The 52,705-nt window shown below is 32.0% G+C and overlaps 4 protein-coding genes across 5 annotated transcripts; all 4 read left to right on the forward strand.

The window, feature by feature from the left end:
* Positions 1-7,835: 7,835 nt before the first annotated feature.
* On the forward strand, positions 7,836-11,987 carry LOC107617747 (FRIGIDA-like protein 3). Of its 2 annotated transcripts, none has more exons than XM_088499565.1 (4): positions 7,836-8,030; positions 8,672-9,706; positions 10,056-10,228; positions 11,310-11,987. In XM_088499565.1, exons 2-4 carry the CDS (start codon positions 8,674-8,676, stop codon positions 11,727-11,729), a joined length of 1,626 nt encoding a protein of 541 aa, XP_088355691.1. In that variant the 5' UTR covers positions 7,836-8,030; positions 8,672-8,673; the 3' UTR covers positions 11,730-11,987. The 2 variants fall into 2 exon arrangements, with proteins under 2 accessions (XP_088355691.1, XP_088355692.1); XM_088499566.1 differs by having other exon boundaries at positions 7,859-8,030; positions 8,664-9,706.
* A 2,360-nt stretch (positions 11,988-14,347) lies between these two features.
* Positions 14,348-19,498, forward strand: LOC107614996 (FRIGIDA-like protein 3). The gene is made up of 4 exons (XM_021112457.2): positions 14,348-14,534; positions 15,353-16,410; positions 17,256-17,428; positions 18,864-19,498. Exons 2-4 carry the CDS (start codon positions 15,363-15,365, stop codon positions 19,278-19,280), a joined length of 1,638 nt encoding a protein of 545 aa, XP_020968116.2. The 5' UTR covers positions 14,348-14,534; positions 15,353-15,362; the 3' UTR covers positions 19,281-19,498.
* A 6,852-nt stretch (positions 19,499-26,350) lies between these two features.
* On the forward strand, positions 26,351-29,577 carry LOC107616891 (feruloyl CoA ortho-hydroxylase F6H1-3). Its single transcript, XM_088497779.1, has 2 exons — positions 26,351-26,865; positions 28,902-29,577. The coding sequence occupies exons 1-2, from the start codon at positions 26,351-26,353 to the stop codon at positions 29,479-29,481; spliced, it is 1,095 nt and encodes a 364-aa protein (XP_088353905.1). The 3' UTR covers positions 29,482-29,577.
* A 2,449-nt stretch (positions 29,578-32,026) lies between these two features.
* Positions 32,027-35,121, forward strand: LOC148543743 (uncharacterized). Its single transcript, XM_088498694.1, has 6 exons — positions 32,027-32,109; positions 32,283-32,845; positions 32,944-33,605; positions 33,978-34,112; positions 34,682-34,771; positions 34,888-35,121. Exons 1-6 carry the CDS (start codon positions 32,027-32,029, stop codon positions 35,119-35,121), a joined length of 1,767 nt encoding a protein of 588 aa, XP_088354820.1.
* Positions 35,122-52,705: the final 17,584 nt, after the last annotated feature.

The following is a 52,705-nucleotide window of genomic DNA, read 5'->3' on the forward strand; positions in this document are numbered from 1 at the left end:
ATTGTGTTGATCCTTTTCATTTTTTTTTTCATTCTCTTCTTATAGTTTTTTTACTTTCAAGCTTTTTTTTGTTGGTGATTTTTTGGTATTTTTTCTTTGATTCAAAGTCTCTGTAATAAGAATGAATTCGACAATAATTGGTTAAAAGCATAAAGATTCATTTATTTCTGTATTTAATAAAAAGTAAAAAAACTTATTTATATTCTTATTCAATATAATTTTTTAATCGTATTCCCATTTTTAAAATCAAATTTAATTGTGTTCCTTTTTTCTTTTTAAATTTTACCATTTATTCATTACTTTTCTTTAATAATTTATTTGTTCTAAAAAATTTGTTTGGAGTACAAATTTTATATTATATTTGTATGTTTATGGCTTTTATTATACTTTTGAGTACTCTCTATTAATTTATTTTATTATATTCTATTTTATACATGCATGTATCTTCTATCATAAAAAAGACTATGTTATTTGAGCTGTAATTTATTGGTACATGTGTTTATATTTTTGATATTTATGTAATCAATAATTTTATTAATTTAAACTTATATATAAAATTATAAATAAACTACTTGAGTTTAAAACTTTTACTTTACATGATTTATAGTTATTGAAATATATTTTTTATAAAATAAATAGTATAACATTTTAAAATCTTATATATTTTACATTACAAAAATTTGTATTATGAATATAATTAATTATTTTAAGATATTAATTTATTTTATATTTGATACTGAATACAAATTAATGTTAACTTAATAGAAAATTAAATAACTAAAAGTATAATTGAATAAAAATATAAATTTTATAAATAAATTTTCTTTTCACAAACCATCAATTTTTTAAATTTTTAATACATTTGTTCTGTATTTATCAAATAAAAAAATTTAAAATCTTTCACTAATAATAAATTTATAATATATTCCTAAAACACATATTAACTAAATCCTTAATTTAATTGTATTCAATTAGGTTGCGTTTAGTTACGGAAACAAGACAATACAAGATATTGAAAATGAAACACAAAGAACCAAACACAAGAATTAGCATTTTTGTAATTTGTTTGATAATAAATTATAATAAATTTTGAAAGTCCAATTTATTTTTATATTTTTATTCAAAAAAATTGAGAAAAAAAATATAATAATAAAAAATAAAATTATAAAAATTAACAATAATAATAAACAAAAAATAAAAAATAAGTTGTATTTTTAGTGTCTCTTGTCAAGATATAAGATATACTAGTTTAATATCTGGACACAATATTTTTATTTATATCTTTTTTTATCAAATAAACATAAAATATACTAATTTTAGTGTTTTTAGATACAGTATTTTTATCTACGTCAGTATAAACATAAAATATACTAATTTAATTTCATTATCACATACATATCAAATACAATCTTATATTTTATTTCTCTATTTTTCTGTTTTAATAACAAATACAGCCTTGTATTTTAGGAATAATTATGAGATAACCAAGGTAACTCAATGAACAACAAGACTTTGAAATGATCAATAGAAAGGAGCCAATTTATTAAGATTGATCTCGTACTACAAGATATTAAAGATCCTTAAAGAGAACCATTTGACCTGCCTTAGCATTATCATAGAATCCATTCAATATATATATATATATATCGCCATGTGAAAGCGATGGCACCCACAATCGGTGCCAGCACAATTCTTGACCTTGCATTTGCATCTCCGGCCTTCTCCAAGATTCTTCGGTGAATCACTCCTGTTTCCACACTTGCTGATATGGCACGAACACTTGGGGGTGCAAGGGCGCGCCCCATCCTTGCACGAGCAGGTCATGGCACAGCTTCCTCGGCATATATGGAGTTATAGTAGACAAATTAATACATTTTATATTTATTTTGTTTTTTACTGTACTCTCGTAGTCTCGTGCATACCATTTTTATACGTGTCATAATTTCATATAGGTGATTCTTGGTAGTAGGATTAACTAGACATCCTTTATAAACATATTATTCCAATATAGATCATGTCCAGCATATACCAATTCTGAACTCACTAGATTTGATTAGATGCATATACTAAATACAATGGTTATTTAACATAAAGAACGATTTTATTCTTATTTAGTATTATAATTTTTTTTTAACAGTATTTCTATTTTTAAAATTAAATTCAACTGTATTTTTATTTTTTGTTTTTAAATTTTAATTTTAATTTTAACAATTTATTCATTACTTTTTTTTATAATTTATTTGTCATAAAAATATGCTTAGAGTACAAATTTTATATTATATACATATGTTTCTAATTTTAAATACATTTTTGAGTATTTTTGATGAATTTATTTTATTATATTATATTTTATAAATACATAAATCTTCTATCATTTAATTAAATAAAAATATTTTTTTAATATAAAAAATTAACAACTAAACTAACCATTATATAAAGTGTAATGAATCAATAACTAATTTTTATATGTATTTATATTTTTGATATTTATATAATCAATAATTTCATTAATTTAAATTTGTATATACATAAATGATTTGAGTTTAGAATTTTTTATATGATTTATAATTATATTTAATTATGATTTTGTTTAAATCAAAATGTAAAAATTTATAAAAATTTATCAATTTGTAGATTTAATTGAGGTGTATTTTTCAATTATACAAAATTGAAAATAGAGATAAAATTGAACTGTATTGGATTGTCCAGAACTCAGACGAACAATTTTGATGCAACCAAGGTTTTAGAAGGAACAGAACAGTATGAAGGAGCTGATTATTGAGTTAAACTCAGACGGACAATTTTGATGCAACCAAAGTTTTAGAAAGAACAAAACAGTCAGAAGGAGCTGATTATTGAGTTTAGTCTCGCACCACAAGGTATTAAAGATCCTAAAAAAATATACTATTCAACCTGTTTTAGTGTTTTCATAGAATCTATTAGACTTTATATATAGAGAGTATTTTGGACAAATTAACACTTTTTATATTTGTTTTGTCTTTTACTCTACTCATGCATGCTGTTTTCATACTTATCATAATTTTGCATATAACAAGTCATTGTTAGTAGGGTTAACTAGGACATCTTTTATGAACATATAATTCTAACATAGACTATGTTTAGCATATTCCCGTTTTGAATCCACTTGTATATATACATAGAGAAAATACAATAGTTATTCAATCAAAGACACAAAAAATAATGATCTATTTTTGCTCATAGAGTAGGAAAAAAATATGAAAATTTCAAATAAAACATTTATTTTACTTTAATTTCGTTTCCTATGAAAGTAAAAATATTTTTTTAGTTCATTTGTGTTACATCTAAATGCGAAAACAGAACAAAAATCATCTCTTTTTATTAATATAACTACTAAAAACCTTACAAAACTATTTTCTTTTAGTCTTTAACAGTAGAAATAATAATAAATATATAAATTAGTAATTTTTTGTATTTTAATTTAAATATATAAATAATAAACTCTTTTCTTTTAATAAAAAACCCAAAATAACTTCCTCTCAAATATTATCGTCTAAAGGTATTTTTATTTGATTTATTTCTTAAATCTGTGAAACGAATCAACCATAAGATTAGTCGTGTTGGTAAACAGTAAGAGCCATCTGTTCTGTTTTAGGCTTTTGGCAGACGAAAAAGCTGCTGCAATGTACTTTACAGACAATAATCCCTTCACACAATTCAGTGTCGGTGCCTCATCACTAATAATTCCTAATATAATAATATATAATGAATAATATTATATGTATAAATCTTTTTATCAATTAAATTAAATTAAATTAATCTAATATTAATAAAAATTATTTTTATTATTCTTACTCATTTATTCATTCAAATTTTATTATTAAACTTAGTTTGATTTAACTGAAAATAAAAACTTAGACGTATAGTATTTTTTATATATAATAATATTAAAAATAAAAAATATAAAATTACTATACTACCTCCTACCATACTAATTAAACAATGGAAATTTTATATCTTTTTAGTACATTGAATAAGTTTGTAATTTAATAATTTTATTTGTGATATTTTTTATGGTACTAATAAAATTTTTATTTTAAAAATTTTAATTATAATTTGTGTACTCTTAACTAATAGAAAACTAATTTAAATTAATCAAATAATTAGTTTATTTATTTGTTTAAAAAAATATTAAAATTTAAATTTTACAATGATTAGCTCATCCATCCCTAAATTGTTGAGTGAGTTTTATATACCATAGAAATTAAAATTTGATTTCAATACAGTAATAATCTAACGAAGATAAAACAAAATACTAACATAAAAATATTACAGAGAGATATTAGTATGTTTTTTAATTACACACTTAAATAATATATCTCAATTATTGCACTTTTTTGTTCTCTATTTTAGTATTATCAAATATTGTTTTATATATATGTTACACACTAACTAGATAAAGAATAAACCTTCTATATTTATTTAAGCCTCAAAGTTAATATTAGGGGTGTTCATGGCCGAAGATTCAGCTTGGTCTCAAATCTTTTAAAGACTAATTCGGTGTGATTTTACTTAGTCTAGAGTTGGGTAAGGGTCTCAAAAATAGATCCGGTCATTATTTCGGGTCGGATTCGGGCCATAACTCGAGCCACTCGAATTCGGCCCGGTGACCCAGTCATCACACATAATTAAGATTTTGTGTTATTAGTGATGGATGATGGTTATTCTTATGTGGAATTTAAGTATTGTAAATCTTAATATTTTGTATTATTAGTCCTTATAAGACTATAATAAGTTAATATTTTATATTTAAAATGTATAAGACTTTAGACTAATGCATAATATTGTGTTATTTGTATTGATTTAAATATTTGGTGTTATTAGACAATATTAGTATTAATTGTGGTTATGCTTTAATTTTAGGGAAGAGTTGGTTCTTGTTATATTTTTCTAAGTGAATTTTACCATGTCAAATAATGGTTGGAGTCTTAGACATTTGGATATTTTCACATGCTAACTTACAAGAAGGTAATGTTAACGGCCCGGTTTTCACCCAATTTTTACCCGGTATAATTGTGGCCCAAAAGTGTGTAGGTTTTATCGGGTCTAGGACCGAGTTCGGGTCTAACAAATAGGCTGGTATATATTTCAGGTCGGGTCTGGGTCACATCAAACCCGGTTTTCACCCGTCTCATGAACACTCCTAGTCAATATTTAGCTTTCAGTATATTTTTTGAGAATAAAACTTTATGTCTAAGCAAAATACTTATCTAAATTTATCTAAATTATTATAACAACTTTTTAAATTACGCGTTCCTTTTCCTTTTTTAAAAATCTCCGTGTGTAAAATAGAAGATAAGAAGAAAAACTTACGTGCATGAATTTAAAAGAAGAAGAAAGAAGAAAAAGAGGAAGAGAAAGAGAAAATAGAAAAGAAAAAAACGAAGACAAATAAGTTGCGTGATTAAAAAAAAAATAAAAAATATAAATATTAAATGATTATTAATAAAAAATTATTTTTTTAATCACTTTCTATAAATATAATATTACGTCTTAGATTCTTATCTTAAGAGTTAAAGTTTTTAAATTTAAAATAAATTATTCTATCTATAGAAATTTATAATTTATATTAAGTATATATTAAAATAAGTTATTAATATAAAATATATATTAAAATATAAAATATATATAAAAAAATTTTAGGATATAAATAATATTTTAAAAAAATTTATAAGTGAATGACAAATTATTTTTCATATTCAACCATGAACAGTATTGAAAATATACTGGACTAAATATAAGGTCATCAGTTAAAATAGTCCGAAAACATCACACATATGTTCATTGGGTCTTGAATCGAACGCATCAATTTATTCTAAAAGAATATAATCATAAGTTAAATTAATAATTCTTTTGTTATTTAAATAATAATATAACTTATATGAATTTATGACGTATTAAATTATTAACGAGTACCAGTTTTATTTTCTGTCCAAAAATGACAAATGTTAATTCATTTTTTTAAAGAAATAATATCTTTTAAAATAAAAGAAAAATATTAGATAAATAAATAATTCTTTTACGTTTTTTGTTTCTTTTTTTTCCTTCTAAAATTATTATTTAACAATATTTAAATTATTAGATATTTAGATCAATTTAATTGAATTTAATTATTAAAATAATTTAGTCATCTAACATTATTATTTCCAAAGTTAACTTACTATTATAAATAAATAATAAAAATTACACTAAATTAAATTATAAATTATAAATTTAAATTATTAATATAAAATATAATAAATAAAAATTTAAAATTTATTTAATTAAAAAATATAGCAATTCTTAGTCATTACTCCTTGAGATGCATTTGTTTACTGACACAAAACATTAAAATAGGGATACATTGGCTAATTTTTTTTATATTGATTAAATATATGTGTAATACATTGTTATTGAAAGATTATGTGTTTTTTATATGGTATTTTATTTAAATTGGACGATCCGATTTGTTTGAAGAAAAAAATAAACTACAAATCGGAGGGTTCGATTTGTTTGAAGAAAAAAATAAACTACAAATCGGAGGATCCGATTTATATTTTTTATTTTTTTATTTTTTAAAATAAAAATTGGACGGTCCGATTTCAACATTAAAAATTTTTTTATTTTCGAAATCACAAATCGGACCGTTGTGGTTGTTTGTTTAAAAAAGAAAATAATACAAACAAATCGGTGCCTCTGATTTGTATATCCCATACCAATGTAAAACACACCTCTCCTCACAACTTTTTGTTATATTCCTCTCTCTCTCACATGAAAAATAATAAGCGGGACACAAACATATAAAATTATGTTTTTTTTTTTTTTACCAAAGATATGAGACTCGAACCAGCAACCTCTTAATTGAATATGGGAAGACTATGCCATTTGAGCTATAACTCATTGGCAAATTATGTTTGACAGATAAGATATAAACATAAATATTGTGTCTAGAATAAGAGTGGCAAATAGGCTAACCCTCCCCACCTTAGTTAGGTGGTCCCAAATTTTTTCCTTGTCCCGTCTAATGGCAGGTTGGTGGGTTAATCCCGCAAATTCTTTTTTTTTTAATTAATTTTTTAAAATTTTTTATTAATAAACCATTAAATATTAAATAATATATGATTCCACAGCCATTTTAATAAATTTATAATTTCTAAAAACATAAAAAATGTATAATTTATAAATTCGCACACATTCAAATCTTTACAATTCTTAATATATAATAAACATAATTATCAATTAAGTTCTTTGAAACAAAATAATAAAATTATTATAAAAATAAAATAAACATTGTCCAAAATATATAATTAAACATCTAAATCTCAGATCAATCAAATATAAAACATAATCTAGATTATAACTTAGAACATTTTCTATTATCATCAATTAAAAAAACAAGGAATCCGTCGGAAAAATCCGTCCCACCCCGCAGATTAGGCCGTGCGGGTTATGCGGCCTTTTAAGAAAATTCAAATTTTCAATCCGACCCGCCTCTTTTGGTGAGTTACGCAGACTGCTCCGACAAATTTCGGCTCGTTTGTCACCCGTAGTCTAGAGACACTAAATTAATATATTTTATATCTATTTTAACATAAAGAACATAAAAACACCAATAAAAAACATAATTTATTTTTTTGTTTTTTATTATTTTTATTAATTTTTTATTATTATATTTTTTTTCAAATTGTTTAAATAAAAAATAAAATAAATTATACTTTTATAATTTATTCTAATTTATTATTAAATAAAATATAAAAATTTAATATTTATGTCTTTATTCTTCGATGTGTTACTGACTTATTGTCATATTTTATCTTAAGTACCAAACCGGGCTTAGTTAACAAAAAATTAGTGTCTCTCTCTCGTGGGAGTATTAAAGCAGAACAGCACACAAGGCTCGTCCTTTCTCTTTCTTCTCTTTCTCTCTCTCCGAGGGTTGCTGCACTTGCGCACACCAAATGGATTGAGAAGAACTCATCTTTCTTCTACTTATTTCTCTTCCGATCATTCAGGTAACTCTTTTCCACTCTATTGTCGCTTCATTTTTCTTATTTTGGGTTCACTTTTTTTCCTTCTTGCTCTAGATTTTTCTTAGATCGGCTTTGTTTGGTTATCTGGAACAGCAATCCAGTTATCCCGTTCATGAATTCGATTTCGTGTTCAACTAATTTCATAGACATTGCACTCAAAAAATCACTCGTGTAGCTGCTGTAAATGGAATTTCTTAATTTTCGTTTTCTTTTTCTTTTATTTTTTTGGGGAAATTCATTATTATTATTCATTGGAAAAAAATGGAAATTTAGTTAGTTATTCATAAGAAACGTTTTAAGTTTTAATTTCTTATTTGTTGCAGTCTTATTTTTTTCCCTTTCGCGTTTCAATTTCTTGCCTCAATTGTTAGTGGAAATTTTATGCAAATTCTGCTCCCTCTTTTAGGGTTTTCGTCATGGTGGCTCCAAAATTTAGATCCTGAACGGTTTCAACCAATTTTGCTATAATGGATTATCGATGTGGGATTATATACTAGACTAGATTCTAGTTCTGAATTTTCTTTTTCTTTATTTTGTAATATACTTCTAGACTTGGTGGTAGGATGTTGCTCAATTGAAAGTTTTGTATTTGTTCATTGATTTTATCTTGTTCAGCTTTGTAGCTATGGAAGACCCTGAGTCAGTTGCCACACTGATAGATTCTACAACTTCTAAGATACAACAGCTCCAGAAGGCCTTTGCTGAACTTGAAAGCTATCGAGCTGTCACGCTCAACTTGAAATGGAAAGAGCTTGAGGAGCATTTTCATGGTCTTGAGAAGTCCCTGAAGAGGCGTTTTCATGAATTGGAGGACCAAGAGAAAGAGTTTGAGAACAAAGTGGTGAAATCTCGGGAAATGCTGGAGAAGCGCGAAGCTGCTGTATTTGCCAAGGAGCAAGCTTCTTTGGAGAAACTTCAAGAGAAAAGAGATGATGCTTTATTCGCTATTGTTAATGCCCGAGAAAAGCACAGGAAGGTTTCATCAAAAGAATCAGCTATTGTCTCTAGTGTGAGTCAGGGGACACTGGGAGTGGAGGAAAAACCAGTGGAAGCTGCATCTGTTGCGGGGGAAGGGAACTTTGGAGATATGAAATGGAATGTGGAACTTATGGCCTATCCAGAGTTGGTTAAACTGTGTAAAGAGATGGATGCTGGAGGTCTTCACAAATTCATCTCGGATAATCGTAAGAACCTTGCTGCTGTAAGGGAGGAAATACTACATGCATTACGAGTTGCCCCTAATGCTGCCCGTTTAGTCCTGGATTCTCTGGAAGGGTTTTACTGTACAGAACTGTCAAATCAGGATGTAAAGAAGGATGCTAACTTGTTGGGTCTTCGTCGAACCTGTATCATGCTGATGGAATGTCTAAGTGCTTTCTTGGCCAACTCAGATTTCGCTTCTAATGTAATTTCAGAAGATATCAAAGAGAGGGCAAAGGCAGTTGCTGAAGACTGGAAGCCTAGATTGGAGGCTCTTGACATGGATGCCAGCAATGGGAATTCCTTGGAGGCTCATGCCTTTTTGCAGCTTATTGCCAGCTTTGGTATTGCCTCTGATTTTGATGTTGATGAGTTATCCAGGCTAATTCCAATGGTGTCTCGCCGTCGCCAAACCGCTGATTTATGCCGCAGCCTTGGGTTATCAGACAAGATGCCCGGTGTGTATTTTTTTTTTACCCATATATAATGTCTCTTATGCCATCCTGCGTGTGACTGAACATTTGAGTGGTGTGTACTAATATTCTGGGATGGTCAAGGAAAGTTGATCAATGACAATATATATTATATAAGTTATATGCTGAGAGAACTAATGGAACTGAGCAGATTATAGTGCTGCAGTGATGGACTTAAATTAGATAACAAAATTGCTAGGAATTGTCCCAAAATTGCTCATGTGAAAGGCATGCATGGATTTACCATTTGTATCAATTAAAGAAGGAAACATTAAATCTCTTCATTTTGATACTTATTTTTATTCTGTTTTATTTATTTATTATTTGTGTGCAGGTGTAATTGAAGTTTTGGCGAATAGTGGGCGACAAATTGATGCAGTTAACCTGGCTTTTGCATTTGATCTTACAGGACAGTTTTTGCCAGTTCCTTTACTGAAATCTTACTTAAAAGATTCCAGAAAAGTTTCTTCACCAGTCAGAAGTGTTAACTCTTCTCCTGCTGCACAGGTGTGTTGTTAAGTCTCAGCTGTATTAAGTTACTATCCCTCTGATGTATTCCTTTAACAATTTGAATTAGTTATCTGAAATATTGTTGAGTACATCCAATTTTATGTCCATCTTTAATGGAGATCCATCATCCATAATAGTTTTGTTGTTCTAATGAAATATTGACTTTATTAGTTGCAGATGTAGAGGAATCATATAAATTGTTTTAGATTATCTTCACAGTATATGTTGAGTCAGTTATTCCTCCACAAACAGCTCTTATTCATATACAAAATAGTGATTAATTCTCTGTATATTCAGTTAATATTGCTGAAGTTTCAGTGGAAAACGAGCATGAGGCTAGTACAGTGTGGAATATAGCAAATAGAAAGTAAAATACCATAGGGCTATTAGAGGTGCCCCTGCTTCCCAAATTTCCAGAAGAGTGTAACTTATTCTTCCCACAATCCCTTGACACAATGATAGCGCATGTTAACAAAGTATAGGTTCAGTGTCCCTTCAGTGGTCTTCTAAGTTCTTCTAGCACTCATTTCAGCCACAACACTTCAAATATCCCATGTTTCACGGCTCTGAATACAGCTTATGCATAATTCTGGCCTTAACATCCCGTTTTTAGATCTTGTAGTCTCAACAGAGACGGTTTTTCCACCATATCGAAACCTCTGATTTGGTTCATTGGTGTTTCAGCAAGCCTATATCCCTGTGTTGAGTGTACCTGCAACTTGCAGAGGTTTCTTGATTTCTTTTATGCCATAGATCTGTGGGAAACCTTGTCACCAAGTGCCCTTTATATCATTCTGGAATTCCACCTTGATTGTGATTGACCTTAAATAGTAAATACCAATTGGCAACCTATAACTGCTTGCTTTCTTGAGTTGCCTAATGGTTGTCCCTGAATGAACAAAAGCACATATATGTTGTTTCTTTTAGATCCTTAAGTTACCCACTTGATGCACAAAAGCATATATATGTTTTTTTTTTAGATCCTTAGGTTACCCACTTGATGCTCGAGTTTTATTTGGTTTGTGGATCTAATTTGTTTTTGTTTTTAAATATTGTTAACAACCTGCTGTTAATTCAGATTGAGGTTAACGAGCGAGAGCTAGTTGCTCTTAAGGCTGTAATCAAGTGCATTGAAGAGCATAAACTTGAAGATCAGTATGCTCTTGACCCTCTCCAAAAACGAGTTCTTCAACTAGAGAGGGCCAAAGCGGACAAGAAGAGGGAAACTGAAGCTACAAAGCCTCAACCTAAGAGACCCCGCGCCAATGGCGTGGGATATGGTCCCCGAGTTACTAACTTCCCTTCTGACAAAACCTCCTATGCTAGAGTTGCTGACAGGTACCCACCACAGTATGTTTATGACCGACCTTACATGTATCCTGCACCAACTGACAATCATTGTCCTCCTCTCTTCGGTTCTGCCACGTATAACATCTCTGCTAGCCATGGAAACTACTTTGGAAATGGGTATCAGTATCAAGCTACATATCTCCACTAAGTTAGCAAGCAGAGATGGTGAATGCATGACTTTGATCCTTCCCTTTAATGTTGTAGCCTTAAGTCTTAACCCTTAAGCAGCTGTTGTATTGTATGTTGTACTTTATCAATGTAATATTTAAGGATCCTGAAAACGAGATAAAATGACATGTTAAAATTTAACTTCGCAGTAGAACATATTCTGAAATCTGATCCTCTAATGTATTATGTATGCACGATCTGTTTAATTTTTGTAAAAGACACCTTGTTGACTTGTAAATCTTTCTGATTTCTTAGTTTGTCGTTTCTAAGAAAGCGTTTCCTTTTTGTTCTTAGACTGAAAAAGATGGAGATATAGTGTGATCGTAAAAGCCTAAAAATGTCTCGCGTGTTAAATTATATTATTATTATTTTGTAGGGTTACTAAAATTGGCTTTAAAGCATTTTTGTCTATCTATATCATGTTTTGTCTTTCCAGTTTAAAGTACAGAAATTATCTTCTTTTTCTATGAAGAACAATTTTGTGATTTTTGTCACTATTGTTGCTTTTTTACAGTTCGAAATTATAGATCAGCCTTAAATACTCTTGAGCCACTACGAGACATATTTTTTATAGGATGTATGTTTAACGGTGTGATATTTACATAAATTGACATTGATATTATTTGAAATTTAATTATATATGTGAAATCAATTTGGGTTCCTGAATAATCAGTTCATTGGTTGCTTAACTAAATATGATTAAGTTACACTAAATTTTTTATTTTGGTTTTTGTTCCGATAGTTATCTGAAACTGGGTTGTTTTAGATTTAAACGTGAGGTCCAGACTTCTTTTGGGCAATGTTCGACGTCTCCTTTTGGACTCTAATGCTTAAGTTAACAAGAGTTTTAGCAAGTTTTTAGTAGATTAAGTTTTGAATATACTTAAAGGCGTCAGTGTATTTATAGTATAATAGATAACAACCTTTTAGAGAAGATCTTCCTTTGAGGGTGGATAACGGAAAGTTTGTGGAAATCTCTCTTTTAGATAAGTGGCAGATATTTTAGAAGTTAGTTATTTATTCAAATAAGTAGAGTTGAACTGCCATCGTAATGCTCGACCTCCGCGACCTCTGCGAGGTCAGATAAGTATAACAGTAGTTGAATCTCTTGAATAGACTTTTATTCATTTGGGTCTAGCTATATTTTTTGAGTCCAAATATATACATTTTTGTATAATATTATGATCGAAATTTACTCACTTAAACAATTGCATATTCTCCCTTTCAATATTAATTATTCATTACTTCACCTCCCTTAATAAAATCTCTAGTTTAAAATCTTTTCTTGTAAAATTATTTTTAATTGATAATTTTAATAGGTAAGATGAACATAAATTGGTATTTTTCTTAATTTGACATAAAAATTGATTCATCTAATAGAAAAGAAATTAATTTAATAATGAGTAAAGTATCGTTTTTGTCTCTAACGTTTGGGGTAAGTCCTAAAGTTGTTCCTAAAGTTTCAATCGTCCTATTTAAGTCCCTAACATTTCAAAACTGACTCAATGTTGTCCTGCCGTTAGGGATCCGTTAACAGAATTGACGGCGGGACAAAATTGAGACGATTTTGAAACTTTAGGAACTTAAATAGGACGAAAACGTTGGGGACAAAAATGATACATAGAAATAAATTTTAATTTTATCCTTCAATAATATCAATTTTTTACTATACATAGTATTCAATTATTTTTTAATCACATATAAGTAAATTACACTTAATCATATTACTTTCATTTTAAATAAATTAATTTTTTTTATAATTTTACTCTTAAAGATTTTTAGTTATCATGAAATATTTGTAGAATGACTAGTATATAAATTTGCAGAAAAGAAAAAAAATAATATATATACAATAAAATGTAAATTATACCTTTTGTCTCTAATGTATCAAAATTTTTTAAAATTATAAAAAAATAAATTTATTTAAAATAAAAGTAATGTGATTAAGTGTAATTTATTTAGATGTAATTAAAAAATAATTGAATACTATGTACAGTAAAAAAATAATATTATTGAAAGATAAAATTAAATTAAAATTTATTCTTATGTATTGTTTTTGTCCCTAACGTTTTTGTCCTATTTAAGTCCCTAACGTTTCAAAATCGTCTCAATTTTATTCAGTCGTCAATTCTGTTAACGAATTCCTAACGGCAAGACAATATTGAGTCAATTTGAAAGGTTAGGGACTTAAATAGGATGATTGAAACGTTAAGGATAATTTTGGGACTTACTCCAAACGTTGGGGACAAAAACGATATTTTACCCTTTAATAATTAAAATTTGTTAAAAATTAATCCTACTAGAATTTATTTAGAAAATAATTTGGAATATTTATTTTTTATAAATTTAATCCATAATAAAAGAAACTTATGATTGGATTAGGTACGTGATGAGAATAATCAGAGGAATGTTTGTCGAAGACGTGCAGCTCAGACAACACTCCGTTGTGACTAGTCAGTCCTCAGTAGTCAGTAGTAACGAGCAGCAGCTAAACGCCAAAACTAAAACGGAACGGAAAACGAAGTAACTCAAAAATGCTTTTGTCATGCACTGCGTAGAAAAAAAAAAAAACAGAAAAGAAAAAAAAAATAAAAAAATAAGACAAAGACCGCACAGTGTGCCACACACAGTGAGAGTGCTGAAAACTCTTTTCATTAAACCACACCACACTACCACCTCTTCCTTCTTCTTCTTCTTCTTCTTCCTCTTCTTTGAAGAGAGAAAGCATGGATAGAGAATTCTCTCACTCACTTTCTTAATTCATCTTCCTTCACAGATCAATCAGGTGAGCTCAATCTTACTTGCTTTTTCTCCTTCTTTTTTATTTTAATTATTATTATTTTATTTAAAAAGTAGCATTTTAATTTATTGATTGATTTTCTTGCTATCAGCTTAGATCGGCTTTCTTTGTTTCTCTGCAACAACAATCTACTCTTCTATTCTATCGTTTTCGTTTTCTGCTAGAGTTATTTCGTCGACATTGCAGTTGGCTTTCTTCTTTTTTTTTTTTTTTTGTTATGGTTTTAAAATTCTGAAATTCATACCTTGGTTTTAATTTTATTATTTTTGAAGTATGTTTATTGTTCAAATTTTGGAGTATTGTCCTTTCTTTTTTTGTGTTGTGCTAATTGTTGAACGTAACTGTCTGAGGACGATTTTTCTCCTCTTTCTAAATTTAGGGTTTGCTTCTTTTTGTGACTCATTCGATCCTATACCTCCGATATGTTGTTTGTATGTTCTAGAATCTAGAATAAACCTATTATATGTTTACTCAGTTCTATATAATATGTAATAGAAATTGTTGAAATCTGCTGGGGTTTTTTTATTTAATTTAATTAATTTAATTTTTAATTTCTTGATATCTTGTGTGTGCACTTTGCAATGAAATGATTATGCAGTTTTATATGAACAACTGAATTATGGAGAAGTGCCTTAAGTTCTAGTTCATTGTCTGATTTTCAGCCTTCACTTGGATGTTATTTATAAAATTCAAACTGAAAGCGCTATAATTACACACTTGCTGAGATTGTTTTATGCTTCATTTTAGTGGCTCCCAATTAATCAACTATACGTAGCTTAATTTTGTTTTTGTGCTGCATTCAGCTTCTTTGCCATGGAAGACACGGATTCAGTTGCTACACTGATAGATTCAACAAGTTCTAAGATAAAACAGCTCCAAAAGGCATTTGCTGAACTTGAAAGCTATCGAGCTGTTACACTTAACTTGAAATGGAAAGAGCTTGAGGAACATTTCCATGGACTTGAGAAATCATTGAAGAGACGCTTTCATGAATTGGAGGACCAAGAGAAAGAGTTTGAAAACAAAGTGGTGAAGTCTCGTGAAATATTGGAGAAGCGGGAAGTGGCTGTTTGTGCCAAGGAGCAAGCTTCTTTGCAGAAACTTCAAGATAAAAGAGATGCTGCTGTGTTTGCCATTTTTAATGCCCGAGAAAAGCACAGGAAGGTTTCATCAAAAGATCTGGACATTTTCCCCGGTGGGAGTCAACGGACACCTGGAGTGGTGGAGAAACCAGTGGATTCTGTTTCCACTCCTGCTGAAGGTAACTTGGAAGATGTAAAACTTTCTCCTGAAGGTGGAAATGTGGATCTATTATCTTATCCAGAGTTGGTAAAGCTATGTAAAGAAATGGATGCTAGAGGTCTTCACAAATTCATATCTGATAACCGTAAGAATCTTGCTGCTATAAGGGATGAAATACCACATGCATTAGGATTTGCTCCTAATGCTGCCTGTTTAGTTTTAGATTCTTTGGAAGGATTTTACTGTGCAGAAGCGTCAAATCAGGATGTAAAGAAGGATGCTAACTTATTGGGCCTACGCCGAACCTGTATCATGCTGATGGAATGTTTGTACGTTTTCTTGAACAACTCAGATGGTGTCTCTAATGAACTTTCAGAAGATATCAAGGACAGGGCAAAAGCAGTTGCTGAAGAGTGGAAACCCAGATTGGATGCTCTAGATGTGGATGCTGGCAATGGGAATTCCTTAGAGGCTCATGCATTTTTGCAACTTCTAGCATGTTTTGATATTGCCTCTGATTTTAACGAGGAGGAGTTTTCCAGGTTCATTCCAATGGTTTCTCGGCGTCGCCAAACTGCTGATTTGTGTCGTTGCCTTGGGTTGTCTGAGAAAATGCCTGGTGTGTATTCGTTCATTGATAATGTTCAATATTGTCTAAAATCTTATAAAACCACCTAAGTTTTTGACACTCTGCTAATTCTCATATATGAAGAACGGAACCTCTAAAGATTGTCTTCATATCAGTATTAGATATGTTCCATGAATGATGGAAACTCCTCAAATATTTTTGGTACTAATATGTAGGATTTCTGGCAAAAGGTACTTTTGTGTCCCAAATATATTGGTGAAATCAGTCAGTCTTCTAAAGAAAATTGATAATCAATTTAGTCTCGATCAAAAAATTCTAAAACTAGTTTGGTCCTTTAAGGAGAATGAAGTCAGTATAACCCACAATCACGGTGATAATATGATTTTCTTTCCTAGAACTCTGTATTTAGTAATTTTATGTTTATTTTTTTATTTTATTATTATGACAATCTTGATGGATGTTCCCTTGCTGAATTACTGAAATGAAAATCTAAAGGAAACATGAATTGTGATTAGTTGATGTCTTGATGACTCTTCTGCTTCCCTGAAAAATGACTGAAGTTAATTGAATGGAATATGCTAATATCTTGGATGTTCATTGACAAAATGATGGATGCAAATTCTCAAATTTGATACCTAACTGATTCTCAAGTTCGATACAAGTTATTAATCTGATATATGTGTCACAAGGCTTTCTCCGTAATTAATGTATTACGGAGCAGCAGTGATCAACCCTTTTTATGTGAACAAAGAGCTTATGGATTTTAACATGCGAGTCTCTTGCATGAATCTAGCATTTGTACCAATAAGAGAGTCCAGCAACTAAAGTATTGCACCTGTTTGTTCTAATGCTGCATTCACTTTTTGGATGTGCAGGTGTGATTGAAGTATTGGTGAACAGCGGGCGGCAAATTGATGCAGTTAATTTGGCTTTTGCATTCAATCTTACAGAACAGTTTTCTCCCACGGATTTATTGAAGTCTTACTTGAAGGATGCCAAAAAAGCTGCATCTCCTTCCAGATGTGTTAACTCATCTCCCACTACACAGGTACGTTGTTGAGTCTCTGCTATATTATGGATAAAAAATATTTTGGTAGAAATTATAACCACCTTTGCCAAAGGAAAAAAGAAAAGACAACTGTAGGGACCAAAACTATATTTAAACCATTAATCGTTCCCTCTCTTTATTTCCTTTTAACGATTTGAATTAGTGATCTGAATTCTGAATTATTGGTGAGTTATTCTGATGTTACGTTCACTTTTAATTGAGGTTCCCAAATTGATGCACTAGAAACCATGTGTTAAACCCAAATCGTCCAACCCTTTTATACCTCTAGTCAAGCTAGAACCTTCAATGAACACACAAGCCTCTGAAATTTCCTCAAGGCTTCATAGAAAGGCACGCTATACATGACTCAGACAGAAGCTAAACTTATAAACAGAAAAAACACACATCCAGGTTCCGAATTTCCCTCTGAATCTCTGATATGTGTCTCGCTGAAGATGTCACAAGAGCTCCGATCAGTCCACCAGCAACTTCATGTTGCTGCTTTCTCATTGGCCCCAGCCATAAATATGTCCTGTAATATGTCCGCACAGACTAAATTAGTAAATTCAATCCAGTACCTCCAATATTTGGATCCACTGTAATATCACTGCCGGGCCAACTACTACTTCTCAACTCATCTACCACTGGGTTGCCTGACAATTTGCAAGTCTGCCAGTCTGCCACCCTTGACTGAGCAGAAGCCAGTTGTGACATGCAATTGTTTTCTTTTCTAAAACTTATTATTTGCAATATATTAAGGAAAGAATAAGAGTTACGCAAAAGGAACGACCGATAATTGCATATACAAAATGTTCATGATAACTAAAACTACTAGTATAAGCTTAATTGAATCATCAAACAGTTCCTGAGATTGTTTTGTTTTGCAAGTACACAATTACATGGATAGTTGATTCAACCATATGTTCTAGAGGTATGATAAGATAATCTGAAGATTTCATTATGTTCTAACAAAGAATATTTTAGAATACTTATGATGCTGACAGGATTATGTGGATAATCCTACTCATCATTTGTTTTCCTGAGTCATCTATATCATGCAAACTCGAGAAAAATGAACAGAACATATCCTTGTGTGAATAGGTATAATGGCAATTAAGGGATTTGCCTTAATTGATATGGTGAATTTTACTCTAGTTTTGTTCATGCGATTGAACAATTGGGACAAATTGCTTGATTACAAAAGTAAGAGAGATGTGAAGTGCAATTTATGAATTTAATGAAAAAAGATATTGATGGAAGGCATCACTGTCTTTATGGCTCTAAGGTTGCATTTGTTTTGTGTCTTCATCTGGTATTTATTTGTATGCTTCAAGATCCTGTACAGAATATATCTGTATGTTTCATTCTCAATTTGTTTATGCAGTGATAATTCTTTTTTTCCCTTTTAATTAATATTCCTTGTGAATTGTCTCAGGTTGAGGTTAATGAGCGAGAACTGGTTGCCCTCAAGTCCATAATCAAGTGCATCGAAGAACATAAACTCGAGGAGCAGTATCCTCTAGATCCTCTCATGAAACGGGTGGTCCAACTCGAGAAAGCCAAAGCAGACAAGAAGAGGGAAACTGAAGCAACAAAGCCTCAACCGAAGAGACCCCGTGCTAATGGTGTGGGATATGGTCCGCGTGTTTCTAACTTCCCTTCTGACAAAGCCTCCTATCCTAGAGCCGCTGACAGGTACCCACAGTACGTATTCGACCGGCCTTATGTGTACCCTGGACCAACTGACAATCATTGCCCCCCTCTCATGGGGTCCACGACCTATAACTTCACCCTGAGTCATGGCAACTACTTTGGAAATGGCTATCAATACCAGCCAACATATCTCCATTAGGTGATGTGAACAGATTATGATCCTTTCCTTTTAATATTTAGTCTCAAGTCTTAACCTTATGTTGTATGTTGCACTTCTTATGTGTAGCCTTTATAAAATGTGATATGCTAAAGTTTAACTTCTGCACTAGAAGATATTCTGATCCTCTAATGTATGAACTCCTCGTTCTGTACAAGGTTACCTTAATGCCTTTTGTAGTATATTTTTGTTGTGTCTCAGATCCGTGATTGTTTTCCATTAACCAATTATGGATAGATTGACATCATTTTGGCAGAAGAAAAAAAGAAAAAGCTAACAAGCTCATTGGGGTTGTGTGAAGTTCGGACCTTGTATTGTTTTGTTTTGCTGAGAAAGCAAAAAGTGCTAATTTCATAAAATTGCTTCATATATCTCCATTGAGTAACGATTTTTCATCTTTAATTCCTTATGTATAACCCGAAAGATTTTATGCAAATTTCTATGCCTTCTTTTCTCCATAAGTTGTGAATAGAAGTTAGATGTGATTTTGTTTGAAGATGTGCTTGGTACGATTAATAATTAGAGTTCAGGATATGATTGGTAACTGGTAAGAACTAAGAAAAGGTGTAGGCCGATCTTATTAAAATTGTTTAAAGGAATGGATTTAAAAGGAGTGGGGACAGCATAGAGTAGGGCTAGGAGTAAGCTAGGTTAAGTTCTAGTATAAAATTTATTTATTTATTTATTATTTTTTAAGTATAGTTTTTTTAAAAAATGTAATTTGACAAATAAATATAGAAGTGATTTTTAATAATCATGCTAAAAAATTCACCCTGCTTTGTTGAATTAAACGGGCCGACTCGATAAGTTACAGACTCTTTGCCACAACCTAATAAAATGAACAGAGTTTTTTAACATAGGTAAAATGCTTGTCCGTTTTTTTTGGACATGGAAATGCTTGTCCTCTAACAAATTGGGCCTCAGTTTGGGTCTGTTTACACACATTAAACACGTACTTAGAGCTAAATGTAAATTCCAAAAAAAAAACTAAAACATACCTTGAACAGATAAAAAAGTCTGGCTTGAATTTCAAATATGCAATTTTTTTTGGTGACTTCAAATATGCAATTTGAGTACGGTTTATTACTTTATTACTATTTTGCCTGATATAATTTAATTTTTTCCTTGTTTTAGCCTTCTTTTATGTTTTGCCTGAATTAAATTCTTTTGCTTTGATTAGTTAATGTTAGACAATTTATATTTAAAAGTAAAGTATACTTTTTTTCTTAAAATTTGTTAAAATTTTTAAAAATATCTTTAAATTTTAAATTTTTTTATCCTAATTTTTTTTATTTGTATCAAATGTATTTTTAACGACTAAATTTTTAAAAAATTTAAGGACAATTCAACAATAAAGTTGTCACTAACTTCTAAATATCAAGCATTATTGTTAGATTAGTCAAACATAATGTAATTTGGTTAATTTCTTAGACCTAATAGGTTAAAGTCTTAGCTTAACTTGTTTAACAAAAAAAACTAGGTCAAGACATACTAACGAGATTTAGTTGAAGGTCATTGACGAACAAGACCTACTTATATATGCTCCCTATTAAACCACCCTTTATAAGATTTTGTAAGGTATATATATTAAAAGCCAATAAACTATAACTCAAATGGTATAATCTCTCCATACTTACCTAAAGGTCATAGATTCGAGTCTTCTTATCTTTGGTGTAAAAAAAAAAAAGAAAAAAGGTATATATATTAAAAAAGTCATTAAAAATAACTTTGAAGGTGATGCATGTGAGGCTATCTAAATGATCTAATGATGTTTAACTTGCGATTTTACATTTTACTACTTGGAATACTATATGTCCAACAAAATATGAAAAAAAAAAAATCTAATTAAAAAGTTGGATCATTGATGAAGAAAATGAGCAGAACCTATAATGTTGCCCCTGAGTTGGTGGACCAAACATCCTCATACATTTTACTAGGAATATTGGTATTTCAAACAAAAAGGATTTAATTAAAAAATGGGATCATTGATGAAGTCAATTAACAAAACACTATAATGTTGTACTCGTCTCCTCGAGTACCATTTCCCTCACTCTAATGACATGCTCCATGCTTTTTTTCATGATGATACCAATTATACGTGTATCTTGCCATATGAGCTGGTGAACCAAAATCAATCACTATTAGTAGCCATACAAATGTTTTATTATAAATATAAATTTAGTTTGATTGTGACTTTGAATTTGATTTAATTTGATTAATATATATATTAGATAAATAATAGAAACCCAAAAAAAAAAAGAAGAAGAAAAAAATGTGGGAGAGCTTTTGAATAAAAAATATAATCAAACTAGATTCATACTTAAAATTAAATCAAATTAATTCATATTTTTAATGAAAGATGTGGCACATTGGTATACACTAAAGCATTTTTTAAAAAATAGTATTAAAAGAAGTTGTTGTTTATGATTTAAAAAGATAAATTTATCTCTTATATTCTTATAAGAATAACAACTTCTTTTTCCTTTTTGTATAAAATCTAAACAATTACACAAAGAACAACATTAAGGGGGAATACTAAATTTTTTTACATGCTACTGTATTCCTTTACGTTTTTGGTAAAAACTGGATAAACAATTTTTTTTTCAGCAATTCTTGAATTGATATGTATTCATAAATCGATATTTAAAATAATATATACTAAACAGTGTACATAAATAAAGAGAAAGTATTAAAAAAAATTGTGTAACTATAAAATATTATTACAAGATATAAAGTATATTTTTTGTTTCTAAATTTTATTAAAAATTTTAAAAATATCATTAAATTTTATTTTATTTTAATTTTATTTTAAAAATTTTTATTTGCATTAAATTTATTCCTTAAAGAATAAAGTCTAGTAGTTTTCAATCAGTAGTTAATAACAAACAATAAAATAGTTGGTCCCCTTAAACGGTATGAACTTTTATTTTCGTATATGTACCTGAACAAAAAGGGGTATGAAGAATATATGAATTATTTGATTATATATATGCTGTTTATAATGAAACGAGTTGAACCAAATTAATTAGCGGCGGTTATTGTGAGTCATTTTCGAAGTTTTAATAAAACTAGCAGTGGATCCGCACATATGTGCGGTGAAAAGATCATTTTTAGGGCAAGTTATCTAATTAAAATGAATTGATTTAAAATTAATCTAATTATAATTTTTTAAAATAGAAGATATGTTTGTAACTTTTTTTTTCTTAATATAAATTGCTATTGGTTATAACTGTTTTAACTTGAACGTAATCTGCTATAAAATAGTGCGAATTACGTGGAAAAAAGAGCTTAATATAGAAACCACTAAAAATAATAGTAATTTTTGAAGGATTCAAGTAATGCATAAATTACTACTGACTATAACGGTTTATGAAAAAATGTTGTTATGGACAATTTGTGGGAGGCTCTAATAGTTTATGTGAAGCTGATTATTTTCAGGTGGATTTTAACGTGTGAAATTTTTTATAATCTTTAGATGTGACTGAATTGACATTTGAGTCTTCCACTATAAATATAAATAATAAGATTAAATTAATTAATTTTATTTTAAATCAGCTCATTATCATCACTATTAAAATTAGTTAATTATATATATATATTACATTTGACATATATAGGTAGCAAGCAATTAAGATTTGAGAATGTTTGAAATAATAAAATAATTCTAATTGAAAATTAGAATTAGTAACATAATCAAAAAATAAATTATTATCATTATCATTTATGTCAAAATATAATGAGAGTTAAGAGATAATGTTAAATAATTATCTTGTGATGATCATTTATTTGGAGTTTGAATAAGCAAATAACTAATCATTATAATGATCTTTATCATTCTACGCTAAACATGTATATTAAAAAAATTAATAAAAAAATTGTTATAAAATATTTAAGCAAATTATTCTATATCTTATTTATTTGTAAATATTTTTATCGCAAAAGACATACACAAATATATTACTATAATACAATACTTTTTTTTTTATTTAATCTGTTTGACTTTATTTTTATTTGTGTATACACAGTATATTAATATGAGATTGGATTCGATTTGCATCCTAATATGATCAAATTACGAATTTTAAGTAGTTTTCGTATATCCTATAAATCCGCAAAATACAAATAAATAAGTAAATATTCTTTTTATGTTTTATTTCAACAAATAATTATTATATATGTTGTATTATTTTATTTTTATTCTTTAAAAAAAATACGTTTAATAATATTTTAGGAGTTAAAAAAATGAAAAAAAATTTATTGATTTTTTAATAAAAATAAGTTTTTTTTTTTTTAAAACATTACATATTTTGCAAATATATCTGATTCATCAAATGAGCGGATCAAATCTAAACTTTAAAACACGCAGCTATTAGATCGAACCGATGATTTTAGTGCAGATCAAATCGAAATTTTGACGATCCGATTCACATTGACCACTTATTTGCATCTAATATAATTTTTATCTATTTAATAAATCATCTTTTTACCTTAAATTATCAAAGATAGTATTTTAATTTATATTCTATTAATTAAATCTCTAAATATCTCCACAACTTTTCAATTACATTGCACTATATATATGTATATATAGAGAAACCAGTTTCACGTCAACCACTAGAGCCTCCCACAAATTGCCTGCTACAGCCAGTAGTACTTTACATAAAGTAAAAAAAGTTGCAAATATGTCTTCGTTTTAAAAAATTGCAATTGAATAAATTCCAAATCAATTCATTTTAATTATATATCTTGCCCTAATTTTTATGGCTTAAAATTTGATTACATGTTTTTATATATCTTTAAAATTTTATTAGTCATATATTAATTATTTAATATTAGATTCAAATAATAATTAAAAATTAATTATAATTTTAAAAAATAGATAATAAAATATAAATTTTTATAATATAAAAAATATTTAATTATATCAGTATAATAATACAAATTTTTTTGTCTTTCACCTATCGAAATCTTTATGAAAATCTTATTCATCTAGTTTATTTAAATATACTATTTGAATGCAATTTGAATATTAAGCATTAAATTCAAAGAAAAAAAATTATGTTAGATTATCAAATTAAAATTATTCCAACTTAATATTTAATATATATCTAATCAATAATATTTCTATTTCATTAAACAAAATTCTTTCTACAGTGAATGAGAATATAGAATATAAAAAAAATTAAACATTAAATTTAAATAAAAAATATTATTTTAAAAGTATATTTTAATATCCTTTCACCTATTGACACGGGCGGAGCTACATTATAGCAAAAAGGGGCAATAGCTCCCTTAATTTTAATTTTTTACATGTAAATTATATGTAAATTTCAGTTTAGTTCTCCTTAAAATTTATTTTACTCTTATTTTATTATATAAATATTTTTGGCTCCCCTCTAATCTTTCATTTAGCTCCGCCCCTGTCTATTGAGTTCTTCATTTATGGTATATTTGTGTATAACTAAAAACTAATACGTTTTTTTTATTTATTGTCTTAATTATTTGATTATATAATAATATACGCTATTTATAATGAAACTACTAGTTGAACCAAATTAATTAGCGGCGGTTATTGTGAGTCATTTTCGGAGTTTTAATAAAATGGGAAGCAAAATGTATGTTGAATTAAAAAGCGGGTGTTTAAGTGTTTTGTAAAGGTAGAGGACTGATAGGCAGAGACAAGTTCTGGTCCAAATTAAATTTAGCTTGCATATTATATAATTACTAATTACAGTAATGAAAATAATCTGTTACCTAGCATCCCCTCAAACTAGGATTATACATTTCTAGTAATCCTAGTTTGGAGTTGCAAGAATTAAAGAGATCGTTGGAGACAACAATTTTGATATAAGATTTAGTTAACATGTGTATTCTTACAACATATGATAAGTTTACTATTAATGAAAAATTTTAAATATTTTTATTTAATAAATGTAAAATAAATATATTAAAATTTTAAATTTTTTATATTTTTAATAAAATTTTTTAATTTATAAATTTAACATATACCTGACATAAATTAGATAAATCCTTGTATATATTAGAGTTCAAAATTATGAAATTTTATTTATACTTAATTATTGATTCTCATTAAACTCTAAAAATTAAATAAAATAGAATAGTATTTGATTTTATTATATTCTCGTTAGAATTCAAAAATCAGTAAATAATATTGGTTTATCCATTTTATTATCAAAACCGATAAATAATAATAGAGAGACTACCGTATATAAGTTTAAAATAAAATAACTAATTTTTATAATGAAAGATGGTGGCATGTATATTTTGTGGTTTACACAAAATAATTTAAAAAAAATAAATATTAGAAAAAGTTGTTGTTTATGTTTTAAAAATAATAAATTTATCTTTTTTTTTCTCTAAAAATAAGGAAATTCGAACCCGCAACGTCCAAATGAGTATGGGGAGACTATACTGTTGGAGCTATAGCTCATTGGCATAATAAATTTATCTTCTATGTTCTTATTTTTTTAAAAAAATAAATATTAAAATAACAACATTAATTAAGGGGGGAATAAAAAGCTAAACGAATTTGTTATATTCTAAATTTTTTGACATGCTACTATATATTCCTTTATGTTTTAGGAAGAAATGGATAAACCAACTTTTTTTCCAGCAATTAACAATATTCTCTTTTTTATTTTATTTTATTGATCAGTTCACTTGTCTATTTAAGTAAGTATTTGGTATTTGAATCACGTTTATGTATATGCAGTAACTCATTGGCCAATGATAAATCTTTAAATGGAACTCAAATCTGCAACGAATTAATTCTTGTATTGTGGGATTTAAAAATAATACGACTAACTAAAAAAATGTACTACTTGTTCTTAGAGTGTGTGTTAGACTATGGTTAGTTAACTCAGTTGTACGGTCAACCAGTGTGGTATAGCTGTTAACGCAAGTATCCAAATTCTTGTATATAAATACTTGTGCATGCATGAAATGAGTTTTCCAAGCAACAAAGTCACACCAATTCCCAAAATAACCAAAATAATTGCACTGAGCTATTATTTCTTAATCCTCGTCAAGCTATGGCACCAACAAGGTCTATGATGATGGATAGCCCCTCAGATCTAAATGAATTTGTTATGATCCAAGGAAATGGAGTAAAGGGTCTCTATGAAATGGGCCTAAAAACCCTTCCAAAACAATACATCCAACCATTAGAGGAGAGAATGAGCATGATGACCAATAAAGTTGTGCCTCAAGAATCAATTCCCATAATTGACATGTCCAATAATAATAATAATTGTGATGTGGAAGATGCAATTTGTTATGCAGCTGAAAAATGGGGATTCTTTCAAGTAATCAACCATGGTGTCCCCACACAAGTTCTTGAGAATGTGAAGGATGCAACTTATAGATTCTATGAGTTGGCAGCAGAGGAAAAAGTGAAGTACACAAAAGAGAATTCACCAACTAAGCATGTGAGGTATGGATCAAGCTTTAGCCCTGAAGCTGAGAAGGCTTTGGAGTGGAAAGATTATCTTAGTCTCTTCTATGTTTCTGAGGATGAGGCTATAGCTACATGGCCTTATGCATGCAGGTATAGTTAGTTACTTAATTTAATACATTATTGTTTCTTGTTTAATTAATTAACAATATAGTATAACACCTTCTTTTATAGCCACAAGTGCATGCTACTTTCCAATAAGATATTGACTATATGTTTGTCAAAAGCATAATTTTATATTATGTATGGTTTTATTATTATCTAATTGTGTATTTGATGAGTTAAATATATTATTTAATTTATGTATGAAATATAAATTTTACCTAAATTAAATTCATATATAAATATGATGAATAATAATATAACTACTGAGTCATCATATGTGTATAACAAGTTTGGTGAGTTGTATTATATACACTGCTACTCTTGTGTATGTTTAAAACATAGTACACCATTTTTTGATAAAAGCTATTAGAAGTGGTGAATATAAAAAAATCTAATAATTTTTATTATCTAAAGAAAATAGTATACACAAAAAAAAAAAAAATTTATAACACAACTCAAACTAAGAAAACTGTTGTCTCTCTTCTATTGTTAATTGAATTATTATATTAATTATTTATGTATAACTAGTATTTTTACCCGTAATAATATTATGGGAATATAAATCTTTTAAAATTACGTCGATCCTAACATTATAGATTATGACACAAAAAATTTATAACATTAAACTGCTTTTACAAAAAGATCGTAAGAGACAAAAGTCTCCGTCGGTTAAGAAGAATAAAGTCTCTGTAGATAAAAAATTAAATAATAAGTTTTTTAGTTATTATTTTCATATGAAAGAGTTTACTTTTTTACAAATAATTAGTTTTAACATTCGTTATCTAAAATTTGAAAGAATTTAACATGTCTACTTTTATATTTAATTAAGTATTAATTCTATTGCATAAATAGAAATAATTAATTTTTATGCTTGTTATTTAAAAATAATAATTTTTTTCTCTATATATAAAAATATAATTAAATATTAGCATAAAAAAATGTATATTGATAGTTATAAAATTAACTCAATTTTTTTTTAAAATAATTAAATCTTGATTCTAACTTTTAATCACAGTATTAGTATTTTCTCTAAATTATATGTAGTAAATATTTAAAAGAAAAGAAATAAAAATATAGATTAAAAAGATAAGTAGTAAAAATTTAAAACTAAATAAAAAATATGCAAATAATAATATTTTTTATTTATATTATATTATGTTGTTAATTTTATTTTTTTAGAATAGAAAGGTAGAGAAAAATAGAGAATGACCAGAGAAAAGAGAGAGAAAGATAAAGAAAAAGAATGAGAGAAGGAGTTTGTTAATTTTGAAAGTTAAGAAAAAATTTTATTTTAATTATAATAAAAAATATCTGGTAACACCATTTTGATTTGTCAAATTATTAATATAAAATATAAATTATAAATTATATAGAGTGAGAAAGATAGAGAGAAATAGAAAAAAGAGAGATATAGATAAGAGAATGTAAGAAGGAGATTTACTAATTTTGGAGGAAAATATTTTCTCTAAATTAATAAGAGAATGTCATGTGACGCATTTTAGTTATTAAATTAATTAGTAATATATAAATATAATATATAATATAACTATATTTTAATTTTAATTTTAGTTTAATTTGAATGTAATTAGAGAATGTCATATTGTATATTTTGATTGTTAAATTTGTAATTAGTCATTGATAATGATATATAAGAGAGACAAAGTGAGTGAAAGAATGAAAGAAATAGAGAGAGAGGAGGGGAGAACCTTTTTATTTTGGAAGAAAATATTTGATTTCAATTACAACGAGAGAATGACATATGACATATTTTGGTTGTAAAATTAATAAAATATAATAGATTTTAGAAACTAACAGACTTTAAAAATTAGATGAAAATTCACATATAATTATCTTCATGTGATTGAAACCAATATTTAAAAACCATTAGATAATTTGACAAATTTAATAATTCTTCTATCAAATTCGCATAAATATATGACTGTACGAGTCTTCGTGTAAAAGTTACTCCGTTACTTAACTCTAACGTAATTTTATTGCATACCTGAACTATAAATAATTTGTAGGAATGAAGCACTAGAATACATGAAGAAATCCGAAGCTTTAATCAAACGGCTTCTAAATATTTTGATGAAAAGACTAAACGTGAAGGAAATTGATGAAATAAAAGAAGCAGTCTTAATGGGTTCAAAGAGGATCAACCTCAATTACTATCCAGTTTGCCCTAACCATGACCTAACTGTCGCAATAGGGCGCCATTCAGACGTCTCAACTCTAACCATTCTCCTTCAGGACCAAACCGGCGGTCTATTCGTTCGGACCGAGGATCGGTGTGGATGGATCCATGTGCCGCCAATCCCCGGAGCCCTAGTGATCAACATTGGTGATGCACTACAAATAATGAGCAATGGTAGATACAAGAGCATTGAGCATAGAGTTACAGCCAATGGGAGCAAGACTAGGGTTTCTGTGCCAATTTTTGTAAACCCTAGACCTTCAGATGTTATTGGTCCTTTTCTTGAAGTTCTTGCTAGTGATGGGGAGAAGGCAAAGTACAAAAATGTTTTGTATTCAGATTATGTGAAACATTTCTTTAGGAAAGCTCATGATGGAAAGATGACAATTGAATATGCTAAAATAACTTGAATATGTTAGTTATGTGTTTGGATGAATGTGCAATAATATCCAATACGGAAATGTTTGGTAACCAAAGAAAATTAGCCAAAACAGCCATAACTTACCTTATTTAGCATTCATTAATTGTTGCGACAATTAATAAATGCTAAATAAGACAAATTCTAGCTGTATTTTTTGTCTCCCTAGCATTACCCTATCCAATAATATTAAGTTTTCTTTGCTAGTTCATGATTTTTATTTGTAAACTTTATCATATATATACAAAAGCAAAATATTGTTTTTGTTACCATGTATAATAAAAATCTTAAATTTTATAAAAAAATATGTGTACACATAAAAAATCAATATCAAATAAATATGTGTTATTTAATTTGTTTTAATTTTAATATATATTTTATATTTTTATGTCTTTTGTGTTGATAATTAATTTAATAATTAATTTTTTTTATGTATACGCAATATGATTGTTAATTTTATATTAATAATTAGATTCAAATTATAACCTACTCATTAGGTTAACTATTTTTTTTTTATAAAACTATAAAAAAATGCATAAAATCTACAGATTTATTTGTTATGTCATGTTCTAGAGAGTGTTACACTTACATCTCCTATTAATTTTTTTAAACACATATCAACATTTACCATTAAAAACTAATTTGTTGATTTTTTTTATTAGGTATTAATAGGGAATGAAAGTGGGCTGGGCTATTCGATGGAGGCTCATCATTCGGCTTGTTTTATTGAATATGTCAGGTTTAGATTTTTTGTAAAATCTATTAATTAAAAAAGTTAGGCCTTAGGTTTAAAAAATAGCCTATGAAATTTGTTGGACTAACTCATTAATTTTATTTTGTAAAAATAAATTATTCTTACTTTAGACTTTTAATTATTTATTTATATTAAATACAAAATAAAACTAAAAAGAATTAATAGTCAAGATTAGTTAAGATGATAATTTGTTCAAAAAAAGTTTATGAATTATAAGTATGGTATGATATGTGACTAATGATCAATATATAAATAAATGTGCTTTACAACTTATGAATTATAAATTTTGGAATAATGTATTTAATATCAATTTAGAATTTTTAAGTTTATTGTTTTGAGTTATAATTCACGAAACAAGCTTTTCAAATAGGCTCGTGGGCTTGTTGGACTTTAAACAAGCCGGGTTCGAGCCTAAAAAAAAAACCTATGACCTACTTGTTAGGTTAACTATTTTTTTAGAGTAATGCTACACATTCAAGTCTTTTTATGAACCAAGTTTAACCAAGTTAAACAATAAGATGATGCAGGAGCATCTATTAGGTTATTAGAAATATTAGTTAAAGTAGTAAAGCTTAGTTATGTTATTATAATATGCATATGAATTAGTCCCACATCGCCTAATACTCAAAGGCTCCCTCTCCCCTACTAGTATAAATATGCGTATGTACCCCTTTTATTTATGAGTTGAATTGATTGAGTTATATATTTAAATAAGTTGTGTGCTTATTTTTCTCTAGACTCTTTGAAAGTAAGACGTGCATCCTTGGCTTAGCCAACCAAGGTGGGTTCTTGGCTACTTTCACCATAGTGGGGTTGTTAACCTCGCCAAGATTGGTGGCCCAAGCGACGTCTCGGCGTCAGTTTGATATCAGAGCAAGGTCGGTCCTCGACTTGCTCCAGTAAAATTTTATTTGGTTCATGGGTACGGTCTTTAGTGCGGTTCTCTCGCTGTTGGTACGAGTCGTCATCAGTACGGATTGTCTGTTGCGAAGTTCCGGGTAATAACGTTCTTTTCTCTTCTTTTGGTGCCATTTCTGTTGGTGATTATCTTTGTTCATTTCCATCATTATCATCATTGTGCATCCTCATCATCATCACAACATCAACATCCAAGTATCAGTCTCATTGCATATATAGTAGTAAAAGATGGCTTCGAAGCGTAGAACTATTCAAGAAATTGAAGCTGCTCAACATAATCATGGAAACCAGACTGAAGACAGTCTTTCTAGCGAAGAGGATAATGCAAATCCATTTCATTATTCCTCTTCATCTGAAGATTTGTCCACACGAAGAGCACGGCACAATACGACTCACAAAGCTAAAGACTTAGGAATCAAAATTGATATTCCTGAGTTTGAAGGGAGACTCCAACCTGATGATTTCATCGACTGGCTTTGCATAGTGGAAAGAGTATTCGAGTTAAAAGACATTCCAAATGACAAGCGTGCTTGTGGCGATCAAGTTAAAGAAGCACGCATCAGTATGGTGGGAGAATCTCAAGTGTCAGCGAGAAAGAGAAGGACGGAGCAAGATCAAGACATGGGATAAAATGCGCCATGAACTAAGGAAAAAGTTCCTTCCAGAGCACTACAGGCAAGAAGTTTTCATCAAATTTCACAATTTGAAACCAAAATCATTGATCGTGGAGGAATACAGTATGGAGTTTGAAGAGCTTCTTATGAAATGTGACATTCAAGAGCCTGAAGAATAAACTGTTGCTCGCTACCTCAGAGGGCTTAATGAGGACAATGCAAACATTGTTCAACTACATCCATTCTGGACGATGGATGATGTTACAAGACTAGCATTGAAGGTTGAAAGACAAATAACACAGAAGAAGAACAATCGCTTCCCAAAGGAGAGGGGGTGGTTAATCTTCCAAAGCAGAAATGGACTCCTCAACAATCCTCTAAGATAAGCCCTTTAAAAAGTTTACAAGCCAATAAGGAGCACAACTCTTCTCGCTCTACTGAATCCAACAGAAGGTGTTTCAAGTGTCAATGATTTGGGCATATTGCTGCTGATTGCCCAAATCGAAGAGTTATCACTCTCATTGAAGAAGAAAACCATGAAGAGCCAAGTGAAGAGTTTGAGAAGGAGGATGATATTGACTGTGATGCTAAAGAGGAGGTTCCAGCGGATTGTGGTGAAGCTTTGGTGGTTCGCCACATTTTGAACACTGCCATGCTAACTGAAGATGAAGGATGGCTCCGCCATAACATTTTCCACACAAGGTGCACTGCCCAAGAAAAGGTGTGCAAGGTCATCATTGACTCTGAAATTTGTGAGAATATTGTTGTGACTTATATGGTGGAGAAGCTGAAGATTCCAACTGAGGAACATCCTCACCCTTATAAGTTGCAGTGCCTGAGAAAAGGGAATGAGGTCAAAGTGACACGGCGATGTTACATTCAATTCTCAATTGGGAGTAAATATACAGATGAGGTATGGTGTGATGTCATCCCAATGGACGCATGTCACTTGTTGCTAGGACGTCCGTGGCAATATGATCGTCGCGTTGTCCACGATGGATACAAGAATATGTATTCCTTCTTCAAGGATGGAGTGAAGATTGTATTGACTCTATTAAAAAACATGATGAGTATGAAAAGCAAGTTGAGTCGTCCTTAATCACAAGGTCAGACCTTAACAAAACTCATCGAAGGTTCAACTTCATGTTTTTTTTATTGATTTGTGAAGAGAACAAGGAGACTTTGTCTGTGCATGAGGATGTCAAGCCTTTGATTGAAGAATTTTCTGATGTGGTCCCTGAGGAGATCCCTAACGGGTTACCACCAATGCGAGATATTCAACATGCCATTGATTTTGTCCCTGGTTCGGTGATCCCAAACAAGCCAGCATATCGTATGAGTCCTAAGGAGCATGACGAGTTGCAACGCCAAGTAAAACATCTCCTAGACAAAAGCCTAGTTAGAGAAAGTGCTAGTCCTTGCGCCGTTCCTGCTCTGCTAGTTCCAAATAAAGATGGTTCGTGGCGTATGTGCATTGATAGTCATGTTGTGAATAAGATCACCATCAAGTACAAGTTCCCTATTCCCCGACTTGATGATCTACTGGATCAATTACATGGTGCTATTATCTTCTCTAAGATTGATTTAAGAAGTGGCTATCATCAAATCCATATGAGGCCTGGTGATGAATGGAAGACAACTTTCAAGACACGAGATGAATTGTACGAATGGATGGTTATGCCATTTGGCCTCTCTAATGCACCAAGCACCTTTATGCGCTTGATGAACCAGGTATTCCGATCCTTCATTAGGAAGTTTGTTGTTGTTTACTTTGATGACACCTTAATATATAGTAAGGATCATGATGAACATCTAGTCCACCTACGTCAAGTATTTGCGATACTTTGAGAGCAAAAGCTATATGCTAATCTCAAGAAGTGTGACTTCTTGACAAATAGAGTCATATTTTTGGGATATGTTGTGACAAGTCAAGGCATTGAGGTGGATCATAGTAAAATCGATGCTATTGTTAATTGGCATACTCCAAAGACATTTCATGATATAAGGAGCTTCCATGGATTAGCCACGTTCTATCGATGATTCATCAAGAATTTTAGCTCCATTGCTGCTCCACTTACTGAATGTCTTAAGCATGATACCTTTATATGGAGTGCTAAGGTGCAATAGAGTTTTGAGGCATTGAAGGAAAGGATTTTCACGGCTCTTGTACTTGCACTTCCAAACTTTGATTCCATGTTTAAGGTTGATTGTGACGCTTCAAATGTTGATATTGGTGCTATACTTTCTCAAGAAGGCCGACCAATTTCTTTCTTCAGTAAAAAGTTTAATGACGCTAAAATGAAGTATTCCACTTATGACAAGGAGTTTTATGCGATCGTACGAGCATTATGCCACTAGAGCCATTATCTATTACCTAAGGAGTTCATCTTGTATACTGATCACGAGACTCTTAAACATATTAACTCCCAACAAAAGTTGAATCGACGCCATGCAACTTGGAGTGAGTTTCTACAATCTTTTCCATTTCTCCTTAAGCACAAATCTGGGACTCAAAATAAGGTGGCTGGTGCCTTAAGCCGACGACACACTCTCTTTTCCACTCTACAAATTAATGTTGTTGGCTTTGAGGTTGTAAGCAAGGGAGTTATATGAGGGAGATCAAGATTTCGGAGAAATCTGGACGTGCTGCTTGCAAAAACCCTATTGACAATTCTTCATTCAAGAAGGTTATCTTTTCAAGGGCAATCAGTTGTACATTTTCCATTGTTCACTACGCCCATCAATTATCTGGGAGACCCATAATGGAGGATTAGCAGGACACTTTGGAAGGGACAAAATGTAGGCTCTCATAAAAGAGAACTATTGGCCGTGGCTAGTGCCTTAAGCCGACGACACACTCTCTTTTCCACTCTACAAATTAATGTTTTTGGCTTTGAGGTTGTAAGCAAGGGAGTTATACGAGGGAGATCAAGATTTCGGAGAAATCTGGACGTGCTGCTTGCAAAAACCCTATTGACAATTCTTCATTCAAGAAGGTTATATTTTCAAGGGAAATCAGTTGTACATTTCCCGTTGTTCACTATGCCAATCAATTATCTGGGAGACCCATAATGGAGGATTAGCAGGACACTTTGAAAGGGACAAAATGTAGGCTCTCATAAAAGAGAAATTCTATTGGCCAAAACTTGAGTGGGATGTCATTCGACACATTCAGATATGCCACATTTGTCACATTGCTAAAAGCGAGAATCAAAACACTGGTTTGTACAAGCTGTTGCCTGTTTCGAAGGCCCCATGGGAAGATGTTAGCATGGACTTCGTTGTGGGATTACCTAGGACACAGAGGCAAAAGGGTTCTTTTATGGTGGTTGTTGACCGATTCTAGCAGAATGGGCGTTTAACGCCCAGCCTGGCAGCATTCTGGGCGTTAAACGCCAGAATGGGCAGCACTTTGGGCGTTTAACGCCAGAAAAGGCTGTCTGGTGTCTGGTTGGCGTTAAACGCCAGAAATGAGCATCTGGCAGGCGTTTAACGCCAGAAATGGGCAGCAGCCTGGTGTTTAACGCCAGGAAAGGTAGCATAGCTGGCGTTTAATGCCAGGAAAGGTAGCAGAGCTGGCGTTAAACGCCAGATTTGGCACAGAATGGGCGTTTGAACGCCAAAATGGTGCAGGAACTCAATTTTCTTGACACCTTAGGATCTGTGGACCCCACAGGATCCCCACCTACCCCCCTCTTATTCTCTCCTCTTCATACCTTTCCATAACACTCTTCCCCAAACACCCTTCACCTATCAAATTTTACCCTCTTCTCCATACTCTCTTCACCACTCACATCCATCCATCAAAAACCCCACCTACTTTACCATTCAAATTCAAACCATTTTCCTCCCAAACCCACCCACACAAGGCCGAAAACCCCCTCTCTCTTACCCTATAAATACCCCTCCTCACCACTTTCATTTTCACCCAACATACACACTTCTCTCCACCTTGGCCGAACCTACACCAACCCTCCATCTCCTCCATTTCTTCTTCTTCTACTCTTTTTTTTCTTCTTTTGCTCGAGGACAAGCAACCAATCTAAGTTTGGTATGGGAAAAGCTAAAACTTTTTGTTTTTCCATAACCATCAATGGCACCAAAGGCCGGAGAAACCTCTAGAAAGAGGAAAGGGGAAGGCAATTGCTTCCACCTCCGAGTCATGGGAGATGGAGAGATTCATCTCAAAGGTCCATCAAGACCACTTCTATGAAGTTGTGGCCAAGAAAAAGGTGATCCCCGAGGTCCCCTTTAAGCTCAAAAAGAGTGAGTATCCGGAGATCCGACATGAGATTCGAAGAAGAGGTTGGGAAAGTCTCACAAACCCCATTCAACAAGTCGGGATCTTAATGGTTCAAGAGTTCTATGCTAATGCATGGATCACTAAGAACCATGACCAAAGTGTGAACCCGAACCCAAAGAATTGGCTCACAATGGTTCGGGGGAATTACTTGGATTTTAGTCCGGAAAATGTGAGGTTAGCATTCAACTTGCCAATGATGTAAGGAGACCCTCACCCTTTCACTAGAAGGGTCAACTTTGATCAAAGGTTGGACCAAGTCCTCTTAGACATTTGTGTGGAAGGCGCTCAATGAAAGAGAGACACAAGAGGCAAGCCGGTTCAACTAAGAAGGCTTGACCTCAAGCCCGTGGCTAGGGGATGGTTGGAGTTCATCCAACGCTTAATCATTCCTACTAGCAACCGGTCTGAAGTTACTATAGACCGGGCTATCATGATCCATAGCATCATGAATGGAGAGAAAGTAGAAGTTCATGAGATCATATCCCTAGAACTCTACAAGGTGGCGGACAAGTCCTCCACTTTGGCAAGGTTAGCCTTCCCTCATCTTATTTGTCACCTCTGCAATTCAGCTGGAATTGACATAGAGGAAGACACCCTCATTGAAGAGGACAAGCCCATCACTAAGAAAAGGATGGAGCAAACAAGAGAGCCCACTCATGGACCTCAACAAGAGCATGAGGAAATTCCTCATCATGAAATCCCTGAAATACCTCAAGGGATGCACTTTCCTCTACAAAACTATTGGGAATAAATTAACACCTCCCTAGGAGAATTAAGTTCCAACATGGGACAACTAAGGGTAGAGCACCAAGAGCATTCCATCCTCCTCCATGAAATTAGAGAAGACCAAAGAGCCATGAGGGAGGAGCAACAAAGGCAAGGAAGAGACATTGAGAAGCTAAAGCACTCCATAAGATCTTCAAGAGGAAGAACTAGCCGCCATCACTAAGGTGGACCCGTTCTTTAATTTCCTTATTTTTTGTTTTTCTGTTTTTCGTTTCCTATGCTTTATGTTTTATTTATGTTTGTGTCTTATTATGTGATCATTAGTGTCTAAGTGTCTATGCCTTAAAGCTATGAATGTCCTATGAATCCATCACCTTTCTTAAATGAAAAATGATTTTAATTGCAAAAGAACTAGAAATGCATGATTTCGAATTCTATCTTGAATTTAGTTAAATTAATTTGATGTGGTGACAATGCTTTTTGTTTTCTGAATGAATGCTTGAACAGTGCATATTTTTGAACTTGTTGTTTATGAATGTTAAAATTGTTGGCTCTTGAAAGAATAATGAAAAAAGAGAAATGTTATTGATAATCTGAAAAATCATAAAATTGATTCTTGAAGCAAGAAAAAAGCAGTGAATAGAAAAAGCTTGCGAAAAAAAAGTGGCGAAAAATAAAAGAAAAAAGAAAGAAAAAGAAAAAGCAAGCAGAAAAAGCCAGTAACCCTTTAAACCAAAAGGTAAGGGTAGAAAAAAAAAGGATCCAAGGCTTTGAGCATTAATGGATAGGAGGGCCCAAAGGAATAAAATCCTGGCCTAAGCGGCTAAACCAAGCTGTCCCTAACCATGTGCTTGTGGCGGGAAGGTGTCAAGTGAAAAGCTTGAGACTGAGCGGTTAAAGTCGTGGTCCAAAGCAAAAAGAGTGCGCTTAAGAGCTCTGGACACCTCTAACTGGGGACTCTAGCAAAGCTGAGTCACAATCTGAAAAGTTTCACCCAGTTATATGTCTGTGGCATTTATGTATCCGGTGGTAATACTGGAAAACAAAATGCTTAGAGCCACGGCCAAGACTCATAAAGTAGCTGTGTTCAAGAATCAACATACTAAACTAGGAGAATCAATAACACTATCTAAATTCTGAGTTCCTATAGATGCCAATCATTCTGAACTTCAAAGGATAAAGTGAGATGCCAAAACTGTTCAGAAGCAAAAAGGCTACAAGTCCCGCTCATCTAATTGAAGCTAATTTTCATTGATAAGTTTGGAATTTATTGTATATTCTCTTCTTTTTATCCTATTTTGTTTTCATTTGCTTGGGGACAAGCAACAATTTAAGTTTGGTGTTGTGATGAGCGGATAATTTATACCCTTTTTGGCATTGTTTTTACATAGTTTTTAGTATGTTTTAGTTAATTTTTATTATATTTTTATTAGTTTTTATGCAAAAATCACATTTCTGGACTTTACTATGAGTTTGTGTATTTTTCTGTAATTTCGGGTATTTTCTGGCTGAAATTGAGGGACCTGAGCAAAAATCTGATTCAGAGGCTGCAAAAGGACTACAGATGCTGTTGGATTCTGACCCTTCTGCACTCGAAGTAGATTTTCTGGAGCTACAGAAGCACAATTGGCATGTTCTCAATTGCGTTGGAAATTAGACATTCTGGGATTTCCAGCAATATATAATAGTCCATACTTTGCTCGAGATTTGATGGCCCAAACCAGCGTTCAAAGTTAGCCCAAAACATCTTGGCGTAAAACGCCCAAACTGGCACCAGAATTGGAGTTAAACCCCCAAACTAGCACCAAAGCTGACGTTTAACTCCAGAAACAGCCCAAGTACGAAAAAGCTTCAATGCTCAGCCCAAGCACACACCAAGTGAGCCCCGGAAGTGGATTTCTGCACTATCTGCACTAAGTTACTCATTTTCTGTAAACTCTAGTTACTAGTTTAGTATAAAAACTACTTTTAGTGATTTATTTTACACCTTTGGACGTTTAGTCCTTAGAGTCTTTTGACCATCTTTTGATATTGTACACGTTTGGAGGCTGGCCATTCGGCCATGCCTAGACCTTTTTCACTTATGTATTTTCTACGGTGGAGTTTCTGCACCCCATAGATTAAGGTGTGGAGCTCTGCTGTTCTTCATAAATTAATACAAGTACTATTGTTTTTCTATTCAATTCACGCCTACTTCTTCTCTAAGATATTCACTCGCACTTCAACCTGATGAATGTGATGACCCGTGACACTCATCATCATTCTCACTTATGAACGCGTGCCTGACAACCACTTCCGTTCTATTTGCAATAGCTTGAGTGTGTATCTCTTAGCCTCCTGGTCCACGACGCATGGTTGCCTCTCCTGAAAATAGAGCCTTCTATTCCGTGAGATCAGAGTCTTTGTGGTATAGGCTAGAACCATTGGCAGATTCCTGGGATCCGAAAAGTCTAAACCTTGCCTGTGGTATTCCGAGTAGGATCTGGGATCCGAAAAGTCTAAACCTTGTCTGTGGTATTCCGAGTAGGATCTGGAAAGGGATGACTGTGACGAGCTTCAAACATGCGAATGTGGGGCGCAAGTGACAGTGCGCAAAAGGACAATGGTCCTATTCCGACGCTAGCGGAAACCGACAGATGATTAGCCCTACGGTAACAGCGCAGATGGATTTATTTTCTTCCGAGAGGATCATACAGCTTGCCATGGAAGGAGGTAACGCATGGTTGGAAGAATGCAGTAGGAAAGCAGAGGTTCAGAAGCAACAAAGCATCTCCATACGCTTATCTGAAATTTCCACCAATGAATTACATAAGTATTTCTATATTTTTTTATATTTTATTTATATTTTATTTATCAAAATCCCATAACCATTTTAATCTGCCTGACTGAGAATTACAAGGATGACCATAGCTTACTTCAAGCCGACAATCTCCGTGGGATCGACCCTTACTCACGTAAGGTATTACTTGGACGACCCAGTGCACTTGCTGGTTAGTTGCATCGGAGTTGTGAAGAAGTGTTGAGATCACAATTTCGTGCACCACAAAGGCGGAAGGAACACAAGGAATTGAAGATTTGGGAAGTTGGAACCGAAGCGTAGCGTGGCTGACGCATACGCGTGATCAAGCCATCTTTCGACCGATGCATACGCATGACTGATGCGTACGCATGGTGAGTGCATTATCCAAGCGACGCATACGCGTGGCTGACGCGTACGCGTGACAAGCGGCATGTGCGTCATTAAAGAGAAAACGCTGGGGGCAATTTCTGAGCTAATTTCTGGCCCAGTTTCGAGCCCAAATTGAGGATAAGACGCTGGGAATGGAAGACAATCACTACACACTTTAGTTTTAGTTTTAGTTTGAATTCTAGAGAGAGAAACTCTCACTTCTCTCTAGATTTTAGTTTCCTAATTCAATTTCACTTGGATCCTTTAGTTAGATCTGTGTTAATTCGAATTTTAGATTGCCTTAATTTGTAGTTTTCCTCCTCTAATTTCATTTAGTGTTTTTGCTATTCTAGTTATTTTGGATCTTTAATTTGGATCTTGTTGAGATTGATTTCTATTAATGCATTGAGGAATTTCATGTTCATCGTTGTTAATTGCTTTGTTATTGTTAGTTGTTTGTAGTGGATAGCTTTAATTTGAATTATCTTCTCAATTTTATAATGTCCTTCATTTTTTCTCACCAAGTGTTTGAGGAAATGTCTCTTGTAGCTATGGAGTAGATTTTTGCTCTTGGCTTGGGGGTTGAGCAATTGGAGACTCTTGAATTGTCAAAGTCTTTTGTTGATTGATAATTGGAAGTTGCTAGTTAACTTGAATTCTACCAAAGCTAGTCTTTCACTAGGATTTGACTAGGATGTGTGGATTAGAGTCAATTATACCACTTGAATTTCCTTCATTGTTAGAGGTTAACTAACTTGGAGCAATGGACAATTCTCGTTACAATTGATGATGATAATGAGGATCGGAATTCCAATTCTCACCCCTAGCCAAGGTTTTTACATTGATTGATTGTTATTCACCCTTGCTAGCTTGATCTTTTAGCTTCCTTATTTTAATTGTTAATGTTCATTACTCTAATTTCTAGCCATTTACTTTTCTTGCATTCAACTCCAAAAACCCCAAGAGAACCCCTAACCAAGGATGTGCATCTTATGTCAACTCCTAGGGAAAATGACCCGGGATTCTACTCTCGGTTATTGATCTTATTGTTGTGACACATTTTCTAACTTTGACTAGAGGATTAATTGTTGGTTTAGGCTATGCTTACAATGAGATTCTTGATGAATTCATATTTGATGATAAATTCTGGATTGATTTGAGTGGATTTCATCATATAAACCCACATTTATTCACCTAAATAGCATGCTTTTGTGTTTTCTCTCTAAATTGTGCCCAATTATGAAAACATGCTATTTTGTGCTTAATTTAATCAATTTTATTCCACTTTCAATCCATTCGATACCTTGATATTTTTGATGAGTGATTTTAGGTGTAATAGGTAGGAATGACTTGATAAGAGTGGAAAAGAATCATGCAATTGGGAGAAAACATGAAGAAAACAAAGGAGAAAAGCATTTCAGAGTGTGCCCACGCACACTTTCTGTGCCTACGCACAAGGGTCAAAATCTGCAACTGTGCCCATGCACAGCTCTGTGCGTATGCACAGAATGAAAATCAACACATGTGCCCATGCACAACTTCTGTGCATACGCTCAAGTACCAGCACGTGACTTCATTAAAAAGTCACGTGGCTCGCTATTTGAGGGGCTTTTTGGCCCATTTTTGAAGGATTTGATGCTTATAAGGAGGGGCAAGCAACCATATATCATACAATACTCAATACCATACATTATACTACACACTTAGGATAGTTTTAGGGTAGTTTAGTTTAGGTTTTTCTCTCAATTTTCCTTAGGTTTAATTAAGGTTTATCTACAACTTTGTAATTTTTCAATTTTGATCTTGGATCCTAGCTTGTTTCTATTGTAAGTATCTCTTTAATTTTCTCTTTTATCACATTGCTTGTTCTACACTTTCTTATATTTTCATTTCTTTTATCAATATATATAGTTTGACAATTTTGAGTTTGAGTTAATGAATTTGATGTTTGATGGCTTTTATATGTTTGTTTGAGTTGCCTTTGTTGATTTTGATCATTTGTGGTTCATAGCTTTTATCATTTTTCCAATTTTGCCATGTTTTATGATTATGCCCTCTATGTATTTGATGAAATGCCAATTTTGATTATGGGGTAGATATTCACCCCTTGGCTTGGGGAAATGAGTATATGGAATACTAGAGTCATAATGTCCGACATTTAGTGATAATTCTTATGTTGTTAGTTGTTATTGTTTCCACTAACGCTAGCTTCTTACTAAGGTAATTAGTAAGATAGCTAGGATTTGTGGATTAATAACAATTATGCTCACTTGACTTACTCTTCGATGTTAAGGGTTGACTTAGTGCGATTAATCCATCATAATTATCATAGTTGTGGTTATGTCAAGGAAGGAATTCCATAACTCATCCCAAGTCAAGGTTCCATTTATGTTTTGAACCACATTTCATCACTTTAAAGCATTACTTGTCTATGTTACATACATAGTTCTTTAATTTCTTTATTAGTTTATTAATTACAATTTTGGATCGTTCTTTTATTTCTTAATTGTTTGCTTCATTATTGAAAAACCCCCCATTTACTTCCCATAACCAAAATTGTGTGCTCTTAGGTATTAGTTCCTAAGGAGAACGACCCGAGGTTTAACTACTCTCGGTTATTTGAATTAGAAATTTTTGAACTTTGATGGTGGGAGTTGGTTGCTGGTTTGGTCTATACTTGCAACGGAAGTTATTTTAAGTGGAGAAATCCAAATCGGCACTAATTCTCAATCACCAAGTTTTTGGCACCGTTGCCGGGGAGCTAGTGCAATGAATGCTATGACTTTGGTTGTTGTGAATATGTGAATAGTGTGAATAGATACTTTTGGGTTGTTTGATTGTTTTTTTATTAATTAGGATTTTGTTTCTTTTATTAATTGATGTCTTTCGTTTTTGTTTTCAATTTTCTCTATGAGTTATCACCCTCTTGGTTTGGAGTATGGTTGTGATCATTTTATAGGGCTTGATAACTTCAATTTTGGATTGCATCATGGGATTGAAGCATCAATTTCGGAAAGAGCAACCTCCTCCATACTATAATGAGCAAAACCCTCCCCAATATGCATACCCAAACCAAGGATATCATGGATTTCACTTTGATTATGCACCTCTACCACCATATACCTATGACCCATACCCTCAACATAATCCTCAATCACCACATTTTTAAACACTACACCAATAACATCATCCACTTCCTTACATACCACCTCAAAACACCTACCAACATGAGTCACCTCCCACACATACAACCTTTCTCCCAAATAATAGACCTCTTTTTTCACTCCAATATGAAGCTTTTCCACCCTTGACCCAAGACCATCAAGACCTTCAAGCCTTTCTCCAAGTGCAAGAAGGATTCTGAAAGACTCAATGGCGATTCATGGCTACCATATCCAAAGCGGTGAACCATTTGGTCCCACTACGCTCATCCGATTAAGGCATTTCTCTTGAGGAATGTGGAAGATCAACTAAAGCTTGTAGTGAAGAGGAGAGCATGGAGCCATAAGGAAAAGAAGAAGTGTTAGATCATGAATTGAAACAAGAGGGAGAAAGTGGAGCATTTGAACCGGAGGAGAGAAAGGGATAGTTGAGGGAGATTGATCAAGATGTGGAATCCATCATTGATGATTTTTTGTCCACCTTGGTCAATCTTCTTAATGATCTTAATGAACCTCTTTCCATTGAGTTTGAAAGAGATATGAAGGTAGATTTCTCACAACCTTCTTGTTATGACTTGAGTGATGGGGAAGAGGAAGTTGGTGAGAAAGCAATTCCGTTCCAACAGCATATTGAGTAGGTGGCAATTTCATCTATGAACTTCATTAGCCGCCATCAATATGCTATCTTGGAGATGGATTACTAACTTAAGGTCCTTCTTGGGTTGGTACATGGTGGAGAAAGGAGTGTTGGTTGCCAAGAGAATCCAAGACTCTTCAAGAAAGACAATTCAAACTTTGGGATTCAAGCATGGTGTAAAGCGCAATTGAGTGGTTTCCAGAGAGTTGGGGTACTTTAAGGGTGATTTGGAAGTTTGCCCATCCGACTTAAAGTATAGAGATCAACAAGAAGGAGAACGGAAAACTAGAATATAGGATCCCGGAGGACCTATGAAGTGCAAGCTTGGATGGAGATTTAAGGAGGAGTGGAAACACAAGCCACCCTAGCAAGAGTCTCCTCAAAGAGTCTAACTTAAGGACTATAAACTAAAGTACCAGGTGGGAGACACCCCACCATGGTAACATCTTTCTTACCCTTTCTCTTTGTTTATAGTCTTGGTTTATTACATTTTTTTTTGTCATGGTTAGCTTAGGATTAGTTTAATTTTGAGTATAGATAGGTTAATTTTCATATGGATCATGATTTTGTGAAGTTTTGGATGTTTGGGGTTGAAATTTTGTTGAGCTAAGGTAGAGTGCCATAGAATTTGAAGAAAATTTTTTGGAAAAAACAGGGCACTGTGCGTGCACACAACCTTGTGCGTGCACACAAAATCACCAATTTCTGCATCCTGTGCATGCGCACCCATCTGTACGTATGCACACTAGCCTGTGCACCCTCTGTTGAGAGCGCTCGCACGCCTTGTGCGTGCGCATCTCCCTTTGTTTTGCGCTCTCTGTGCGTACACACATGCTTGTGCGTAAGCACACTCCCTTACACTCCTTCTGCTGGGAGCGCTTGCACGCCCTATGCGTATGAACCCCTGCCAATTTCTGCTTCTGTGCGTGCGCAAGGACCCGTGTGCGTGTGCACACATGATCCTTTTCTTAAAAAAAAAAAAGAGTCTTCTGTGCGTACGCACACACTTGTGGGTACGCACATTTCTTAATCCCCTCTCTGCTTAGAGCGTTCGCATACCCTTGTGTGTCCGCTCACGTCTCCTGTTTCACCTAGTGTGCGTACGTACACATGTCTTTGTGTATGCACAAGTGCTGTTTTGGGCATGCTTTTCATTGCCCTTTGAATTAAGCCCCAACGTACTTCCGCCCCCTCCATCCCTCTCTTCTCTTGCTTTTTCTAAGTTTTTCTACTGGTCTTACTTAGTGCTTATTGCATCTCATTTTCATTTTAATAATTATATTCGTTTTGCTTTAGTTATTTGTTAATTGAATAAGTTGCAAGTGTTTGTTTGATGTTGATTGGGTTGCTTCTTGGTTGAATTTCATCAATGCACTTATACTTTGCCTTAAATTACTAGCACCTAATTGGATTTGCACAGTTATATTTTGTTGCATATTAGGTGAAATTTTTATAAGCGCACATTGAATTAAGTGAATTGAGTTGAAATTACTTGTTCAGCATGATTCTTCATATCAAATTCATCACATGACCGGTACTTGTTTCTTGATAATACTTTGCATTTGTTTGAGTAACTTGACTTGATTGTTATCAAACTTGTCACTTTTTGCAACAAGTACCTTTCCCATGTGACTATTTCATTATGTTTCATGATGAAAAAGAAGTTTCTTTTTATTGTTGGATTGGTTATTGTTTATTGTGCTTCTATATCAATTTTGCGCTCTTACTTGCACAATTTCAATATCCAATATCTCAAAATTCAATTCACTTTAATTATGGTTACCTAGGTTTTTTTTTGCCTTCACTCTTGCTTATTCTTTACTTGCACCCTAGGCCACTTAATTGAGGAACACATGCTATTTCTTTTGATTATGTGGTTGCCGTTTTCACCCAGCCAATGTGTGTGTTCTAAACCGTGCACACTTAGGATACACACATTATCTTTCATCATACCACACTCATATGACCTCTTCCTCAATTCATGTTTACTTGTTTTCTACAGCATCCTGAGCTCCAGTGCCTACCAGCTGAAGGTGGAGCCTCACATCTCTTCATCCCCGGATTATGTGCATGCACAGAGGACCGTGCAACGTTTAAGTGTGGGGGTAGATCCGCAATTTTGGGGTGTAAATTTTCTCTTCCTAAACACTTTGTATCATTTTCTTGTTTCGATAGCTATGTTTTTGTGAATAATTGTTTGGTATTTCATTACAATGCACTTCACTTAGTTTGCTTTTATATATATCTTAGCTTGCTTATGGTTTTATAGTAGTAAATATTTGCATGTTGCCTAGTATAGGAAATAATTTTGGTGAAAACAACAAATAAATTTTCAAGAAATCTCTTTCAGGGCATTACATTGATTAGATTTGAAAACTTGTTTTTCAACTTGCTTGAAGTATTTTTCTTATAGAACATAGAAAAGAGCTTGAACAAAACACCTAGTGAGATTTGAGCTTTAATGGTGTGGTTGCATATTTTTAACCAAAAATTTTGTTCTTGTGTGTTATTCTCCTTTTATGATTGTGACCTTAGATTTGATTGAGTCTTTATGTCCTATATTTGATGTTTTGAATGCATTTAGTATGATCGAGGCCATTTTTTTGAAATTAAACTCACTAACCCATATGGCCAACCCTTACATCTACCATTGTAAACCACTTTTGAACCTTTAATTTCCCTTTTGTTCTAATTTTAAGCACATCATTTGCCCTAAGCGAAAAACCAGTAATGTCCATGAATTGTGTCTTTGATTAGCTTGGGTTTGAGGAGTGTGTGTTAATCAAGTATGGGGGGAGGGATTTGTGGGACACATTGGCAGTTAGTTTACTTTGGGTGTTTATTGAGAAAATTTGGAAAAATGGATAAACACTCATACATTTATTACTTAAAACATATGCATTCCTTTTTGATATAAAAAAAATAAAAAAAAAAGAGAAAGAAGAAAAAGAAAAAAAGAAAAAGAAAAAGAAAAGAAAATAAAAATGTAAATAAAGGATGCATATCTGTGTGAATTAGAAAGAAGATGCTTAAGTGAATGTGAAAAGGGAAATGAATGGGAAGTTAGGTTGTTTTCTTTTGTGTAAATAGATTAATATAGGATTAGGTGGGATACTTGAGCTAATCAAAGATCCAATTTACTAAGTCCACTTAACCATATTAATCCTACCCTTACCCTAGCCCCATTACAACCCTCCAAAGACCTCATGATATTTGCATTCAAGCATCAAATATTTGTTGATCGTTAGATGACTAGCAAATCTAAGAAAAACATGATTAAAGGAGCATTTAGTGATTAAGCCCTACACACTGAGCGATTAGAGCGTATACACATCTGGTGAGAGGTTCAATTGCTCAATTCTATGTTTCCATCCCTTATCTCGTGTCTTCTTGTAAGTTGTTGAAATTACTTTTAAAAATTTCAAATCAAATCTTTGGATGTTAATCATATTGCATTAATTCATTGCATTAGCCTTAATGATCTATTTTGGATTGATTGGAGTTCTATTGTTTGTTTTTGTCAAATTTCAATGGGGAACCATAGTATAGATATAGGTAGTTAACATTTAACATAGTTGCATGCATGTAGGTAGATGCATTAAATAAGTTGTTTGTCCTTTTACCATTCACCTTTGATTGTGATTAGCATGAGGACATGCTATTATTTAAGTGTGGGGGAATTGATGAATCTATATTTAATGATAAATTTTGGATTGATTTGAGTGGATTTCATCATATAAATCCACATTTATTCACCTAAATAGCATGCTTTTGTGTTTTCTCTCTAAATTGTATCTAATTGTGAAAACATGCTATTTTGTGCTTAATTTAATCAATTTTATTCCACTTTCATTCCATTCGATGCCTTGATGTTTTTGATGAGTGATTTCAGGTGTAATAGGTAGGAATGGCTTGATAAGAGTGGAAGAGAAACATGCAATTGGGAGAAAACATGAAGAAAACAAAGGAGAAAACCATTTCAGAGTGTGCCCACACACACTTTCTGTGCCTACGCACAAGGGTCAAAATCTGCAACTGTGCCCACGCACAGCTCTGTGCGTACGCACAGGAGAAAAATAGCAAGTGTGCGTATGCACACACCTGTGGGTACGCACAAGTACCAGCGCGTGAATTCATTAAAAAGTCACGTGACTTGCGATTTGAGGGGCTTTTTAGCCCATTTCTGAAGGCTTTGATGCTTATAAGGAGGGGCAAGCAACCATATATCATACCATACTCAATACCATACATTATACTACACACTTAGGATAGTTTTAGGGTAGTTTAGTTTAGGTTTTTCTCTCAATTTTCCTTAGGTTTAATTAAGGTTTATCTACAACTTTGTAATTTTCCAATTTTGATCTTGGATCCTAGCTTGTTTCTATTGTAAGTATCTCTTTAATTTCCTCTTTTATCACATTGCTTGTTCTACACTTTCTTATATTTTCATTTCTTTTATCAATATATACATAGTTTGACAATTTTGAGTTTGAGTTGATGAATTTGATGTTTGATGGCTTTTATATGTTTGTTTGAGTTGCCTTTGTTGATTTTGATCATTTGTGGTTAATAGCTTTTATCATTTTCTCAATTTTGCCATGTTTTATGATTATGCCCTCTATGTATTTGATGAAATGCCAATTTTGATTATGGAGTAGATATCCACCCCTTGGCTTGGGGAAATGAGTATATGGAATACTAGAGTCATAATGTCCGATATTTAGTGATAATTCTTGGGTTGTTAGTTGTTACTGTTTCCACTAACGCTAGTAAGATAGCTAGGATTTGTGGATTAATAACAATTATGCTCACTTGACTTACTCTTGGATGCTAGGGGTTGACTAAGTGAGATTAATCCATCATAATTATCATAGTTGTGGTTATGGCAAGGAAGGAATTCCATAACTCATCCAAGTCAAGACTCCATTTATGTTTTGAACCACATTTTCATCACTTTAAAGCATTACTTGTCTATGTTTCATACATAGTTCTTTAATTCCTTTATTAGTTTATTAATTGCAATTTTGGATCATTCTTTTATTTCTTAATTGTTTGCTTCATTATTGAAAAACCCTCTTTACTTTCCACAACCAAAATTGTGCGCTCTTAGGCATTAGTTCCTAGGGAGAACGACCCGAGGTTTAACTACTCTCGGTTTTTTGAATTAGAAATTTTTAAACTTTGATGGTGGGAGTTGGTTGCTGGTTTGGTCTATACTTGCAACGGATGTTATTTTAAGTGGAAAAATCCAACCCGGTGCAATTCCCACTCATAAATTCTATTAGCGAATTCTAGACTGACACTAATCCTTGCGTCAAACACTCCATTTGTGCGAAGCCTTGATTTTCACTCGCACACCATTCTTTTTCTTCTTCATTTATCTTCTTCTCTATCACAACCCCCTATTCCATTCTTCTCTGCCATGTTCTTATTTACTTCTAAGTTTTGTTTAATTTTTCTTTTTCTTAATTTTTGTTGAGTTAGTTTAATCCTGTTTGGTTAGTTTAGTTTTAGTAATTCTGTTACGTTAGATTAATTTTTCTAGTTAATTAATTTTTTTAGTTAATTGTTTAGTTAGATTGGTTTGCTAATTAGTTGATTCTAGGTTGTCAAATTAGTTATTGTTAGTTGCTGTTAGTTTAATTTAGTTTCATAGGTTTTGCATTGTTACTGTAATGTGTTTAGAATTATTCTGAGTCTAATGGTTGATGATAAATTCATTGTTTTCTTGCTGTTTTTCTAAATTTGCTGCTAGAATTGGTTGATTTGTTTTATATTGTTCATTCTTGATATGGCTGTCAATTTAGCTAAGGTATTGTGATGAAAGTGTTTGGCACTATGCTGAAATTGCTGTGAAACTGTGCTAAACCCAATTGATTAATTGTCTAACTGTATGAATTACTGCTGTTATGCTGAGATACACTGCTGCTTTTGTTTTATTGGGTTGCATTTTGAGAATTAGTGTTGCAAGGTCCTTATTGACGATATTCTGTATTGATGTGACCTTGTACCAAATGACTATCAAATGGCCTCAAAAGCTTTTTAATAAAATATTTTTGGTCAATCTCTTGCTTCAATGCTTGTTTTTCTAGAATTTTACCTAAATGCATTGAAGTGACTGTTTTCAATCTCTAAGTGATAAAAAATTGTGCATTTTACATGTTTGAGGTTTCTTTTGCCTATTATTGCAAGTTGATACATTTTGACCTATGTAACTCATATGCTTCACTTTCTTTATGCTTAATTGGTTTGGGTTACATTAGGCATGAAATTTTCCATTTTTCATATCAATCTTGCAATATTAGTGCTTGAAAGCATTGATGATTGAATATGTATTGTTTTAAAGTTTTTCTTGTTTATTAATCATCAATTGCTTATGCTTATGCCTTGATGATATGTTGACTCTTATTTTTTGACTATGTACACTACACATACTTTAAATCATTCATTTTGGCATAATGCATAATTTGTGAAGTTAGAATGTGAGCTTGTCTATTTTTATCTTTCTGAAAAATTTTCAAGTTCTAAGGGCCATGTTTGGTATGTTACATTACAACTAACTCTTTTTTCACTAACCTCTTTTCTTTTCCTAAGTACATAGCAACCATGTTTTCATACTTTTTGGTTAAATAGGCAATGCGATGAATTGTCAACCATGTTTCATAATTTTACTTATACATCCAATCAATTTTCTTTCCTCCCTCCACTTTCACAAATACTTGGTTATTCGCCTAAGTTCTTATGCTTCTTGTTGATTGCTTGTTGCTTTAACTTGCATATTTATCTTTAAAGCCTCTTAGATACATTAAAATAAGTGAGGATATGTGCACTTTGTGTAGTTATAACATAGCTTTCAAGTGCTAGTGCGTGAATTCTAAACTACGCGCAAACATAGAATTCACTCACTTGCTTTCATCAAAGTCATGAACTAATTAACTCACTTTATTTTAGTGATTATTACCTTATTCTGACAATCTATACTTCCTTATGTTAGAATTCACGTGTCTTAATATATTATGCTCTATATTTTTCAGGATGAGTAATCCTAAGCAACAAGGAAAGTAGAAGAAGGAACTAGGGGTGTGCATGGCCCGGCCCGACCCGAAGGTCCGGCCCGGTCCCGAACACTTTAGGGGCTAATTTGGTGTGATTTCATCGGGTCTAGGGCCGGGTAAGGGTCTCAAAAATAGACCCGGTCATTATTTTGGGTCGGGTCCGGGCCATAGCTCGGGTCACCCGAAATCGGCCCGGTGACCCGGTCACCATACACAATAAATATTTTGTATTATTAGTGATGGATGATGGCTATTATTATGTAGAATTTAAGTATTGTAAACCTTAATATTTTGTGTTATTAGTCATTATATATAAGACTATAAGTTAATGTTTTATATTTAAAATGCATAAGACTTTAGAATAATGCATAATATTGTGTTATTTGTATTTATTTAAATATTTGGTGTTATTAGGCAATATTAATATTATTGATTATGGTTATGCTTTAATTTAGAGAAGAGTTGGTTCTTGTTATATTTTTCTAAGTGAATTTTACCATGTCAAATAATGGTTGGAGTCTTACAAATTTGGATATTTTTACATGCTAACTTACAAGAAGGTATCAAGGTAATATAATGTTAACGGCCCGGTTTTCACCCGGTATAGTTGTGGCCCGAAAGGGTATAGGTTTCATTGGGTCTAGGGTCGGGTTCGGGTCTCATAAATGGGCCCGGTACATATTTCGGGCCGGGTCTGGGTCACATCAAACCCGGTTTCACCCGGCCCATGCACACCCCTAGAAGGAACATACCGCAATGGATAGAGAAGGGAGAGAACACCTCCTAGTAGCAGCACCACCACCATCATCACAGTTAATCCACCGTATTGTCTTGAAACTTTCTCGGAGGAGGAGCATGATCCACTAGTTGAAGGTGGAGTCGGGTAGAGCTCCAGTATTGTCTTGATTGCACGGAGGATTGTGCATATTTTTAAGTGTGGAGAGGTCGAGCGACCAGATTAGCTGTTGGGTGAAACATTTTCCTTCTGAACACTTGTATTTTGATTTTTTTTATTATGATTTTTGGATGTTTACTAGTACTTAACTATTTTGATTTACCTTTTTATTGCACTTTGTTAGTTGGGTTGTATATTTTTTATAGTTATCTATTCTAGTTTTGCATATTTTTCTTTCTTTAATATGGTTTGTATATATCTTTAGCTTTTAGTTGTGATTAGATAATGTGCTAATTGGACTTAGTTTACTTTCCTATATGCATATGATAATTTGGATTCATAGAGAATAGAAAAAGAATCTAAGATTTTGATTTTTTCATCTAATCACATTATATATATATATATATATATATATATATATATATATATATATATATAAAATAAGCTTAGTTAAAATAATTAATTTTCAAGACCATTTTTTTATAGGGCATCCTATTGATTTGAGTTGAAAGTTTTTTATCGAACATGCTTGAAATTTAATTGTGGAACATAGATTAGAGCTAGAACACACAACCAAGTGAGATTTGAGCTTTAACGTGTGGTTGCATCATATTAACCACTATTTTATTCTTGTGTGTGTTATTCTCTCTTTATAATTACAATGTTTGACTTGTTTAATTCTTTATGTCTAATACTTTGTTTATGAATGCATTTACATGATTGAGGCCTTTACTTTATTTTAACTCACTTACCTAAATGGCTTTGCCCTTTTATCTTCTATTGTTAACTAATCTTGAGTCTATTTAACCCCATTTTCTTACTTTTAGCACATCACTATCCCTAAGTAAAAAATAATAAATGTCCTTAATTTGGATCTTTGATTAGTTTAGGCTAGTGATAGTGTACATCATCTAAGTATAGAAAAATTTAGGAACATTGGTAGATAGAAAGAAAAAAAATGGGTATTTTACATTTTTGTTGAAA

The sequence above is a fragment of the Arachis ipaensis genome, chromosome B9 (assembly GCF_059453495.1).
Source record: "Arachis ipaensis isolate K30076 ecotype BB chromosome B9, ASM5945349v1, whole genome shotgun sequence".
Lineage (NCBI taxonomy): Eukaryota > Viridiplantae > Streptophyta > Magnoliopsida > Fabales > Fabaceae > Arachis > Arachis ipaensis.

Bases quoted from the DNA above. Each gene is read 5' to 3' on its own strand.
- LOC107617747 (XM_088499565.1), top strand. From the start codon at position 8,674: ATGGAAGACCCTGAGTCAGTTGCCACACTGATAGATTCTACAACTTCT. The intron at 9,707-10,055 runs GTGTGTATTTTT...ATTTGTGTGCAG, and splicing joins GTTATCAGACAAGATGCCCG to GTGTAATTGAAGTTTTGGCG. The intron at 10,229-11,309 runs GTGTGTTGTTAA...CTGTTAATTCAG, and splicing joins ACTCTTCTCCTGCTGCACAG to ATTGAGGTTAACGAGCGAGA.
- LOC107614996 (XM_021112457.2), top strand. From the start codon at position 15,363: ATGGAAGACACGGATTCAGTTGCTACACTGATAGATTCAACAAGTTCT. The intron at 16,411-17,255 runs GTGTGTATTCGT...TTGGATGTGCAG, and splicing joins GTTGTCTGAGAAAATGCCTG to GTGTGATTGAAGTATTGGTG. The intron at 17,429-18,863 runs GTACGTTGTTGA...GAATTGTCTCAG, and splicing joins ACTCATCTCCCACTACACAG to GTTGAGGTTAATGAGCGAGA.
- LOC107616891 (XM_088497779.1), top strand. From the start codon at position 26,351: ATGGCACCAACAAGGTCTATGATGATGGATAGCCCCTCAGATCTAAAT. The intron at 26,866-28,901 runs GTATAGTTAGTT...AATAATTTGTAG, and splicing joins ACATGGCCTTATGCATGCAG to GAATGAAGCACTAGAATACA.
- LOC148543743 (XM_088498694.1), top strand. From the start codon at position 32,027: ATGGATGATGTTACAAGACTAGCATTGAAGGTTGAAAGACAAATAACA. The intron at 32,846-32,943 runs GTATGAAAAGCA...TGATTTGTGAAG, and splicing joins TCTATTAAAAAACATGATGA to AGAACAAGGAGACTTTGTCT. The intron at 34,772-34,887 runs GTTATATTTTCA...GACAAAATGTAG, and splicing joins ACAATTCTTCATTCAAGAAG to GCTCTCATAAAAGAGAAATT.